The sequence below is a fragment of the Colobus angolensis genome, unplaced genomic scaffold, assembly GCF_000951035.1.
Source record: "Colobus angolensis palliatus isolate OR3802 unplaced genomic scaffold, Cang.pa_1.0 Scaffold159, whole genome shotgun sequence".
NCBI classification, from domain to species: domain Eukaryota; kingdom Metazoa; phylum Chordata; class Mammalia; order Primates; family Cercopithecidae; genus Colobus; species Colobus angolensis.
The window spans coordinates 4,561,100-4,623,438 of record NW_012114699.1 but is presented as its reverse complement, the minus strand read 5'-3'; the positions used below and the strand labels follow the sequence as shown (position 1 = coordinate 4,623,438).

The window sequence follows — 62,339 nt, the reverse complement described above, 5'->3', positions numbered from 1 at the left end:
TACTACCTAAAGCAATACACAGATTCAACATAATCTCTATCAAAATTCCAATAAATTTTTTTACAGGAACAAATAAAATAATTCTTCAATTCATAGGGAACCAAAAAAGACCCTGAATAGTCAAAGTAATCCTAAGCAGAAAGAACAAAGCTGGAAGCATCACATTACCCGACTTCAAACTATACCATGAGGTCATAGTCACCCAAACAGCATGGTACTGGTATAAAAACAGGAACATAGACCAATGGAACAGAATAGAGAACCCAGAATTAAAGCCAAATAAGTACAGCCAACTGATCTTTGACAAAGTAAACAAAAATATAAAGTGGGGAAAAGACAACCTATTCAACAAATGGTGCTGGGATAATTGGCAAGCCACATGTTGAAGAATGAAGCTCACTTCTCACCTTAGACTAAAATCAACTCAAGATGGATCAAGGACTTAAATCTAAGACCCAAAACGATAAAAATTCTGGAAGATAACATTGGAAAGACCTTTCTAGACATTGGCTTAAGCAAAGACTTCATGACCAAGAACCCAAAAGCAAATGCAACAAAAACAAAAATAAATAGATGGAACTTAATTAAACTAAAAAGCTTGTGTACAGAAAAAGAAACAATCAGTAGAGTAAACAGACAACCCACAGAGTGGGAGGAAATCTTCACAATCTTTACATCTGGCAAAGGACTAATGAATATCCAGAATCTGCAAGGAACTCAAACAAATCAGCAAGAACAGAACAAACAATCTCATCAACAAGTGGACTAAGCAGTCATCCCATTAGTGGATATGTGCCCAAAGGATTATGAATCATCCTGCTATAAAGACCCATGCACATGTATGTTTATTGCAACCCTATTCACAATAGCAAAGACTTGGAACCAACCCAAATGTCCATCAGTGATAGACTGGATTAAGAAAATGTGGCACATATACACCATGGAATACTATGCAGCTATAAAAAGGAAGAGTTCATGTCCTTTGTAGGGACATGGATGGAGCTGGAAAACATCATTCTCAGCAAACTATCGCAAGGACAAAAAACCAAACACCACATGTTCTCACTCATAGGTGGGAATTGAACAATGAGAACACTTGGACACAGGAAGGGGAACATCACACATGGGTGCCTGTCGTGGAGTAGGGGAGGGGGAGGAATATAATTAGGAGATATACCTAATGTAAATGACGAGTTAATGGGTGCAGCACACCAACATGACACATGTATACATATGTCACAAACCTGCATGTTGTGCACATGTACCCTAGAACTTAAAGTATAATAATAAAAAAGTGGGTTAAGGACATGAATAGACAATTATTTTTAAAAAGTTATGGCCAGCAAACATATTTAAAAATGCTCAACATCACTAATAATCAGATAAATGCAAATCAAAACCACAATGTAATACCACCTTACTCCTGCAAGAATTACCATAGTCAAAAAATCAAAAAATAATAGATGTTTGTGTGGATTTAGTGAAAAGGAAAAAATAAACAAAATAATGAGATTAGCAGCAACCTGGATGGAATTGGAGACCATTAGTCTAAGTGAAGTAACTCAGGAATGGAAATCCAAACATTGTATATTCTCACTCATCAGTGGGAGGTAAGCTATGAGGATGCAAAGGCAGAAGAATGATACAATGGACTTTGGGGACTTGGGGGAAAGGGTTGAGGGTGGTGAAGGATAAAAGATTACACATTGGGTACAGTATATACTACTCTGGTGATGGGTGTATTAAAATCCCCGAAATCACCACTAAAGAATGTATTCATGTAACCAAACATCACCTGTTCCCCAAAACCTATTGAAATAAAAAAAAGATAAGCTAGCATTGAGAAATAAATCAAGATAGCCCACTACATTTCCTATGTAATGAAAACTGTGTTATTCCCAGCTTTCCAGGGAGTATTATTGCTTCCGGACCAGGTTTGTGTATTTATCCAAAATAAATCAGATGCTCGTGCTAAACTTAAAAAACATATATATATCCAGGGGCCAAAGGGAGATCTTTGCAGAACAGAGACAATGACTTTCATTGGCTGATACAGAGAAGCCCAGGAAACCTGACCATGAACATTTCTCGGAGCCCCAGAAGCCCCAGTGATTCCTCCACAGAATCTAAGAGCGACCGTGCAGGAGAGAGCAGCTCCACCAAGATGCAGTCAAATGCCCCAAAATGTCAGAAAGTGGAACTGGGTCCTCAGACAGGTGCAGAACCAGCGCCAGTGCAGCCAGGTTCCCACCACCCTGCATAGCTGCCCTTGGAACTGCCCCAGGGTCCACAGCTTCCCCAGAGGGAGGTGATCGCTGTGGTCTTGGAACTAGGAATGGTCCTGCAACTGGCCCTGGGAGAGGAGGTTCTGGTTCTGCACTCACAGAGAGCCCTGCAGCTCTGCCCCCTCCATGTGCTTCTCCTGATGGTCCCTGAGCAGGTCTGATATCCTTGAAGGATCTCTTGTTCCCTGTTCATGCCTGCTGGCTCATGCTGATAAGCACAGAAACCACCTGAGAGATCAACATTGAAGATGGATCTGTGAGAACCCAGAGAGCAGAGAATGTGTGTGTGGCACCTGCAGTAGCAAAGGGTGAGGCTCCTCACACCTGTTGGGACCCCCAGCAAACCCCATGCCTGGAATGAGCCCTTCTTCCCAGTACATCCTGAACCTCAAACCTTGCTACAGAGAGGCAATGCCCCAGGACTCCTCTCAGATGCCCAAGCCTGGTCTCTGGAGAAAGACTGCCTGAAGAACTCAAATTGGATCTCCATGTTGTGAAGCCACTGCCCAGCTCTTCCCTAAGACCTCTTCCTCCCTTGTGCTGCCCAGGGCCCAGAATTTGCCCAAGGTTCAACACAGGCTAATGTGCAAGACCCAAAGACATCTTTTCCAAGGCTTATGGGCCAAGAGCCCTCAGGCCCCAGACAAGAATCAGAAACACACTATTAAGAATCAAGCACGCCTGTTTTCTCATGATGTCTCCCTGCACAGACATCTGTGCACATTGACGGAGGGAGCCACTGCACATACTGGATAAGTGGAGAAATGTGGCGTCCTCTCACCTGAACCACTTACCTTTACTTTGTTCTGCTTCAGCTGCTAAAAATAAAAAAAAAAATAAAAAAAAAAAAAGAGCAACCTAAAGTTTGGGAAAGAAAATATTTGCAAATCTCACACACATGCAAGGACTCCTACCCAGGATATAGAAAGAGTTGTCGAAACTCCAATGGGGAAAAAAATGATTCTGTTTAAAAACCAGCAAAAGACTTGAACAGACGCTTCCTCAAAAGAGATGTAAGGAATCACTTCAAAAGGTGTTCAACATCTCTCCCCTGGGGGAAAGGCACATCAAATACACCTTGAAATACAATCGGGAAGCTATTAGAGAGGCCACCGTGACAATGACTGACCATGCTGGGGGCTGCAGAAAATGTGGAGCAGCTGGAACACTCCGACAGTGCTGATTGGAATCGAAATGGTACAACCCACCAGGAGAATAGTTGATTGTTCCATATTCAATGCAATGGGCACTCATTACTGAAGTCAGCCATCCCACACTGAAACAGTTGTTCCAGAGAAATTAGAATTCATGTTGACAAGGCTGAGGACAATGGTTTTTAGCAGCTGTCTTCACCATATCCAAAATGTGGAAGGGGGTTTGTCATTTCTTCAATAGTAAATAGAAACACAAACTGTGACCCATTCCTACAATTAGGTGCAATTCAACAGTAGATGAGATTTTTGTTTCAAATTCAGTTCTGAAGTGTGATACTTGATTCACTTGTTGAAATAATTGATGGTATGTTTAGAAAATTAGTGGGGGTTAAAATTATCTTGGAACTGTAACTCTTGGAAATCTACATGGGTGACAAGAATATCTGACCAAAATTAACTTTCCAGTGGAGATGGGGTTCAGATATATATTTATCATTGTGGTTTGAATTATATTTGTAACAATCATGGCTAGATTTCTTGGGTTAATGAAAATGTTAGAAATATTTTTTAAAAGATAGAAATGAGAGATAAGGCATCATGCTTGGAAGTGGTGTGATGAAAAAATTTTATGCTACTTTATTATTTGTTCCTGATAATTATAGTTATCATGTAATAAATGATTTTATGAGCCAAGAACTATTCTATACCTGTATTTTCTCACTTACTTTTTTAGGTAGCCAAAATTATGTGCATTTTTAAAGAGAAAAAATTGATTCTCAGATCATTTAAATTGCTGGCTTGCTTAAGTTTGCATACCAAGGCGGTGGTAAATCTGGATTGAATCTTTATTATATCTAACCCCAGAGCTTATGACTGGAATTGTGTACTAGATTTGTAGAAGGCAATATTTGTAAATGTTCTCCTGGTTATACTAGCCAAGGAATTCCGGAAAGAAGGGGTGATGTGAAAGTTACAAAAAATGAAGGATCCCAGACTTCTAGTTATTAATCTGCTGTGTAAAAAGCTTGAAAGCAGTCACTTTCTTCCACAGAAGAAGAAAGCTGAATATACATAAATCAATAAATATTCTTACATCCATTAGAGAAGTGAGATGAAAGGACAAACTGCTCCGCTAAATACTGAAGACAGACAGGTGAATACAGAGAACTGTAACTTATTAGAGTAAAAATTAATGAACAGAAATCTTCATGGGAATGAGTACTGGGGTGAAGAAACCTAAACCGTACTTCATAAATGGCTGAAAACTCAGTGGGGTGGTTTGAGAGTTAAAAACACTACCTCTCTCCCACACACATTTTTTTAAAAATTTTATTTAATTTTATTTTTATAATTTTTTTTCTTTCTTTTTAAAGAATTTCAATAGCTTTGGGGGTGCTGTGTTTTTTTGTTACATGGATGAATTATATAGTGGTAAATTTGGAGATTTTAATGCACCCATCACCTGAGTAGTGTACGTTGTACCTAATGTGTAGATTTTTATCTCTGGCCTCTCTCCCACCCTCCCACTTGTGAGTCTCCAAAGTCCATTATATCACTCTGTATGCTTTTGTATACTCCTAGTTTAGCTCCTACTTGTAAGTAAGATCATATGGTTTTTGCTTTTCCACTCTTCTGTTACTTCACTTAGAATAATGGCCTCTAGCTCCATCCAAATTGCTGCAAAAAAACCCACTATTTTGTTCCTTTTAATGGCTGAGTAGTATTCCATAGTGTACATATACATCACATTTTTTTATGCATTAATTAGTCCATAGGCACTTAGGTTGGTCTATATCTTTGCAATTGTGAATTGTGCTGCTATAAACATACAGGTGCAAGTGTCTTTTTCTGTTTTTTAATTTTTATTATTTATTTTTAACGTAATTTTTTTTTTTTTAATTTTACTTTAGTCCCAGGATACATGTGCAGAACATGCAGGTTTGTTACATAGGTATATGGGTGCCACAGTGGTTTGCTGCACCTATTAACCCATCATCTAGGTTTTAAGCCCCACATGCATTAACTATTTGTCCTGATGCACTCCCTCCCCTCGCCCCCGCAACCCAACAGGCCCTGGTGTGTGACGTTTCCCTACCACGTGTCCATGTGTTCTCATTGTTCAACTCCCACTTCTGAGTGAGAACATGTAGTGTTTGGTTTTCTATTCCTGCATTAGGTTGCTGAGGATGACAGCTTCCAGCTTCATCCATGTCCCTACAAAGGACATGATTTCATTCATTTCTATGACTGCATATTATTTCATGGTGTATATGTACCACATTTTCTTTATCCAGTCAATCACTGGTGGGCATTTGAGTTGGTTCTATGTGTTTGCTGTTATAAATAGTGCTGTAATAAACATATGTGTGCTTGTGTTTTTATAGCAGAATAATTTATGTTCCCTTGGGTATATACCCAGTAATGGAATTGCTGGGTCAAATGGTATTTCTGGTTTTAGATCCGTAAGGAATCCCCACAGTGTCTTTCACAATGGTTGAACTAATATACATTCCCACAGTGTAAAAGCGTTCCTATTTCTCCACAGCCTCTCCAGCATCTATTGTTTCTTGACTTTTTAATAATCACCATTCTGGCAGGCATGAGACAGTATCTTGTTGTGGTTTTAATTTGCATTTCTCTAAAACTAAGTGGTAGTGAGCTCTTTTTCATATGTTTCTTGGCCACAGGCATATCTGCTTTTGAGAAGTGTCTGTTCATATCCTTTGCCCACTTTTTGATGGGGTTGTTTGTTTTGTTCTTGTAAATTTCTTTAAGTTCCTTGTGAATTCTGAATATTAGACTTTTGTCAGATGGGTAGATTGCAAAAATTTTCTCTCATTCTGTAGGTTGCCTGTTCACCCTGATGATGGTTTCTTTTGCTGTGCAGGAGCTCTTTGGTTTAATTAGATCCCCTTTGTCAATTTTAGCTTTTGTTGCAATTGCTTTTGGCATTCTTATCATTAAATCTTTGCCCATGCCTATGTCCTGAATGGTATAGCCTAGGTTTTCTTTCTTCTCGATTTTTTACGGTTTTGGGTTTTACATTTAAGTCTTTAATCCATCTGGAATTAATAATAAGGTGTAAGGAAGGTGTCCAGTTTCAGTTTTCTGCATATGGCTAGCCAGTTTTCCCAACACCATTTATTAAATAGTGAATTATTTCCCCACTACTTGTATTTGTCAACTTTGTCAAAGATCAGATGGTTGTAGATGTCTGGTGTTATTTCTGAGGTCTCTGTTCTGTTCCATTGTTCTGTATATCTGTTTTGGTACAAGTACCATGCTGTTTTGGTTACTATAACCTTGAAGTATAGTGTGAAGTCAGGAAATGTGATGTCTCAGCTTTGTTCTTTTTGCTTAGGATTGTCTTGGCTATACAGGCTGTTTTTTGGTTCCATATCAAATTTAAAGTAGTTTTTTCTAATTCTGTGAAGAATGTCAGTGGTAGTTTGATGGGAATAGCATTGAATCTATAAATTACTTTGGATAGTATGGCCATTTTCACAATATTAGTTCTTCCTATTCAAGAGGATGGAATGTTTTTCCATTTGGTTGTGTCCTCTTTTATTGCACTGAGCAGTGGTTTGTAGTTCTCCTTGAAGAGATCTTTCACATCCCTTGTTTACTGTATTCCTGGGTATTTTATTATCTTTGTAGCAATTGTGAATGGGAGTTGATTTATAATTTGGCTCTCTGCTTGTCTCTTGGTGTATAGGAATGCTTGTGATTTTTCACGTTGATTTTGTATCCTGAGACTTTACTAAAGTTGCTTATCAGTTTACGGAATTTTGGGGCTGAGATGATGGGAATGGGATTTTCTAAACATAGAATCATGACATCTGCAAAGAGAGACAATTTGACTTTGTCTCGTTCTATTTGAATACCCTTTATTTCTTTCTGTTGCCTGATTGCCCTTGCCAGAACTTCCAATACTATGTTGAATAGGAGTGGTGAGAGAGGGGATACTTGTGACAGTTTTCGAAGGAAATGCTTCCAGCTTTTGCACATTCAGTATGATATTGGCTGTGGGTTTGCATAAATAGCTCTTATTATTTTGAGATTTTTCATCAATGCCTAGTTTATTGAGAGTTGTTAACATGAAGGGATGTTGAATTTTATTGAAAGCCTTTTTTGCATCTATTGAGATAATCGTGGTTTTTATCTTTGGTTCTGTTTATGTGATAGATTATGTTTAATGACTTGTGTATGTTGAACCAGCCTTGCATCCCAAGAATGAACCTGACTTGATCATGATGGGTAAGCTTTTATGTACTGCTGAGTATTTTATTGAGGATTTTTGCATCAGTGTTCATCAGGGATATTGGCTTGAAGTTTTCTTTTTTTATTGTGTCTCTGTCAGGTTTTGGTATCAGGATAATACTGGCATCATAAAATGAGTTAAGGAGGAGTCGCTCCTTTTCAGCTGCTTGGAATAGTTTCAGAAAGAATGGTACCAACTTTTCTTTGTACCTCTGGTAGAATTTGGTTGTGAATCCGTCTAGTCTTGGGTTTTTTGTTTGTTTGTTTGTTTGTTTTGTTTTTATTGGTAGGTAGAAATTGATTAATTTTTTCCTCAATTTCAGAACTTGTTATTGGTCTATTCAGGGATTTGACTTCTTCCTGGTTTAGTCTTGGGAGGCTGTATGTGTCCAGGAATTTATCTATTTTTTCTTGATTTTCTTGTTTATTTGTGTAAAGGTGTTTTTGGTACTCTCTGATGGTAGTTTGTATTTCTGTGGGGTCAATGGTGATATCCCCTTTATCATTTTTTATTGTGTCTGTTTGATTCTTCTCTCTTTTTTTCTTTTTCATTCCAGTTAGCGGTCTATTTTGTTAATTTTTTTTTTAATTTTTCCTGGATTCCTTGAATTTTGAAGGACTTTTTTGGTCTCTATCTCCTTTAGTCCTGCTCTGATCTTAGTTATTTCTTGTCTTCTCCAAGATTTTGGATATATTTGCTCTTGCTTCTGTTTTTTTTTTTTTTCTTTTCTTTTCTTTTTTTTTCTGTGACACTAGGGTGTTGATTTGAGATCTTTCTAGCTTTCTGATGTGGTCATTTGGTGCTGTAAATTTCCCTCTTAACACTGTCTTAGCTGTGTTCCAGGGATTCTGGTATGTGGTCTCTTTGTTCTCATTGGTTCCAAAGAACTACTTGATTTCTGCTTTAATTTCATCATTTACCCAGGAGTCATTCAGGAACAGGTTGTTCAATTTCCATGCAGTTGTGTGGTTTTGAGTGAGTTTCTTAATTCTGAGTTCTAATTTGATTGTGCTGTGGTCTGAGAGACTATTGGTTATGATCTCAGTTCTTTTGCATTTGCTGAGCGGTGTTTTACTTCCAATTATGCGGTTGATTTTAGAATAAGTGCCATGTGGCACTGAGAATAATGTATATTCTGTTATTTTGTGGTGGAGAGTTCTGTGGACATCTATTAGGTCCACTTGATCCAGAGTGGAGTTCAAGTCCGGAATATCCTTGTTAATTTTCTGTCTCATTGATCTGTCTAATATTGACAGTGGGGTGTTAAAGTCTCTCATTATTATTTTGTGGGAGTCTAAGTCTCTCTGTAGGTCTCTAAGAACTTGTTTTATGAATCTGGGTGCTCCTATATTGGGAGCATATATATTTAGGATAGTTAGCTTTTCTTGTTGAATTGATCCTTTTACCGTTATGTAATGCCCTTCTTTGTCTTTTTCGATTTGTGTTGGTTTAAAGTCTGTTTTGTCAGAGACTAGGATTACAACCCCTGCTTTTTTTTTTCTTTCCATTTGCTTAGTAAATTTTTTTCATCCTTTTATTTTGAACCTATGTGTGTCTTTGCCTGTGAGATGAGTCTACTGAATACAGTACACTGATGAGTCTTGATTCTTTATCTAATTTTCCAGTCTGTGTCTTTTAATTGGATCATTTAGCCCTTTTACATTTAAGGTTAGTATTGTTATGTGTGAATTTGATCCCATCATCATGATCCTAGTTGTTATTTTGCATTTTAGTTGACACAGTTTCTTCATAGTGTCATTGGCCTTTATATTTTGGTGTGTTTTTGCTATGACTGATACCAGTTTTTCCTTTTCATATTTAGTGCTTCCTTCAGAAGCTCTTGCAAAGCAGGCCTGGTGGTGATGAAATCCCTCATCATTTGTTTGTCTGAAAATGATTTTACTTCTCCTTTGCTTATGAAGCTTAGTTCGGCTGGATATGAAATTCTGGGTTAAAAATTCTTTTGTTTAATAATGCGAAATACTGATCACCACTCTTTTCTGGCTTGTAGGGTTTCTGCTGGGAGATCTGCTGTTAGTCTGATGGGCTTCCCTTTCCCAGAAAGACCTGGTCTTTCTCTCTGGTTGCCCTTAACATTTTTTCCTTCATTTCAACCTTGAAGAATCTGATGATTATGTGTCTTGGGGTTGATCTTCTTGTGGACTATTTTAGTGGGGTTCTCTGGATTTCCTGAATTTGAATCTTGGCCTGTCTTGCCCAGCTGGGGAAGTTCTCCTGGATAATATCCTGAAGTGTGTTTTGCAACTTGGTTCCATTCTCCCCATCTCTTTCAGGTACTCCAATCAATCATAGGTTCAGACTTTTTACATAGCTCCATATTTCTCAGAGGTTTTGTTCGTTCCTTTTTTCTCTAATCTTGTCTGCCTGCCTTATTTCAGGAAAATGGTCTTCAAACTCTGATATTCTTTCCTTCACTTCATTGATTCAGCTATTGATACTTGTGTATGTTTCACGAAGTTCTCATGCTGTGTTTTTCAACTCCATCAGGTCATTTATGTTCCTCTCTAGACAGGTTATTCTAGTTAGCAGCTCCCATAACCTTTCATCAAGGTTCTTAGCTTTTTGAATTGGGTTAGAACATACTCCTTTAGCTCAGCAGAGTTTGTTATTACCCACCTTCTGAATCCTACTTCTGTCAATTTATCCATCTCATCTTCCATCCAGTTATGTCCCCTTGCTGGAGAGGTATTGTGATCATTTGGAGGAGAAGAGGCACTCTGGTCTTTTGAGTTTTCAGCATTTTTTCGTAGATTCTTTCTCATCTTCTTGAATTTGTCTAGTTTTCATTTTTGAGCTTGCTGACTCTTGGATGAGGTTTTATTGGGGACAAAGTGCCTGGAGATGTCACTTGAGGAGTCTGGAGAACAGCAAAGATGGGTGTCTTCTTCTTCCTCTGGGATCTCTGACTTCGAGGGGCACTAACCTGATGCCAGTAGGTATGCTCTTGTATAGGATGTCTCACAACTCCCTTGTTTGATGGTCTCACCCACTCTGGTGGCACAGGGAGCAGGACTCATTTAATGAAGCACTTGGGCTGTCCCTTGGTGGAGCGGGTGTGCTGCACTGGGAGGAAACCCACTCATCAGGTCTGCCTGGATTCCTCAGAACTATCAGGAGGAAAGACTAAGTCTGCTGCTCTATGGAGACTATGGCCACTTCTCCCACTAGGTGCTCAGGCCCAGGGAGATCAGAGTTTTCTGCTCCTGAGCCCCTGACTAGAGTTGTTCGAGTTCCTGCATTGAGGCCTCACCCAGTGAGGAGGGATGGGTCAGAGTCAGGCCTGAAGCAGCACTCTGGCCACAGTCTGCCACAGCCAGTGTGTTGGGCTGTCGGGGATACTTCTTGGGATCAAGCTGTCCAGCCTCTCTGGCTCCAGCAGGGGAAAAGCACAGCCTGGAGCTATAGAGATGGCTGCTGCCTTCCCCTGCCTTTCCCCTTGCATTCCTCCCCTTACTCCCAGTTTAGTCCCTTAGGCGGCTAGCAGTCCTATTGTTGGCTGCCACCACCCCCCCCTCAAAGGAGCTCAGATGGCTTAGACAGCAGGTAGCTACAGCTGTGGTGATGGTTGTCCCTCCCCCCAGGAACATGGCAGGCTTAAGCAGATTCTAGCTAAGTGGCTGTTGAGAATCTAGGTGGCTCTCTGATTGGGACCCTAGGCCCTGATGGCGTGGGCTGATGAGTGGGATCTTCTCACCTATGGGTTGCACAGTTCCATAGAAAAAGCATGGTTTTTCAGGCTGGGTAGCAGGGTCACTCACTGCCTCCCTTGGCTGGGGGATAGGGACTCTCCGGCACCATTTGGCTCCCAGGTAGGCCACACCACACGGCTCTTCCTTCCTTTCCATGGGTCACGCCAGGCACCTAGTCAGTCCTGACAACAGAACCTGATACCTTGGTTGCCAGTGCTGGATTCACATGCTGTTTTAGTTCTTTTCGATGTGAGCCTCCGATCGCCACTATTTATAGTCAGCCATCTCTGCCCTGTCCCCCTCGAACACACTTTTATAAGTTTTACTTTTAGGAGCCCTAAAAGATTCTCACAGTTGAAGACCAAAGAAAAATGCAAAAAGAAAAATCCTCATACTTCTCTCAAGGGAGGAGTAAAGTAGCATTTATGAGATACATTCCGAACATTCTGCTCTTCTTAACAAGGCCTGACCTCAAAAGAACGTGTTTCACCAGAACCTAACTAACTGGGTTGTTGCCAGAGCTTAAATTGCCTCAGGGAGGGGATAAAACCAACTCTTGCCCACTCTAGCCTCTCATATAGGAGAAGAAAAAAACTCTAGGTTAGCTGCTTCAGTGAAGAAAGAGGGGCTGAAAAGCACTTGTGAAGATAACAGCCCACTAAAAGACTGAGACCTAATGATATAACTTTAGAATATGTCCCCTCCGGCCAGGCACGGTGGCTCACGCCTGTAATCCCAGCACTTTGGGAGGCCGAGGCGGGTGGATCACGAGGTCAGGAGATCGAGACCATCCTGGCTAACATGGTGAAACCCCGTCTCTACTAAAAATACAAAAAAACTAGCCGGGCGAGGTGGCGGGCACCTGTAGTCCCAGCTACTCAGGAGGCCGAGGCAGGAGAATGGCATAAACCCGGGAGGTGGAGCTTGCATTGAGCTGAGATCGCGCCACTGCACTCCAACCTGGGCGACACAGCGAGACTATGTCTCAAAAAAAATAAATAAATAAAAGAAAAGAATGTGTCCCCTCCTCCTACACCTTACCAACCTTACCACAGTATCAGAATGGCTCCTAAATAATCATCCAGGGGCACAACTAAATAGAATGGTAGATATCGAACCTTACTTGAAAGAAAAGTCTCTAGGGAGTCCCAAAGACAGCAGGAGAGACAAAGCAAGGACACCAGAGGAAATTTTTGCCTCTGACACCAACAGATATAACAAACAGTAAACATAGTTATAACCCTTATCCAGATAAACATAATATCTCTCACTAAAGTTCTATTTACCTGAATTTCTTTTCACCGAATATCGTATATGACTCTTAACAAAAAATAAGGTATAATTTTTTTTAAAGTCTGAAAAGAGAGAAAGCAAGAGAACCAGACTCAAATATGGCAAAGAAGTTGGAAATATCAGACAGAAATTTAAAACAAGCATGATTCATATTCTAACGATCCTAATGGAAAAAGTGGACAATATGCAAAAAGCAGATGGGTAATGGAAGCAGAAATATGAAATCTCAAAGAAAGAATCAGAAAGAAATGCTACAAATAAAAAAAACCCAGAATATTATGAGAAATGAAGAATGGTCTCATCAGAAGGCTAAACATGGCCAAGAAAATAATCAAGGAGCTTAAAGAAACTTCTGAAACTGAAATGCAAAGAGAAAAAAAGAGTGAAGAGACAGAATGGTTTATTCAAGAACAGACGGACTATTACAAAATAAATAAATACACATAGTGGGAATACCAGAAGAAGAAGAGGGAAAGACAAAGAACAAATGTTTGAAACAATAGTGACTGAGGACTTTCCCAAATTAACAACAGACATCAAACAACAGATCAGAACACTAGGCGGGAAAAATATCAAAAACAAACAAAACTATACCTAGTCATATCATATTCAAACTGTAAAAAATCAAAGACAGAAAGAAAATCTTAAAAGAAGTCAGGGTGGGGGAAGCATTTTTCCTATAGGAAAATGATCAGACTTCTTTTCAGAAATCACGCAAGCAAGAAGAGAGTAGAGTTAAATATTTAGTGTTGAAAGAAAAAAAAATACATCATTAGAATTTCATATCCAGTAAAATTATTATTCAAAAGTGAAGAAAACTCATTTTCTCTGAAAACCAAAAATGTAGGGGATTTGTTGCTGGTAGACCTGTTTTACAAGAAATATTAAAAGAAATTTTTCAGAGAAAGGGAAAATGATATAGGCCACAAACATGAGTCTACATAAAGAAAGGAATAGCAATAGAGAAGATATAAATTGAGGTAAAATAAAATCTTTTGCATTTTCTATTCTTATCTAACAGAAAACAGTTTGTTCCAAATAATAACAGTAACACTATAGCCTATATTTGTGACTTATGTATAGGTATAATGAATGACAACAATGTATAAGGGTTAAGAGAGGGAAATTTGGAATACTATGGTAAGATTGTTTTTTGCCTATATAAATTTATCAGATATAAGTGCAATTTTGTTACATGCATAGATTGCGTAGTGGTCAACTCACAGCTTTAAGGGTGTACACCACACAAATAACATACATTTTACCCATTAAGCAATTTCTCATCTTGCACTCGCCCTCCCACTCCTTCATCCTTCAGAGTCCCCATTGTCTGTCATTATACTCTGTGTATCTATTTGTGTGACTATTTTAGCTCCCATTTATAAGTGAGAACATACGATATTTTTCTATCTGTGTGTGACTTGTTTCACTTATAATAATGGCCTCCAATCCCATGCATGTTACTGCAAAAGACATAATTTCATTATTTTTTATGGTTGGATAGTATTCCACTTTGTATATAAACCACATTTTCTTTATCCAATCATCTATTGACGGACACTCAAGCTGATCCCATATGTTTGCTATTGTGAACACTGCTGTAATAAACATATGAGGACAGATATCTGTTTAATATATTGATTTATTTTCCTTGGGGTAGGTATCAAATAATGAGATTGCTGAATTGAATGACATTTCTATTTTTAGTTCATTGACAAATCTCTATACTGTTTCCCATCAAAGTTGTACTAATTTACATTCCCTCCAACAGTGCAAAATAGTTCCCTCTAGACATTACATAGATAAACTTGTGTCATGGGAGTTTGTTGTACAGATTATTTCATCACCCAGGTATTAAGCCTAGTACCCATTAGTTATTTTTTTTCATACTCTCCCACCTCCCACCCCCACACTCTGATAGGCCCCAGTGTGTTTTCTGCCCCTCTTTGTATCCATGCATCGTCATCATTTAGCTCTCACTTATGGGTTAGAACATGCAGTATTTGGTTTTCTGTTCCTCTGTTAGTTTGCTAAGGATAATGGATTCTTTGCTATTATAAATAGTGCTTCAATAGACATATACATGCATGCATATTTATAATAAAATGATTTATATTCCTTTGGGTATATCCCTAGTAATTGGATTTCTGAGTCAAACGATAGTTCTGTTTGTAGCTCTTTGATGGATCACCACACTGCTTTCTACAATAATTGAGCTAATTTACACTCCCACAAACAGTGTATAGGCATTTTCTTTTCTCCAGAACCTTGTCAGCCACTGTTATTTTTTTAGTTTTTGATAATAAGTCATTCTGACTGGTATGAGATGGTATCTCATTGTGGATTTGATTTGGCTTTGCATTTCTCTAATGATCAGTGATATTGAGGTCTTGTTTTTTTTTTTTCTTATAGGCTTCTTGATCACATGTATGTCTTCTTTTGAAAAGTGCCTGTTTATGTTTTTTGCCCAGTTTTTAATGGGGTTGTTTGCTTATTGCTAGTAAATTTGCTTAAGTTTCTTATAGATACTGGATATCAGACCTTTGTCAGATGCATAGTTTGCAAATATTTTCTCCCATTTTGCAGGTTGTCTGTTACTGTGTTGATAATTTCTTTTGTCATGAAGAAGCTCTTTTGTTTAATTAGATACCATTTATGAATTTTTGCTTTTGTTGCCACTGCTTTTGGTGTCTTTGTCATGAAATCTTTGCCTGGTCCTATATCGAGAATGGAACTGCCTAGATTGTCTTCCAGAGTTTTATAGTTTTGGGTTTTATATTTAAGTCTTTAATCCATGTTGAGTTGATTTTTGTATATTGAGTAAGAAAGGGGTCTAGTTTCAATCTTCTGCATATGGCTAGCCAGTTATCTCAGCACAATTTATTGAATTGAGAGTTCTTTCCTATTGCTTGTTTTTGTCAACTTGGTTGAAAGTCAGATGGTTGTAGGTGCAAGGCCTTATTTCTAGGCTCTCTATTATTCTAGTTCAGTCTATGTGTCTGTTTTTGTACCAGTACCATGCTGTTTTGGTTATTGTAGCCCTGCAGCATACTTTGAAGTTGGGTAATGTAATGCCTCCTGCTTTATTCCTTTTGCTTAGAATTGCCTTGACTATTCGAGCTCATTTTTTATTTCATATGAATTTTAAAATAGTTTTTTTCTAGTTCTATGGAGAATTTCATTGGTAGTTTGATAGGAATAGCATTGAATCTGTAAATTGCTTTTGCCAGTATGGCCAATTTAATGGTACTTATTCTTCCTATGCATGAGCATAGAATGATTTTAATTTGTTGTATCATCTCTGATTTCCTTGAGAAGTGTTTTGTAATTCTCATTGTAGACATCTTTCATCTTCCTGGTTAGCTGAATTCCTAGATATTTCATTCTTTTTATAGAGATGGTAAATGGGATTGGGCTTCTGATCTGACTCTTGGTTGACATTGTTGATGTATAAAAGTGCTAGTGAATTTTACACGTTGATTTTGTATTCTGAAACTTTGTTGATGTTGCTTATCAGTTTTAGGAGCGTTTGGGCCAAGACTGTGGGGTTTTCTAGATATAGAACCATGTCATCTGCAAACAGGGATAGTTTGACTTCCTCTCTTCCTGTTTGGATGCCTTTCATTTCTTTCTCTTGCCTAATTGCCCTTTACAGGAATTCTCATACTATGTTGGATAGGAGTGGTGAGAGAGAGCATCTTTGTCTTGTGCCAGTTTTCAAGAGGAATGCGTCCTGATTTTGCCCATTTTATATGATGTTGGCTGTGGATTTGTCATAGATGGCTCTTATTATTTTGAGATATTTTCCTTCAATACCTAGTTCATTGAGAGTTTTTAACATAAAGGGATACTAAAGTTTTTATTGAAAGCCTTTTCTGCATCTTACTGAAATAATCATGTGTTTTTTGCCTTTAGTTTGTATATCTGATGAATCACATTTATTGATTTGCATATGTTGAACCAACCTTGCATCCAGGGATAAAGCCCACTTGATCGTGGTGGATTAGCTTTTTGATGTGCTGCTGAACTTGGTTTGCTAGTATTTTTTTGCGAATTTTTACATCAATGTTCCTCAAGTATATTGGCCTAAAGTTTTCTTTTGTTGTGTCTCTGCCAGGATTTGGTATCAGGATGATTCTGGCCTCATATAATAAGTTGGGGAGAAGTCCCTTCTCCTGAATTTTTTGGAATAGTTTCAGTCGGAATGGTACCAGCTCTTCTTTGTATGCTGGTAGAATTTGGCTGTAAATCCATCTGGTCCTCAGCTTTCTTTGGTTGGTAGGCCATTTATTTCTAATTCAGTTTCAGAGCTTATTATTGGTGTGTTCAGGGATTGAATTTCTTCCTAGTTCAGTCTTCGGAGGGTGTGTGAGTCCAGGAATGTGTTCTTTTTTTCTAGAGTTTCTAGTTTATGTACATAGAGGTATACATCCTAGTCTTTGATGGTTATTTGCATTTCTGTGGGATCAGTGGTAATATCCCTTTTGTCATTTTTAAATGCCTTCGCTTGAATCTTTTTTCTCATTAGTCTAACTAGTGGTCTATTGATTTAATTAATTTTTTTCAAATAATCACCTCCTGAATTTGTCGATCTTTTGATTGGGTTTTCATGTCTCTATCCTCTTCCGTTCAGCTCAGATTTTGGTTATTTATTGTCTTCTGCTAGTTTTAGTATTGGTTTTATCTTGCTTCTCTAGCTCTTTTATTTGTGATGCTCCACTATTAATTTGAGACCTTTCTAACTGTTTAATGTGGATATTTAGCGCTATGCATTTCCCCGTTAACACTGCCATAGCTGTGTCCCAAAAATTCTGGCATGTTGTATCATTGTTCTCACTAGTTTCAAATAACTTCTTCATTTCTGTCTTAATTGTATCATTTACTCAAATGTCATTCAGTAGCAGATTGTTTAATTTCCATGTGATTGCATGATTTTGAGCAATTTTCTTAGTCTTGATTTCTATTTTTATTGTGCTATAGTCCAACTGTGTGTTTGGTATGACATCGGTTCTTTTGCATTTGCTGATGATTGTTTTATGTCTGATAGTGTGGTCAATTTTAGAGTATTTGCAATATGCCAATGAAGAGAATGTATATTTTGTTGTTTTCATAAGGAGAGTTCTGTAGATGTTTGTCAGGTCCATTTGGTCAAATATTGAGTTCAGATCCTGAATATCTTTGTTAATTTTCTGCCTCAATAATCTGTCGAATACTGACAGTGAGATGTTGAAGTCTCTCACTATTATTGTGTGGGAGTTGAAGTTTCTTTGAAGGTCTCTGAGAATTTGCTTCATGATTCTGGATTCTCCTGTGTTGGAGGTATATATACTTAGGATGGTTAGGTCTTGTTGAATCAAAGCCTTTACCATTATGTAATGCTCTTCATTGTCTTTTTTTATTTTTGTTTGAGGTCTCTTTTGTCTGAAATTAGAATTGTGTCCTCTGCTTTTCACTGTTTTCCATTTGTTTGGTAGATTTTTCTCTATCCCTTTATTTTGAGACTATGTGTGTCATTACACATAAGATGGGTCTCATTGCACGTAAGATGGGTCTCTTGAAGACAGCATGCCATTAAGTCTTGCTTGTTTATCCAGTTTTCCACTCGGTACCTTTTAGTTGGGGCATTTCGCCCATTTACATACAAGTTAAGTATTGATATATGTGGATTTGATCCTGTCATTTTGTTGTTAAGTGGTTATTTTGCAGAATTATATTTGTGGTTGCTTTATAGTGTCACTGGTCTGTGTAGTTAAGTGTGTTTCTGTAGTGGCTAGTAGTTGTCTTCCCTTTACATATTGAGTGCTTCTTTTAGGAGTTTTTATAGTGCAGGTCTGGTGGTGAAAAAAAATCCCTCAGCATTTCCTTGTCTGAAAAGATCTTATTTCTTTTTTGCTTCAAAAGTTTAGTTTTGCAAGATATGAATTTCTTGGTTGAAAATTCATTTCTTTAAGAATGTGAAATATAGGTACTCAAACTCTTCTGGCTTTTAGAGTTTTTGCTGAGAGGACTGCTGTTAGCTGATTGGGCTTTCCTTTGTAGGTGATCTGTCCTTTCCCTCTAGCTGCCTTTAATATATTTTTTTTCATTTTCACCTTGGAGAATCTGATGATCATGTGCCTTGGGAATGATTGTTTTGTGAAGTATCTTATGGCGGTTCTCTGCATTTCTTTGAATTTAAATGTTGGTCTCTCTACCTAAGTTGGGGAAGTTCTCACGGATGATATTCTGAAATACATTTTCCAAGTTTCTTCCATTCTCTCCATCTTTTTCAGGGATGGCACCAAGTCATAGATTTGGTCTCCTTACATAATCCTATATTTATTGGGTGTTTTGTTTGTTCCTTTTCATTTATTTTTCTTTATTCTTGTCTGTCTTATTTCAGAAAGCCAGTCTTAAAACTCTGAGATTCTTTCCTAGGCTTGGTCTGTTCTGCTCTTAATATTTTCAGTTGCACTATAAAATTCTTGTAGCATGTTTTTGAGCTCTATCATGTTGTTCACATTCTTTTCTGTACTATTTTGTCTCTCAGCTCCTGTATCATTTTATTGTGATTCTTAGCTTCCTTAGATTGAGTTTTAACATTCTCCTGAATGTTGACGATTTTCATTTCTATTTATATTCTGAATTATATTTCTGTCATTTCAGCCATCTCAACCCAATTAAGAATCCTTGATGTAGAACTGGTGTGATCATTTGAAGGAAGGAAGACATCTGGCTTTTTGAGTTGTTAGAGTTTTTGTGCTGGCTTCTTTCTAATCTTTGTGGAGTGGTGTTTTTTCAGTCTTTGAAGTTGCTGACCTTTATATTTTTTTTCTTTTACCCTGTTTGATGACCTTGGGGGTTTGATTGTGGTATAGGGTGAGTTCGGTTGACTAGCTTCATTTCTACAAGATTATAGGGGGCCAAGGCTCAGCTCTGGACACCTGCAGTACATGCTCTAACTATGGAGGACAGATATCAGTCCCTGATTGTTCTCTGGCTCCTTAAGGTTAGAAATCTGCTGCACTGAAAGATCTAAGGTGCCCCCTGACCACTGGTCACAATATTGTAATGGGTGGTGCCAGGAGATCTCTCCTCATTTGCACGTGTCAGCTGCAGGGGCAGCATCAGTATGATGTGGTGCACACTCATCAGCTGCAGCAGGATGCAAGTGGGTGCCAAGGTACTGGCCTCCATGAGGGCAATCACAACAGCAGAAGTAGCAGCCTGGCTTAGGGTAGTGGGGTATCCCCACCCCCACTGGCAACTGTGCATGCATTTGCATTGTAGATAGTCTTAGCACGGGAGTGGGGCATTCATGGGCACAGGACTATGTTCACTCTCTGAGCATTCAAGTGGCCAGCAGTTACCTCTCAGATCAGGGGAGGTCTTTCTTTTCTTTGTGCCTAGTTTTGTTCCAGCAACAGTGTAGGCATGGGGCAGGGCACTGGTGGGGATTTGGGGGATGGTACTAGTAGCAGTGGGGCTGGTGGGTTTCTGCCCACCAATGTGTGAAGGACAATGGTAGTGCAATGGGGAGGGGAGCAGATTGCACTCACTCATGCTGGCAGCAATGACACAGTAGGGTGCATGTGCACACATACCCTAGTGGGGAAGAGAAGTCAAGGTCCATACTTGCACACACATACAGGCAAAGTGATGTGGGAGATTGCTATGGGCTAATGTGTGCAGGCAAAGTGGCATGGGGGAGACCTCAGTAGAGGGAGGGTGTAGTCAGGCTGCTATGTGTCTGTGGAGACCACTCAGCTAGAGCACTCTGCCAGTCAGGTGCAATCTGCCAGCACAAGTGCTGTGATGTGGACACCCAGGAGGTACCTGGGGGTTGCACTACAAGCAGGTGCAGCTTGACTGGGCCTCCAGGGAAGGCCAGCAGACCAAGGCCTGCTCAGGTCAAATTGGCCCTGTCTCATGGGCAAGACCACCCTGCAGAGTTCAGGTCTGACAGTTCCCCTACGGATAAAGTCTCCTATGAGGGCAAGTGGAGCCTAGCAGGATGGGTGTCCCTGACTGTGCTTCATGACCAACGCTCCCCCATCAAACCATCTGGGCTTTGCACTGGCTGAAGTTCTGCCCCTACCACTTCTCTAAGCAGCTCTTCCTGCCAGCTCAAGTGTCTGTGGTGATCGAGGGGGTCTCCTTCTGCTGGGATTCCAGAGGCCGGTGGCGTAAGTGGGTTGCTTTTTGCCTATTCAACTCAGCGCTTCCCTAGGAGTTGCTAGGGGCCAGGAACAAGTACTGGTGCATGGTAGCCCTGTGCAGTGTTCTCAGATTCTTTGCCTTTCAGCCCAACATCTGTGTCTTCTTTCCATTCACTCTCAATGCTTTACCTCTGAAGATCTGCTAGAAGTGTGCTAGTCTTTCCAGTGTCTTGATCCCTCAGTGGGAGATGTTCCTCCTGGCTGCATGTAGTCAGCCCTCTTTGCCTCCTTCCAGTTCCATATGGTTTTAGTATGCCAAATATGTCTTTTGGATGTCAGGGGGACCTAATATCTAAGAAGGTTCATCAGGTCATAAAAGGCTTAATTTAAAATTTGACTTTAGAAAGTTTATCAAGTATTTAAAACACTTTACATTGCAAAATAGAATCTCAATCACTAGGTCATTTATTTAGACAAAATAACTAAAAAAATTCAAAAATGTAAAAATCTTTACTCAATAATAAAGGAGAGATTCAGTTTCTCAAACAACAAGACCCAATAAAGACAGTATGAGAACAACTGAATCTGTCTCTTTTCTCTCCCCTCTTTTTCCTGTAGTTTAAACAAATATTATTTATCATCTCTCAATATTATAGGTAAATCTTGTTCAAAAGGAGAAAACCAAATTTTATCTTTGCTCTAGTGTATTATTAAAGTTAAACCTAATTTTAAATAAAATCTCATATATGAAACTATCTAATTTTAATTTGACCATAAGGTAAGATTTTAATAAACATTTTATAACTCTTTACCATTTTTTTTTGCAGAACAGATCAATGCCTAATAAAACCCTGTTATTCTGACACATGAGCCCAGATTCTGGCCATGTATCAGCATACATTTATTTTAATGTTTAGTTTATGCAGAAAGTAAATAACACCTTTTTTAATTTTAGCTGAATTGCTCACACACAGAAGTGCTATAAGCTTAATCTTTCATAAACCTTCCACAATTCGCTTAAACCTTCAGTTTTCTTCTCTGTTTAAAGAAAAACAATCCTTAAATTCTCTCAATTAAACAAAATAACTCTTTATTTTTTAAAAAAAACACATTCTTATGCCTTTTAATCAAAAACACATAGTTTATATTTTTAATGTAAGCAATTTTGATTATATATCAGGTGCACAGTCTCGGCTACAGGACAGAACCACACATAATGTCGGACTCTTTCTAGCATATTTAAAGCGTATGGCTAACTACAAATGTTTCCAGGCCTAAAATCTAACAGCTTTGAGGCAGGCAAGTCAAACAATGATCAAAAGTCATAGAAACAGTTTGTGATTCTAAACTGTCTAGTAAAGATAGTATCTGACCTGACTACTTTAGACCAAATGCCTAAAGTTTGAAGACATTTTTATTTTAGTTTATCAATAATCATTAAAACTGTCTTTATTTACCAAAGATTACTTACTAAAGTCATGTGAACTAAAAGGCAACAAAGTTTTTATTTTTGACACAATATTTTATTTAAGCACTTATTTTTCTTTAAGCCAATTAATTAGAGCTCATTTATATAATCATTAAACACAAAACACATATAAGTACACAGTCAGACGGGAGATATAGTAGTATTATACATTTTTTTAATTCACCAGTTTTTAAGTTTTTCTTTACTATTTTAAAATAAGATTATCAGTCCTTTGATTCCTGTTTCCTACCATAAAAAATTGTCAGCTAGGGAACTCTGAATTTACATATTTTAAGATTTCCAACCTTTGGGACTGCAAGTGGTTTTTGGCTACATGGATACATTGTATAGTGGTGAAGTCTGAAATTTTTGGTGCACTCATCACCTGAGTAAAGTACATTATACTCAATTTGTAGCTTTTTATCCCTTAACCCATTTCTACTCTCCCTGCATCTGAGTCTCCAATGTCCATTATACCACCATATATGCCTTTGCATACCTATCATTTAGCTCCCACTTATAAGTGAGAACATGCAGTATTTTGTTCTTCATTCCCAAGCTGTTACCCTAGAAGAATAGTCTCCAGTTCTATATGACTTGCTGCAAAAGACATTATATTTTCTTATTTATGACTGAGTTGTATTCCATTTCATATATATGCCACATTTTCTTTTTCCATTTATTCATTTCTTGGCACTTATGTTGGTTATATATCTTTGCCATTGTGAATTGTGTTGTGATAACCATATATGTGTAGATATCCTTTTGATATCATGAGTTCTTTACATTTGGTTACTCAGTAGTGGGATTGCTGGATTGAATCATAGGTCTATTTTTAGTTCTTTGAGAAATCTCCATAGGGTTTTCCATAGAGGTTGTACTAATTTTCACTCCCACTAGCAGTGTATATGCATTCCCTTTTCACCATATCCACACAAACGTCTATTATTGTTTTTGTTTTTGTTTTGCTTTTTAATAATAGCCATTTTGGCTGGGGTAAGGCAGTCTCTCATTGAGGTTTTAATTTACATTTATCTGATAATTAGTGATGTTGAGTTTTTTTCAAATATTTGATGACTTGTATATCTTCTTTTGAGAAATGTCTACTGTTATTTTTCCACTTTTTGATGGAATTATTTGTTTTTTCCTTCCTGATTTTTTAAGTTCCTTGTAGAGTCTGGATGTTAGTCCTTTGTTAGATGCATAGCATGCAAATATTGTCTACAATTTAGTGGCCTGTCTGTTTACGCTGATGAATATTTATTTTGCAGTGCATAAGATTTTTAGTTTAATTAGGTCCTATTTATTTTCATTTTTGTTGTATTTGCTTTTGGGGTCTTTAGTCATAAATCTATTGCCTAGAATAACGGCCCAAAGAGTTTTACCTGAGTTCTCTTCTGAATTGTTATGGTGTCAGGTCTTAGATGTAAGTCTTTAATCCATCTTGAGTTGATTTTTGTATATGGTGAGAGATAGGGATCCTGTTTTAATTTTTTACATATGGCTATCCAGTTTACCCAGCACCATTTATTGAATAGTATGCCATTTCCTCAATTTATGTTTTTGTATGCTTTGCCAAAGATTAGTTGATTGTGTTTGGCTTTATTTCTGAATTCTATATTCTGTTGTATCGGTCTATGTATATACTTTTATACCAGTACCATGCTGTTTTGATTCCTATAGCCGTGTAGTATAATGTGAATTTGAGTAATGTGATGCTTCCAGATTTTTTTCCTTAGGATTGCTTTGACTATTTCACCTCTTTTTTTTTTCCCATGAATCTGAGTGTTTCTTCAAGTTCTGTGAAGAATAATATTGGTATTTTGATAGAAATTGCATTGACTCTATAGATTGTTTGGGGCAGTGTTGCCATTTAAATAATATTGATTCTTCCAATCCATGAGCATAGGATGTATTTCCTTTTGTTTGCATCATCTATGATTTCTTTCATCAGCGTTTTGTAGCTTTCCTTGTAGAGATCTTTTTCTCCCTTGGTTAATATATTTCTAGATGTTTTATTTATTTTTTTGTAGCTATTGCAAAAGGGATTAAGTATTTTGTTCAGTTCTCAACTTGGTCATTGCTGGTGTTTAGCAGTGCTACTGATCTGTGTGCATAAATTTTGTAACCTGAAACTTAGCTGAATTCATTTATCAAATCTAAAAGTCTTTTAGAGGAGTCTTTAGAGTGTTCTAGGTATACAATCATATCATTGGCAAACAGATAGAATCACTTCCTCTTTTCTAATTTGGATGCCCTTTATTGCTATCTCATGCCTGTTTTTTTCTAGCTGGGATATCTGCTTGGTACCCTACCTCAAGATAATTTTATGACTCAAACCAATAGGACAATTTGCTGAGGTCTGTGAGCTGCCCCTCTTCAAGAGAATTGCCGATTTCCCAAAATTGTGTGAAATTTAAAGTTTATTTTGCTGTTTATTTTATTGATGTTTATGTTATTCCTGTTTATTTTACTTGCTTCCAACGAGTAAGGTAAATTTTTCTGCTTCCATAATGATGGAGGACAGGCAACTGCTTTCTGAAGTTTCAGCTGATTTCCAACAGTGATGGCTAGTTCAAATTTTTGTTTTTGTTTTTGTTTTCCTGATTCTAAGATGATAGAAAATAGTCTTGGCCTGGGGTTCCATTCCTAGGTAAGTAGCTAAATTGGGCTTTTTTTTTTCTTTCTGATATTGGAAACTCTCCATAATGACTAAATGTTAGCAGTGACAACCAGCAGGTCTTAATTTCTTCTTACCGTTAGAGCTCTCAGCAATTGTATTTTTTATTGTTGTTGTTATTTTGGTCTTTCTCCTATCAGATTTGACCAACTCTAAATGACTTGATCAAATCTGAATGAGAATTTCAAATTATGGGGAACGAGGCCTATGAATTGGCTACAATGCCTTGAGCTGCAAAAAGAAAAAAAAGAAAAAGAAACAAACAAAAAAAACAAAGAATGATGTGTTTAGTTTCTATGGTCACTTAATTTCTTAGAAAAACGATTTTCTTACTTTTACTTTTCTTCTACCCTATTCATCCTTCCTCCTTTGTCACCTTTGGCATCAGGAAAAATCTAGAGAAGGCTTCCAATGACTCATACCCTTTAAAGAACTCAAAACAAAAGTGCTACTCACACTTTTGAGGGTGTTGTGTTTTTTGTTGAGGTCATGGTCAAGAGTCATGGGCAGATTCTCCTTAGGCCTAAAGCTCTGCTTTCTTGTATTGCATTACCTGACTCTTTGGCTTTTGGGGGTACCAGACATTACCTTGTACTGTGAGAGGATTTGAGTTTGACATGTGTAATGGTGGATGAGAACAACAAATTTGGGTGTGGCTGAGGACAGTTTACAGAAAGTGGTCTTAGTTGTTTTATTTTTACTCTAGAAAGTTGTTGCTTGGAACCCTAATTCCAGTCTAGACATTCATTCTACAGAGTCTTCCCCATTGCTTTTTCTCTAAAAATTAAGCTCAATTGGCTTGTCTGCACATTTGCATGAGAAACTGAACTGTCATGTTCATAGATAAATGAGAGACTGTGTTTCCTCAGTTCTGAAGAGAAAGGGCATTTTAATCCTCCCAGTCAAAAGTTTCCCCTGGGTGACCAATTGCCGAGTGAGAGTGTCTGGTTTGTGGAACATCTGCAATGTGCAATGACCCTACAGGAACCTCCAACAAAATTAGTTTAAAAGGGCTTCTCCAGAAAATGCTAGTAGCTTGTCACTCTGCGTTTTAAGCCCTCTCATGGGTGATAGACCTCCAGAGAGAGAAACTGAGTCATATTAAGGCACAGAAACAATTCAGTGATGACACACTGTGGAGTCCTGCCCACAATTAGCACATTTTGATCCACTACACTAAACCCTAGGCCACAGCACCGTTCCTCATTTTAAGAGAAAGAAGATGGGAAAAATTATCTAAGAATGAGGAAAGACAAGTAGAATGACCCCCTTTTGGGCACCCCATTGTTTTTATGGCACCTCTACTAGCAAGTGTTTGTGTAAGATTAAAATTTTGAGGACATGTCAGCTTTCCTAGTACTGCAGCAGGTTTACATATTACAGTATTTTATGCACATTTTAAACTGATGAGCAAATTACATCAAAATTCAGAGCCCAAATGTCAACTTGCAGCTATAGAAGTCCTAAGAGTTCTATCTCTCTCTCTTTTTTTGTTTGCTTGATTTACATCTGCTGTTATGTTTCTACTGAGCTAAAAACCACTGTTTTTAGACAGTTATTTCATTTTGCTTTTATTTTTGCAAACAAATCCATTTGTATTAATATTTCATGACTAAAGTTCTAAAGTAAAAGCTATAGCATCTTTGTGTTTATGAGTGTGCTTATGAGTATGTACATCTATTTGTAATGTGTTACCGACCGTAAGGTACTCAATTGGCTTAAAATTTAAGAGTACTTATTAATTAAATAATATACTCAGATGCTTTGCAAGTTCACATGACTTAACTAAAATATTTAATAAATGAATAACCTTTCTTTAAAGTTACTGGTAAAACAATATTAGACATTTCTTGAGATATGTCAGCGTACATTTTGTTTGCATTTATTGATCAAGTAATTTCATATTTATCCCTACCAAATATTTTAAGGTGTCAAAATTTGGCATAAGGATTTAAAATTATAAACTCAGCTCAAAATGGAATTATTTTTGCTTCTGTAATTTTTGATAAAGAGACATTTAATATTGTTAGTTCAATTTAAAAAGCTTATTCCTGTTATTGGTAAAATACCCATATATTTACCCTTAAGTTTCTTACTTAGATAAACACTTGAAATTCATAGGCTATATAAATGGCTAACAGGAACATAACTTTCAATAATGACTATCAGAGTTTCCATAAATAATATAGGTAAACAATTTTATTAGTCCATTCTCATGCTGGCTAATTTATAAAGGAAAGAAGCTTAATTAATTCATTGTCTTGTGCTGCTGGGAAGGTCTCAGGAAACTTACAATCATGATGGAAGGCAAAGAAGAAACATGCACCTTCACAGGTTGGCAGAATGGAGTGAGTGCAAGCAGGGGAAATGCCAGACACTCATAATACCATCAGATCTCATGAGACTCACTCAAATCTCATAAATATGTGAAGGCCACCTAATTTGGGTGACTCTGAAATACTACTGGTGTTGTCCACACTGAGCCTCCAGTATTTTATCAGTTATAGCTTAGGTTATCACATCCTGGCACTAGTTCCCATAGAATTTTATACTTGTGGGTTTTGTTCTTGTAAATTGTAATTTTCTGTATTCGCTTTTCTGTCTGTCTAATTTTGAAGTGGCAGTTTACCCTATGACTTCACTTTTCTGATGAATTTCAGAAGTGTTAATTTCAATTTGTTTAGATTTTTACTTGTTAGGATAGAGTGCTTATTGGGATTTTGAAATCTGGTGGTTTGAAGCTTGTCTTTCAACATGGTGATTTATTTTGGATCAGGTTAAGATCAAGACAGAATAGTTTAAGATTAGTTGATACAGCAAAGCAAGGATTTGAAGCATATGTTTCAAATAGTCTTGGGGTATAAACTGTTTGATGTTCTCTATTGAAGAGTTGATTAATCTTTTCAAAAGTATCTGGAATTAACAACATAGATATTTTCAACTTTTTTCTTCACTAGGAAGAGTTTCACGGAATAATGTAGATATTTTGACGATGACTGAAAAATAGTGAAGTCAAATCAATATTGAAATACTGTTTTGATTTTCATTATACAACTACAGTATCAAGACAATTTGACTTATCCATAATGGCACGAAAGTAGTGCAGTGGAACTGAATAGAATTTATCAATAATCCCACACATAAATGGTCAATTGGTTTGTATAAAAGTGACTGAGGAGATTTAATAGGGAAAGAATAGCCTTTTCAACAAACAGTGCTGAAACACTTATATATCTATATCCTTATACAAGAAAGAAATATTGATCTATACTTCTTTACACCCTAAACAAAAATTGCTCACAGGCTGAAACTTGAAACCTAAACTATAAAACTTAAAGAAGAAAACACAAGAAATCTTTATGATCTTGAGTTAAGCAAACATCTGTTATATGTGACACCAAAAGCATGATCCATTACACAAATTGATAAGTTGAACTTCATTAAAACTTTAAACCTTTGCTCTGTGAAGAACATCGTAAAAAATTGAAAAGATAAGCTATGGACTGAAAGAAGATATTTTCAACTCAAATATATGATAAAATACTTGTTTCTGTATTGTATAAAGAAATATCAAAATTCACTAATAAGAAAACAACTCAGTAAATAAACAGGTTTAAGAGCATTTAATAAAAAATATACTGATGGCATAGACACATGAAAAGATCAACATCATTATTAATTATAGATATGCAATTAAAAAATTGATGAGATAAAATTTCATATGTATTAGAACAGCTAAAATTAAAAGAACTAGCCATCAATTATTGTGAGTATGTGGAGCACTAGAATTCTCATACTCTCCTGGTTGAAGTGTAAAATGCCACAACCACTGTAGAAACTAATTTGACAGTTATTTTTTTACATGCCTAACTATGCTCTTAAATGTTTGCACGAAATAAATTAAAGTGTATGTATATCCACATAAAATGTTTACAAGAATATCAATAGAAAGCTTATTTTTAATAGCCAAACTTGAAAACAATGTAAATGTCCATCATCAGGTGAATAGATAAACAGTGGCATGACCATAATAGAACACTACTCAGTAATAAAAATACATTCAACTTTTGGTACATGTAACAACATGGTTAAACCTCAATATAATTATGAACAAAATAAATTTCATAAAAATTAGTACATATTGTATAATTACATATATGTAAAACTTCACAAAATACAAGGTAATATGTATTGACAGAAAGCATATCAGAGGTTGCCTGAGTAAGGGGAGAAGTGCAGAAGGGAAGGATTATAATGAGTCATGAACAAACTTTTGGGATTGATAGATATGTTCATTATGTTTGTATATGATCTTGTGGGTATATACATAGGTAAAACTTTTCAAACTTTATATTTAACTATGTTCACTTATTGTGTGTCAATTATACTCAAATCGGTTTAATAAAATGGAATTCTTTTTCTCCAAAAGTCCCTAGGCCCAACCATTATAACAGAAAGGTTTAACAAAAAAGAAATAATTAAGTCTGTTTTATAAATCTATTCCAGAACGTATAACGAGAAAACACTCCACAACTTACATTATAAAGCCTGCGTGTATAAAGCTGATATCAAATCCTGATAAGTGGAGTTCAACAAAAAAAATTACAAGCATCTCTCTTTTATGAATATACATGAGAAAATCATTAACAAAATATGTTAAAACTCAAAACAAAAATATTCGAACCCTATAACACATTATGTCCTCATCAGGTTTATATCAGAAATGTAGATTGTTTTAAAATTTGCACTTCAATCAATGTTTTTTTAACAAGTTAATAAATAATAGAAAAACATATCACATTAAATCTGATGGTATTAAACACTGTCAAATAGTATGTGATAAAGTTCAGCATTCATTCATTTTAAAGAACTTGTAGCAAAATAAAAAAGTGGAAGATGATTTTTTACTCCTAATAATGGGTAACATTAAACAGTTCTGTATAGAAACCATCAGACTTAAATGGAATGAAACTGAAGGCATTCATTTTAATTTCAGGAAAGAAACAAAGGTGTCTTGTGTTATCACCCCTCTTTATCATTGTGCTGCAAGCTAACAAATAGAAAGCTATAACAAACAAAATCTAAGCATAGAATTTCAATTAGCCACAGATGACAGTGATATGCTTAGAAATAAAATAATCTATAGGCAAATGACTATAGGTGACATGAGAATTTAGCAAAATTTGTGGATGCAGAATCAGTATACGAAAAGAAACTGTATTTCTATGCAACAGTAAGAATCTCTTCTTGCAAGTTTTAAAGTCTGATCTGCAGTAACATGAAAAATAAGTCATAAGAAAATATAAAAAAAGACTTAAAGACAACTTTGCCAAACAGATTGAAGCATAAAAATAATATTAGTAGAGGCTATTTTATCATTCTTACCAGCATCATTCCTTGGTCCAAAGCCTATGACAGTTGTTGGTTATGAAACATCTTTTGCAGATGCAAAGGTACATTTTACTAACATTTTATTAAATGGTTCTGAAGATTTGGATCTTAGAAAGTAGGAAAGGTAGCCTTGCTATGTCTCTGTATAATATTTAAGCTTTATTTCAGTATCGTTTTATACTAATTTATTATTTTATATCCTTTTGTGTGGTTGTTGCTAAATCTACTGTTCTTAGGACAGGATTTGCCATGTAGTCTGAGATATCATTTATACAACACATAAGAATCAAAAACTGAAACTGAAATAATGGTTAGCTCAAAAAGAGGTTTCTTATATGAATGCAATTCAATGTCTTCTCATCACGTGTTGGATGCTAAATGCTGTGAATGGCTTGATTTTGCATTTTATAATCAGAATTAAATATTGACTCTTTAAGATCAAAGAAAAACAATATTAAATTCTAGGTAAATAATCACTTTGGTTGAACTGTAAATCCCTTGTGATTATACTTTCATAGTACACAGTCAATATTCTTTTAGAAAATAGGTATCTTATTTGAATAATAAATAAGTGATATATCTTCAAATAAAATTATTTTTCTTTCTCTTTTTTGCTTATTATAGTTTATCTGATGTTGATGCTTTTGTCCTTTTTATATTTCTAAGGACATACACATTAAGAGGGTAAGACACTACATTAATACATGAAACTTTGTTGCCACACAGTACATATTTCTGGTGAATTGTGTTTTACGTGTAGTATTCAGTTAGGGGGTACACAATTACATTAGATTAGTTCACTATTAATGTTTGAATTCAACAAAAGGGAGTAACACAGAAGTGTGGACAAACTGCAAATGTTATCTCATCCTATGCATTCACTTTACTAAGTCTCTATTTAAATGGTGTTTATGAAAAACTGCATGAAGAAAGTTAAATACAAAGATAATTCCTAGGGAAATGGTAATTTTCACATGAAGTGCAGTTACTTTGTACCTACAAATTCAAAGGAAAGAATGATGCTCAACCAAAGTATAATTTAATTTATCTCACCATTTTAGGAGGTATTGATAATTGTAGGAAAGAAAAAACAATACTAGATTCTTAGTAAATCACTGTCCCAGAAATAAACATAAAGACTGAAAAAGTTAAGTGGGGTTAGAAGTTGTTTTACTCCGTATTCTACCTTCTTTACTACATGAAAAGTTTCTAGATCAAGGGAAAATGACAGTTATTCTGGATGCATTTGAATGAATATATTTATAATATTTGGTTATCTATTTAGCTTTCATAATGATTTTTGAGAGTTTCTATTCTAAAGAAAAAGAATTACTTGCCAAAATAACTTGCCTTCATATAACATTTTCTCAGGACAGCTAAGCTCATCTTCAATGTGATCACATTTGTCTGTTCTCAGACTGTTGAGAAAGCTGAGGTAGAGATACAATTGACATTTTCAAGCCTTTTCAGTATAGAACTTGGCTACCCAGGGGACTCATTCCTTTAAGCGTAATTATTTTATACACTGTTGATTTATCTTTTGTTGTTATTTCTGCAGCAAAGCTCTGTGAATACAAACCACCAAAATCTTTAGCTGTACTGCATTTTTACCCTTCTATGAGATCAAATGAATCTTTAGATATTCCCTTCAACTTCTTAAAAATCACCATCAGTGCATATTTAATAAGAGGCTTATGGTATGATGAAATATAAAACACATTCTTTGTACAATTATTAAAACGATATAAGATAGCATCCTAAGTCTACAATGAGTGGACTAGTTAAATTTCCACCTTTTTATTGTAATTATTATTTGGCTTATCTATTTATTCACCAAATGTCAAGTACCTACAATATGTGGATGACATTGCACTATATGTATTTTTAATTTGCTAAGATGAATATGAGTGTTATTTTCCCAGAAACTGCCAGTGATGTTTTTTAATCTTCTACATTCATCGTACATACATGTCTAGATCAGTACTCATCCAGAGCCTTGTGCAGGTCTTCTGAGCTTTCTCATCATGCAGCTCTGATCAATCCAGTGTTTTTCTCCATGAATTGTAGACATCCTGTGCCCTCTCAACTCCAAATTCTCTCTGCTCAAGTCATCAAGGCTATTGGGGTCTAACTGAACTTTCCCTCTCTTCTCTGCGGCCAGGAAATTCACTACAGGTAGGAAACTGGACAGTCATAGGACTACCTTTATTTGTTTCTGTTTTCACAGGGATTCCTGGCATCACTACCAATTAATTAAAGTTTGAAAACTTTTATTTAAAATTCATTGTCATTTTTCCAGTTGTTTGCAGTGGGATAATGATACATATTATTCCTATAGCTTTATCATGCCAAAAAGAAGTAAAAAACTGTGGTTACATACCACTCTGTCTAACCCGTCCATTATAGATGTCTGTTATCATATCGAGGACTTTATGCCTCTATGCTATGATAGACATTAGGTTGTAATTTTCATTTTTCATAATTTCTTTCTCAGCTTATGGTGTCAGAGTTGTTTCCTTCTTAAAATATATTGAGAAGGTTTCCTGTCTATATATATTCACAGAGTATGTGTAAAATAAATATTATTTCTTTTTGTACATTGCTTAATACAATTCACAGTGAAACTGCCTGGATCTGGAGTTGTCTTTGTGGGAAGGGATGTGAATATAAACTTAATTTATGTTAATAAATATAAAGTATTTAGGTTATTTATTTTTGAGATAATCATACTATAGTTTTTGTAAGAATTTTTTTTTACTTCAACCTAGTTGTTAGATTAATTGGCAAAAACCATGTATACCATTTTCCAAAATTTCATTTAGACAGGAAGAATAAGCTCTAGTGATCTATTGCACAGCATGGGGACTATAGTTAATAATAATGTATTGTGTATTTCAAAATCACTAAAATAGTACATTTTAAATGTTCTCACAACAAAGAAATGATAGCTATATGAGGTGATAGGTATGTTAATTAGCCCAATTTAATTATTGCACAAAGTACATACATATGTATATAACATCACATTGTACCTCATAAATATATGCTATTGTCAATTAAAATCAAAATTGAACTAAAAATATACTATTCCTTTGTTATTACTTTTTATAAATATTTTATTTTTAAAACAAAAATGGCCTTATTATATACAATTAATTTTATAACAAATTGTTTTGTTAAACACATCAAGCAACAAACTTTGAGTACTATTGATCTGTCACATGATTTTTCCTACCTGTCCAATGCTCCTTTGGATGGCTAGACCCCCATTCAAGTCACTTCTGATGTTGGACACAGTAGTTGTTTTGTGTGTGTGTGTGTGTGTGTGTGTGTGTGCATAAATTAACAATCTATATTTTAAAAATAGTCTAGGTTTCAAGCAAACTTGTGAAGGAAGTGCAGAGAATACCCATATACTCCTTTCCCAGCAATACATTACCTGTCCCTTTGAAGTTCCATATAACTGTGATACATTTCTCACACTCAATGAACCAGTAACACCATATCATTATCAACCAAAGTTTCTAGTACACATTAGAGTTCAATCTTGGTCTTGTATATTCTATGCATTTTGACAAATTTATGATGATACGTAACCACCATTACAATATCATACAGAATACTTGTACTGTCTTAAAAAAAAAAAAAAAACCCTGTGCTCCACCTATTTATCCCTTCTTCTCCACCAAAACCCTTGTCAACAGATGACTTGTTAATATCTCCATAGTTTTGCCTTTTCTAGACTGCCATATAGTTGGAATCATACAGTACGTACATTTTTAGATTGGCTTCTTTCACTTATTGTTATGCACTTTTTTGTTTATGTCTTTTCATAGCTTGACAGCCCATTTTTTTCCTCTGAATAACATCTCATTGTCTGATGTACCACAATTTATTTATTTATCCGTTCAACTATTGAAGGACATCTTGGTTGCTTCCAAGTTTTAGCAATTATAAATTTGTATGAAAGTTTTTGGATGGGCATAAGTTTCAAATCATATGGAAAAAATAACAAGCAGAGGGACTGCTGGGTCCTATGGTAAGAATACATTTAGTTTTGTAAGAAATTGCCAGTGTCTTCTAAAGTGGCTGTACCATCTGCATTCCCATCTGCAGTGAATGAATATTTCTGTTGCTCTATTTTCTCACTAGAATTTTGTGTTCTCTGTGCTTTAGATCTTTGCCATTCTTACAGGTATATAGTGCTACTTCATCACTGTTTTGTTTATATGCCTTTATTATTACATTTAATGTTCATAGCAATTGCAATGAAGTAACCTTTTTCATTCCAGATGTTGGTCGTTTGTATCTTCTCTCTCATGTCATTATCAGTTTTGCTAGATGTTTATAATTTTATTAACATTTTCAGAGAACAACTGTTTGTCTTTATATTTGTCCCAATTATTTATTTCCTGTTTCATTTGTTTTAGTTCATTCCTTCACTATTTCGTTCCAACTACGAACATTAAATTTCTTCTTTCTCAAGCATCATTAAATAGAAGTTTATATTTACTTATAATCTTTATGTTTTATAAAATAATAATTTAGCATTTATATATTTCCTTTTAAGCTCTATTGTTACTGCATCTCAAAAAAATGTATATGTTATGTTTTCACTATACATGTGAAAATATTTTCTAATTGTTCTTTTGGGTATTTAACCCCTATATTTTGATATTGAATATATATTTTGATATTGAATTCCAAATTAAATGTCAGAGAACATTCTCTATATGATTTCAGATTTTGGTAATTACTTTCCACCTGTTTTATATCTTAATATATGGTTCATTTTAGTAAACAGCTTCATGCCAATTTTTAATGAAGGTGCAAAATGTTGTGCAACCTCCTCCTATATCTAGTTACAAAATATTTTTCTCCCTTAAAGAAAATTGCACTAACATTAAGCCCTCACTTGCTGTATTAGCCCTTTTTCACAGTGATATAAAGATACTATGTGAGACTGGGTAATTTATAAACAGAAGAGGTTTAATTGACTTACATTTCTGCATGGCTGGGGAGGCCTCAGGAAACTTACTATTATAGCAGAAGGCAAAGTGGAAGCAGGCACCTTCTTCATAAGGCAGAAGGAGAGAGAGAGAGTGCAGGGAAAGCTTTCACTTTTTTACCATCAGATCTCGTGAAAACAGCATGAGGGAAACCACGCCCCAATCCAATAACCTTCCCCCAGGTCCCTTCCTTGACATATGGGGTTATAATTTGAGATGAGATTTGGGTGGAGACACAGAGCCAAACCATATCATTCTACCCCTGGTCCCTCCCGATCTCATGTCCTTTCCACATTTTAAAACCAATCATGCCTTCTCAATAGTCCCCCAAAGTCTTAACTCTTTCCAGGATTAACCCAAATGTCCAAATCCAAAGTTTCATTTGAGAGAACAAGTCCTTTTCGCTTGACAGCCTGTAAAAACAAACAAACAAACAAACAACCATGTTAGTTACTTCAAAGATAGAATAGGGGTACAAGCATTAAGTAAATGTTTCCATTCCAAATATGAGAAATTGACCAAAACTAAGGGGTCGCAGTCCCCATGCAAGTTCAAAACCCAGCAGGGCACTCATTAAACCTTAAAGCTCCAAAATCTCCTTTGACTCCATGTCTAACATCTAGGTCATTCTGATGCAAGGTGTGGAGTCCCATTGCCTTGGGCAGGTTCACCCCTGTGGCTCTGCAGGAACAGCCTCTTTAACTGCTTTAATGGACCGGCATTAAATGCCTGTGTCTTTTCCATGCTCATTGTGCAAGCTGTCAGTGGATGTACCTTTCTGGGGTCCAGAGGATGGTGGCCCTCTTCTCACAGCTCAACTAGGCAGTGTCACAGTGGGGAATCTGTTTGGAGGCTCTAACCTCACATTACCCTTCCATACTGCCCTAGCAGAAGTTCTCCATGAGGGCTCCACCCCTGCCGCAGACTTCTGCCTGGATATCCGGGAGTTTCCACATATCCTCTGAAATCTAGGTGAAGGTTCCCAAAGCTCAGCTTTGTCTTCTGTGCACCTACAGGCCCACCAACACCATGTTGAAGCTGCCAAGGCTTGGGGCTTGCACACTATGAAGCAATGAACCAAGTTGTACCTTTGCCCCTTTTAGCCATGGCTGAAGTAGAGCAGCTAGGATGCAGGGCACCATGTCCCTGAGCTACACAGAGCAACAAGGCCCTGGGCCTGGCATACAAAACCATTTTTCCCCTTAGGCCTCTGGGCCTGTGATGGGAGCGGCTGCCACGAAGATCTCTGACATTCCCTGGAGACATTTTCCTCATTGTCTTGGTGATTAAAATTTGGCTCCTTGTTAGTTATGCAAATTTCTGCAGCCAGCTTGAATTCTTCCCCCAAAAATGGATTTTCCTTTTCTACCACATGGTCAGTCTGCAAATTTTTCAACCCGTTATGCTCTGCTTCCCTTTTAAACATAAGTTCCCATTCCAAACCATGTCTTTGTGAATGCATATGACTGAATGCTCTTAGAATAAGCTGGATCACTTCTTGAATGCTTTGCTGCTCAGAAATTTCTTCTGCCAGATACCTAAATTATCTCTCTGAAGTTCAAAGTTCCACAGATCTCTAGAGCAGGGGTAAAATGCCATCAATCTCTTTGCTAAAGCACAGCAAGAGTGACCTTTGCTCCAGTTCCCAATATATTTATTATCTTCATCTGAGACCACCTCAACCTGGACTTCATTGTCTATTTCTCTATCAGCATTTTGGTCAAAGCCATTCAGCAAGTCTCTAGGAAGTTCCAAACTTTCCAAAACCATCTTTTCTTTTACTGACCACTCCAAACTGTTCCAACTGCTTTTCATTACCCAGCCCAAAGTCACTTCCACATTTTCAGGTTATCTTTATATCAGTATCCCACTATCCCAGTACCAGTTTTCTGTATTAGTCTGTTTTCACACTGATATAAAGATACTACCTGTGTCTGGGTAATTTATAAGGAAAAGAGGTTTAACTGGCTCACAGTTCCACATGACTGGAGAGGTCTCAGGAAACGTAAAATTATGGTGGAAGGAAAAATGGAAGCAGGCACCTCTTCATAAGCCAGCAGAAAACAGAGTGCAGTAGAAATTGTCACTTTTTTTTCCATCAGATATCCTGATGCCTTCCTCAATATCATGAAAGCAGCATGAGGGAAAATGCCCCCGTGATCCAATCACCTCCAATCAGATCCCTTCCTCGACACATGAGGATTACAATTTGAGATAAGATTTAGGTTGGTACACAGAGCCAAACTGTATCACATGCTAATCCCCTCTGCTGACAGAACCTGGCAAATATCAATTAGCTTTATATTTCTGTGAGTACAGACTCTTATTCTGAATATTTCATGGAATCATACAATATGTAACCTTTTGTGTGTGGTTTCTGTTAGCATTTTCAAGGTTTATCCATCTTTCAGAAGTTCTGTGTAAACTATACTTATGGCTTATTATTCATATATATATATATATATATACACACACACACATATATATATGACACAATTTGTTCATCCATTCATCCATTAATGGACATTTGTGTTTCCATCTGTTGGCGATTGTCAATAGGGCTGTTAATTAATATTTGTAAAATATTATTAGTTTGAGTAACTTCTTTTCATTTTGTGGGTATATACCTAGGATTGGAATCATTAGGTCAAATACCAATTCTATGTTTAACTTTTTAAGGACCTGCCAAAATACTTTTTTGACAGCACTATGTTTTGAATGTCCTCTCCAAAACTCATGTTGAAATTTAATTGCCATTTTGATGGTACTAAGATGGGGACCTTTAAGAGAAGATTTGGTTATGAGGGTAAAGCCCTCATGAGTAGATTAATGCTATTATCATGGAAATCAGTTTGTTATTACCAGACTGGGCTCTTGGCAAAAGGATTAATACTGTCCCCATTTTTTCTCTCCCTATGCCTTCCACTATGTGGTGACCCTCACTAGGTGCTGGCGCTATGCTCTTAGCCTGCCCAGCCTCTAGAATTGTGAGCCAAATAAACATTTTTAAAAAATTACCTAGTCTGTGATATTTGTTATATCAGCAGAAAATGAATAAGATATGCAGTGACTGAACCATTTTATATTATCACCAGCAATAAATGAGGTCTCCAATTTCTCCACATCCTCAATAACACTCGGTATTTCCTGTTGTTCTGTAACAGCCATCTTAGTGATTGTGAAGTAATATCATTGTGGTTTTGATTTGCATTTCCTTTTTCGCTAGTCACCAATGAAATGTAAGTCTAAACCATAATGAGATGCCACTTCACACCTACTATGATGCCTGGAATCAAAAATGTATTAATTAGCATTGGCAAACATGTGGAGAACCTCACCCTAGAATAAAAAAATGTATTAATTAGCATTGGCAAACATGTGGAGAACCTCACAAATTCTGCTGTTAGGAACTTAAATGTCTCAGACACTTTGAGAAAAAGACTAAAAATTCCAGAAATAATTATACTTAGAGTTACCATATATGACTCAGCTTTTCCACTTTTAGATATATAACCGGAAGAAATGAAGACATAAATTCACACATAAATATATATAAGATTGTTTCAAGCAGCATATTTTATAGTAGTCAAATAGTGAAAGAAATCCAAATGTCTATCAACTGATAGATGGATAAACAAAATGTGTTATATGCGAACATTGAACGAACCTTGAAAACGTTATGTAAAGTGAATGAAGCCAGTCACAAAATACCATTTATTGTATCATTGCACTGTAAGAAATAGAAGAACTGGTAAATACATAGAGATGGAAAATACATTAGTGGTCATTTAAGGAGCTGGAGGATGGTTTGAAGAGAGGGTGATAGCTAAAGAATATGGGGTTTCTTTTTAGTGATAAAATATTTTGGTTTACTTTTGTAATGTGCAGATATTAGCAAATATGCTAGAAAACATTGAATTATATAATGCAAAGGGGTAAATTGGTTATGTAAAATTATCTCAATAAAATTGTTTTTGAAAATGTAAGAGAAAAAAATGTACATTCTCAGTGCCTGCTGGAACTGAGTTGCAGGTATCTCAAATCAGAAATTCACCTGTATCTAGTACTTAGTTTTTCTCCTTCAAAATGAAATGTATTTTTGTCATTCCACAATAAGCAGTTCAGCAGAGCAGAAAGAGAAGGACTCTGGGACAAACCTATGCGCTGGCAGCTTCACTTTGTTATATAACTAGAGACCTCTTCTTTGGAGTCACAGACTTATCAAAGCTCTCTATAGGTATGGTTTGCCTTCCTTGGTTTCATATATGACAAATCAGGAAGTACTAGTTGCTCAAAGTCCCCTGCCCTCTGATGCTCACCAAGGACAATTGTGACTTTGTCTAGATTGTTACACAGAGGGCAATCATCCCTGAAATCGTTTCAGCTGATCCTGGGTCTATAGAAAGGAGACAAGATCAGGGATTGAGGATGGGGTATTTTGGTGGATTGGAGGCTTCCAGCTAGCTCTGCCTGAGTGATAACCTGAGCATTTTGGAACCCTGTGGCCTTAAAACTTACAAAGATGTCTGTTTTCTCATAAAGTAACCTAAGTGTTCTTTCTTTATTTTGGGGAAGTCCAGAAGAACATGCTACAGACGTGTTTAATCCACATGTATTAGATGTGCCAGCTGTAATTTTTAACAATGGTTCAAGACTCTGCAAAGCCGGCCTGTCTGGAGAGATTGGATGCCACCATGTCAACAACTGCATCTTGGGACATCCTAAATGCAACATGCCTTCAGCAAGACCCAACCAGAAGAGGTACTTCAGGGGGCAAGAACCCTTGTACAAGTAGGAGGACTTATATCTGCACTACCCCAATGAGTGTGGGCTGGTACCAGGATGGGATGACATGGAGAAAGTATGGAAACATCTCTTTGAGTGGGAGCTCAGAAAAAAACCCAGTCAACAGCCTATACTCATGACTAAGCCCTCTTAGACCCCTAGAGAAATTTGAGAAAAGCTTGCAGAAATGATGTGTGAGAACTTCAGTGTCCCTGCTTTCTACTAGTCTAACCATGCAGTGGCAACACTCTGCCTCTGCCTGTGTTACGGGCCTGATGGTGGATAGTGGAGATGGGGTCACTTGCGCTGTCCACATCTATGAGAGTTACTCCCTGCCTCGTACAGTCACCAAGCTCTTTGTGACAGGGAGGGACATCATAGAGCACCTCACCTGGCTCCTCTTTGCTAGTGGGTATACTTTTTCTTGCATCCTCTACAAGGCCTTGGTAAATAACATCAAAGGGAAGCTGTGCAACATTGCCTTAGAGTCACATAAAAAGCTATGCAAGAGGTCGGAGACATCCTGAGAGAATACAAACTGCTAGATGGGAACATCATCCACATTGGGGACCAACTGTACCAAGTGCCCAGAGTTCTTTTTACCCTGACCAGCTGGGAATCCACAGCCCGGGACTCTCCAAAATGGCCTCCAGCAGCATCATGAACTGTGACACTGACATCCAGAGAATGTTTTTGCAGAGATTGTACTGTCTGGGGGCACCACTCTCTTTTCTGGGCCAGAGGAAAGGCTTATGAAAGAACTGGAACCGCTAGCTTCCAAAGGTACTCACATCAAAATTACAGCTTCTCCTGCTCAATGCTTCTTTGTGTGAATTGGTGTATCCATCATGACCTCTCTGAGTAGTTTCCAACAAATGTGGGTTACCTCTGCAGATTTTAGTGATTATGGGACATCTGTGGTTCGGAGAAGATGCTTTTAAAGATCCTTGAGTTCAGGGAACAACTTGATGGGTGAGATCACAGAAGCACCAGTGGGAGGTGCCACTGTCCTTCAGGGTTTTTCAGGATGTTGAATAAAAGTGTTTTCACATTTTATGTTTCTGTATATTTTTCTTTGCACATTGTTGTAAATATTGTACAAGTATCTACCTGAGTCCCCGGTAAATTCTTTTGGCTATATACCTATAAGTGTATTTTATGAGTCATTTACTAATTCTTTTTTTAACTTTTTGAGGACTGCCAGAGTGCTTTTCCAGTACCCTCACTGTTTTACACTCCCGTCATCAATGTAAGAGTCTGTTTTATCCTCCTTGCTGACAACACTGCTAGGTTTTGCTTTTTGAATAATAGCCATTCAAAAGTGGTATCTCATTGTGATTTTTATTTGCATTACCATAATGGTTAGTGATGTTTAGCATTTTTATGTGCTTATTTACTATTTCTATATCTTCTTTGGAGAAATATTTAGTCAGTCCTTAGCCTATTTTTTAATTGGCTTGTGTGTAGTGTGGCCATCTAGTTTAGGAGTTCTTTATATAGTCCAGATATTACAATGCTATAATATATGTGAGTTTTGTTCTCCTATTTATTGGTTTGGCTTTCTACTCTCTTGACATTATAATTTGATGCACAAAAATGTATTTTGATAAAGTCCAATTTATTTTTTTCCATATTCATTTAGTATCATATTTAGGAAACCATTGCCAATTTCAAGGTCATGAAGATTTACTCCTAAGTTTTCTTCTGCGAATCTCATGGTGTCAGTTCTTACACTTAGGGTTTTTATTCATTTTGAGTTAATTGTTTTTTTATGCAGCATGAGATAATTTTATAGCTTCATTCTTTTGTATATGACTATCTTGTTTTTCCAACACTGTTGAAGATACTGTTTTTTCCCATTGTTTGGTCTTGACACCCTTGTTGAAAATCAATTCAACATATATGTATAGGTTTATTTCTGAACTCTCAATTCTATTCCATCAATATATAAGCTTATCTTTATGCTACAACCACACTGATTTTATTACAGTTGCTTTAGAGTAAATTTTGTAATTAGGAAGTGTGAGTTCTCCAATTTTGTTCTGCATTTTCAAAATTAATTTGGTTATTTAGGGTCCCTTGAAATCCTTAAAATCCAATAGATTTGAATTTTAGCACAGGTTTCTCCATTTTTGTAACAAACACCATTAAAATTTTAATAAGGAATGTATTGAATTTGTATATCACATTTTTAGTATTGTCATCTTAACAATGCCAACTATTCCAATATATGCATAAAGGATATATTTTGACATATATGGGTATCTTTGACATTTCTCAGCAATGTTTTCCAGTTTTCAGTGTACAAGTTTTGTTCCTCTCAAGTTCATTCTTAATTATGATTTTATTCTGTTGTAAATTGAATTAATTCATTTTCTTTTCAGGCTGGTCTTTAGTAATGTATAGAAATACAACTGATATTTGCTTGTTGATTTCATAGCCTACAACCTGACTTTGTTTACTAGCTCTAATGTTTCTGTGTATATGTTTATTCCTTAGAATTTTCTACATGTAAGTACATATCGTCTGTAAACAGAGATAATTTTGCTTCTCCCTTTCCAGTTTAGATGCGTTTTTAAATCTTGTTCTTGCCAAGTTGATCTGGGTACAACTTTCAGTACTATACTTGAATAGGAATTGTGAAAGCAGCCATCCTTTTCTTCTTCCTGATCTTAGGGTCAAATCTTGTAGTCTCTCTCTATTGAGTATGATGTTAACTGTACGTTTTTCCTATGTGGTCTTTGTCATGTTGAGGATATTTCCTTATATGTCTGGTTAATAGACCGTTTACATTATAAAAAGGTTGTGGACTTTGCCAAAAGCTTTCTGTGTATCATTTGAGATTATGTTGTTTATGTTTTTTTTATGTGTCAACTTTTTCTTCATTCTGTTGGTGTGGTGTATTACTTTGATTGATTTACATATGATAAACTGCTTTTGAATTCCTGGGATGAATCCCATTTTGTTGTAATGAATAGTCCTTTTAATATGCTGCTGATTTAGGTTTGTTAATATTTTGTTGAGAGTTTTTACATATATATTCATAAACAATATTAATCTGTAATTTTCTTTTTTGTAGTGTCTTTGTTTAGCTTTGGTGTTATGAAAAATTTGGCCACATAGAATGAATTATTTTATATTTTGAAAGCTTTTGAGAAGAATTGGTATAATTCCTCTTTAAATGTTTGGTAAAATTCATGAGTGAAGCTACCTAGTCCTGTTCTTTTCTTTATTGGGAGGTTTTTGAATAGTGATACATTCTCTTTAGTGGTTTTCAGTACAGTAAGATGGTTATCCAATTTGTTCCTGTACAGTTATTTATAGCATTCTCTTATGATCCTTTTCATTTCTGTAGATAGTAGCATCCCTCTTTCATTTTGTTGTTAATAATTGGAGTCTTCCTAAAATCTTACCAATTTTGTGGATATTTTCAATGAACACAGTTTTAGTTTCTTTGATTTATACTATTGTCTATTTCATATTTTTATTTGTCTCTGCTCTAATATTTATTATTCCCTTCCTGCTGATATATTTAGGTTTATTTTAACCTGTTTTTAGTTCCTTAAGGTTTACGCTTAAGTTACTGATTAGTAATCTTGCTTCTTTGTAATTTAGGTGTGTATGGTTATATATTTCCCTCTGAAAAGTGCTATGTCTGCATTCCGTAAGTTTTGTTGTGTTTTTATTTTCATTCTTCTCAATATATTTTAAAAATCTCTTAATTTCTTCTTTGACTCTTCGTTGTTCAATATTGTTGCTTAATTTCCAAATATCTATGGGTTTCCAAGTTTTCCTTTGGTTATTTATTTCCATTTTTATTTTTTCTGATTAGAAAATATCACTTATAATATTTCAGTCTTTTTATATGTATTAAGACTTGTTTTGTGGCTCAGCATATATGCTATCCTGGAGAATTTTCCAGATGTACTAAAGAAGAATTTATATCTTGCTGTTGTTGTGTGTAGTGTTCTGTATATATCCATTAGCTCTAATTCATTTATGTGTTGCTGCAGTCTTACCTCTCATTCATTTTCTGTTTGGTTTTTCTGTCCATTATTGAAAGTTCAGTATTGAAGTCTCTACCTAATATTGTAGAACTGTTTCTAGCTTCAGTTCTGCTCATTTTTTTTCTTCTAAACTATTTTTTATTTGTAACCAAATGATTTCATGCAATTCTTCTAAACAGTGACATTAAAAAATTTCTTTACATAAAAATAATAGACTATAAATTTGATCAAAATTGCTAGAATAAATTGTCTACTTCTACAGTGTTCTCATATCCAACAGAGTTGATGAACAGTGTATAAATTCTCAAAGTCCAGTATTTAAAAACTCAGGTATTTGACTAACTTTAATAAAGTTTGTTAATGAAAATAAATGTATCCTCAGTCCATATATTAAGAGAATTATTATTCTTGATAACTTTTCTAGAAAAATAAGTTTGATATTTTATTCTCCTATTTTTTACAATTCTGAGTATGAAATTTTAACCTTTAAAATATAGTCAAGCATTTCTACCTTTCTCTCAACATGACACCAACAGAAACACAAGTTGCTAGAGAGGAACTAATGTGATAATCCAGTGATTTTAGTCACAGTGAATTACAGGAGGAGGTATCCATGTCGCTGCAATTTTAATATGTAATTTATTTTTCCTTCTCTAATGTGGATAACTAATGGAGCAAGAGTAGGGTAGTGAGTCTGATGACCATTTTCTTGGTACATTCATTTTTTTTCTGGACAAAAGAACGCCACATTGGAAAAGGAAAGAATATCAATTCAAAAACCTGATATGCAGAGCTGGGGGTTGCATTCACCAAAATTGGGTTTTACTTCCTTATGTTTTTTCATGTGAAGAAGAGGATGCTTAATGATAATCAGAGGTAACAATGTTGAAAGGCCCTAGAACTTTTCTTTCAGATCTGATGCTTGTTCTCAACTACATTTTCAAAGCTGGCAACAATTAGTGCATTGTTATTTTTCTCCATACTGACAGCACACCTCTCATGGGTCCACCTAGAAAGTTAGCACCTTAGGCAATCACAGATTGCTATACAAGATGAAGCTGTTCTGATGGGCCTTCAGGATACCTGGATCAACTCTTTGATGCTTATTGACAGGCATACATATGTAGATCTGTACTTCTGAGAGATTTCAGGACAAACAAATTATTTATATTTTTCTTGAAATATTAGAGTCAATTTCTCAGCAAACCTCTCAATTGTCTGTTTTCGTGATCATGGTATCTCCCCTGCCAGGTAAGTATCAACTGTTTTCAACTTACCATGTTTTCAAACAAGCCATGTGAAAAAATACAACAGTATTGGTAGGAAAGATGAGGAATGAAAACATGGTAAGTCCATGTTAGAACTACAGATTCTGTGGCCCTAACTATCTCCAAGCTATAAACCAAAGGCACAGCCTCAGTGAACCCAGACACAGTGGCTAGAAGACCAATTCTATCAATTTTTCCTCATATACTCTTGAGCTATATTGGTTGTGAGTATATATTTATAATAATTGTTATATATTCTTAATGAATTGAGCCTTTTATCAATGTGATATGTTCTTAATCTCTTGATAAGTATTTGTACACTGTTGAAATAAATCTTTTCTGACTTAAAATCTCTTTTGTCTGATATTAGCATAGTCACTCTCTCTTTATGTTATTACTTATGTAAAACGTCTTTTTCACCTCTTTAGTTTTAATTTTTTGTGTCTTTGTATGTAAAGAGAGTGTCTTTAGGCAGTGTATATGTGTAATGTTTTTATCTATTCTGTCCATATTATTTTTAATTGAAGAGTTTAATTCATTTTTATTTAAAACAATTACTGATCAGGAAAACACTTATGTCATTTAGCTACTTGTCTTCATGTTTTATTTATACCTTATTTTTCAATTTTTCCATTATCTTTTTTATATTTGTTTTATTTTTTATAGTGCACAATTTTCATTCCATTCTTTTTTCCATTTCTTTATATTTTCGGTTATTTTCTTAGTGGTTTCCTTGGCAACTGCAATTAACATATTAATCTTATACAATAAACTTAACGAGCTTGAATAATAATGCTGTTCCAATAGTACACACTGTATTTCTATACATGTTTGTCCTCCATTGTTATTGTAACAGATGACATTTTTATACATTGTGTATACATTAACATTGATTAATAATGATTGTTTTATGCACTTAACTTTTAATTGTATAGGAAGAAAGAGGAGTTAAAAGTCAAATGTGCAATAATTCTGGCTTTTATGTATACCTATGTAGTTACTGTGAAAGAAAAATATCTTGGGGCCTCAAAACCACTAAGGTAAAGGAAAAGTCATACTGGGAACTGCTTAGGGCAAACCTGCCTCACATTGTATTCAAAGTCACCCCTCTGCTCTTGACATAAATGCATATTGGATTGCCTGCTTTTGAGAAATTAATCGGAAATTCAAAAGAATACAGCCATTTGTTTCTTATCAACCTGTGACCTGGAAGCCTTCTCCCCACTTCAAGCTGTCCCGCCTTTCCAAACCAAACCAATGTTCATGTTACATATGTTGGTTGATGTTTCATGTCTCCCTAAAATCTACAAAACCAAAATGTGCTCTGACTGCCTCTGACACATGTTGTCAGGACCTCCTGAGGCTACATCACAGGCACACATCCTCAACCTTGGCAAAATAAACTTTTTAAATTAACTGAGGCCTGTCTCAGATTTACAGGGTTTACATTTTTGTAACCATGGAGGGGTTCTGAGTGGAGGTACCCCTGTCCTTTGACAAATCTCCCGTCAGTGCTTGGTACCAGCGTGAGCTATCTTTATGGCTCAAATCAATAGGACAATTTGTTGAGGACTGGAAGCGCCCCCTCCAGTGAATCCCTGATCTCCCAAAACTTGTTCAAGATCTAAAGTTTATTTTGCTGTACAACTCCTTTTTTTGGAATTTTACTTGTTTCCAATGCAAAGAAGGCAAGTTTTTCCTGCTTCCATGATGATGGAGGCAGGTAACTCCTTTATGGAGTTTGAGCTCACTTCCAACAGCAAAGATGAGATTTTTCCCTCCTAGGATTGTGGAGAGCAGTCTTCAGCCTGAGACACATCCCTAGGTAAGTAACTTGCTTGTGGTTCGTCTTGGCTAAAGTTAAAATTAACAACCAGCTGGTCTTAATTTCTCCTTACCACTAGACCACTCAGAAATAAAAGTCAAGCGATCATTTGTTTTGCTTAACTGCTGAACTGTTTTTGTTGTTGTTGTTTGTTTCTGTTTTTGTTGTTGTTTCAGCCTTTTTCCCTTTCGGTTTGACCAACTATCCGACTTGATCAAATCTGAAGGAAAGTCCCAAATTTTGGAGAATGAGGCCTCTGAAGTGGCTAAATTCCCACCAAGAAAAAAAAAAGAAAAAAGGTAGTATGGAGGGGGGAGAAAAACAGCCAGCAAAAGGAAAAAAACATTAAGGATTGTTTATTTTGACTACTTAAGGAGCTTTATATGCATAACAAGGCCAACGTTTTGCTAGCCAGGCCAAACTGAAAGAGCAATGGCTATCACCCCACACTGCAGTTAGTTCTATAGCTCACCTTGTTGCTTCTTCTTTCTTTTTTTCTTTTTTCACCGTGACAGCCTGGGTTTGATTCCTAAATCAAGCCCTTTCTTGTTTGATATTTGGTACTTCTGAAATAGCAGCCATTTGTCCTAGCTGAAATATGGAAATGAAATTTAAAAACCTTTTTTGAAGAAGTATAATAGTTAAAAGTCAGCTTAATTAAAAACTGACATCCAAGATGTGTGTATGTATGTGTGCATGTGTGCGTGTTTGTATTTAAAAGGCCTTCATGTCTTTGTTTTTTATTTATCTCCTAAAACTTTGTCTTTCTTTTGAGCAAAGTTTTTTTCTTCTCAGTTGACTGAATTTTGTTTTCTTCATTTACTTCTGCTGTCTGTCCTTTCTTTTGCACCCTCTGCTGCATGAGGGACCTAAAATAGTTTATAATAGCCTGAGCTTCCTTAAAGAAAATGGAGAAGGCACCAAGACTCCCTTTGGCGAGAAACATCTGTTTTTCCTTATGGAACCCCAATAATGTAAACAGAGAAGTTTATCTCAGTTCTTAAACTGCTTGATTTTGTATTGCGTTACCTGATATTTTAACTAAAATAGTTACTGCACCAGAGCATACTTGGGTTTTTAAGGAAGAGTGTAGTTTAGACACTTAGAAATGTCTTTGTTAAAAAAGTTAAGTGCACTATAAAATCATCATGTTGTCTAGCCTCATAATAATTCTCCCTTTTTGGAGACCCAGGATTCAGTGTGGGCTCTGCTCAGAGCTCGGTGAGCCAGCTAAAAGATAGGTAGTCTCCATCTAAATAAAATTGGTCTCTTTATAGAATCCTATCATAGATTTCTATAAATTTTATGTTTGACTTGGTACCAATCTTTAATCTCCCCCTGGCACCACCAGACTTATTCTTTCTATACATTGAGATGTAGATTTTGCTATATGATTTTTTATCTAAGAGTTGTTTCCTTCAATATACAGATTTAGGGCTATTTACTTGATAACTGACAGAGTAATAAAACAGGTCATCAAGAGTTTGCTAGTCTAAGGAAAAACAAGGAGGTTTTAGGAATCTATAATATGTACTTCTATCTGTACACCTAATACAGCTATGTATTTATGTTTTGTGTACACAATGTTTCATTACTGAAAATATATAAAAGAGATCTAACTAATTGGCTTAAGAAAATAAGAGTGCTTGAATCAAATACTTTATCAGGAAAAAAGAAAAGACTAGTCAAATGCTTTTTCAAGTTTATGTAACTTAAGTAAAATCTTTTATAAATAAGCTGGCTTTAAAATTACTTGTAAAGTAATATTAAAAATGTCTTAAGAATTGCTAGCATACATTTTTGTTTGCATTTATTAACAGGAAATTTCATACTTATCCCTGCCAGATAATAAAAGGTGTCAAAATTTGGCACAGGGGTTACAAAACTATAAACCCAGCCCCAAACAAAATATCTTTGTTTGTGTAATTTTTATAAATAAGGCATTGATATTGGTTGAATAATAATAGCTACATCTTGAATTTAGTAAGATTACCATAACTTCTAACATTGTGGCTTTAGGTGATTCAGTCCACAGGCAGTAAGGTTTGTTATCCTCTCTGTTTCAAAGTTAAACTATAAATTTCTCCCAAAGTTAGTTCAGTCTACACCCAGGACTGAACAAGGACAGCTTGGAGGTTAAAAGCAAGATGGAGTAAGTTATGTCAAATGTTTTTCACTATCTCAGTTATAATTTTGTAATAGAGTTTCAATAACTTCAAATGATGACTACGGCAGTTTTCATAAATAATCTAGGCAAACAATTAAAATGAAATAATGATAAATACTTGTAGACAAGTGTCATAATATATTAAATTAAATACTATATATTTTATTATTTGGGTATTTCCCAATAAAAATATATTTGTAGAAAAACATTCTTTCTAAAAAAAGTGTGTCCTTTTAAAATATAATTCAAAGGTTTTTGAAGGTCATGTATAAAACAAGGTAAAAGGTACGTGGAAATAAGAGAGATGTAAAGAAAATTATAAAAATAAAGAGGTTCTGTTTTGGTAAGAAATAATATGAAATTATTTAAGGAGAAATAATTTCATATGAGAAAGAATCTCATATGGTAAATTTAGCCCTAGAGTAAAATGACTAGTTGTTTAAGAAAGTGGGATGTTCAGGACATGCCAGAAAGTCCAAGAATTTCATGAACAGTCTGTGTAAGTCACAACAAGAGGATTTATAAACAATGACACAAAAAGTCTTATATGATCAAGTTGTCATATTATTACTAAGTTTTGCTTTGCTTAAGAACAAAACTGAGATTAATATTTTTTTTTTTTTTTTTTTTTTTTTTGAGACGGAGTCTCGCTCTGTCGCCTGGGCTGGAGTGCAGTGGCCGGATCTCAGCTCACTGCAAGCTCTGCCTCCCGGGTTCACACCATTCTCCTGCCTCAGCCTCCCGAGTAGCTGGGACTACAGGCGCCCGCCACCTCGCCCGGCTAGTTTTTTGTATTTTTTAGTAGAGACGGGGTTTCACTGTGTTAGCCAGGATGGTCTCGATCTCCTGACCTCGTGATCCGCCCGTCTCGGCTTCCCAAAGTGCTGGGATTACAGGCTTGAGGCACCGTGCCCGGCCTAAGATTAATATTTTTAAATTAAGGTTATTACATTAATGTATCTGTCTGTATGCACTTTTAAAGTACTTATGACTTTGAGTTGCAGGGCTTTGACTTCTGGGTCTAAAAAGGACACCAAGTCCTACTACATTTTAAACACTGACAGCAATTAAAGCCCAATCTTCAGGCCTGGTAGAAGATGCCATTCAAAATAAACTGCATTCCTGAGACACAGGTCCCCAAATTAAAGCTACTCAACTCCTCAAGGCCCAGGGCCAAAAATTAAAGCTACTGAACCCCTCAAGACCCACTTCATGGAAGCAGTGGTATGTGAAATTGTAAGGACCAATTTTGAGACATAAAATAAGTTCAGTTTCTCTATAAATTAGTTATTAATAATGTCAAAAGCACACTGATTCAAGACCAGCATATGGGCCTGATATGGTTTGGCTGTGTCCCCACCCAAATCTCATCTTGAATTGTAGCTCCCATAATTCTCTCATGTTGTGGGAGGGACCCAGTGGAAGATAATTGAACCATGAAGGAGGTTCCCCCGTAGTGTTCTTGTGAATAAATTTCACAAGATCTGATGGTTTTACAAGGAGAAACCCCTTTTGCTTGGCTTTCATTCTTCTCTTGTCTGCTGCCATGTGAGGTGTGAGCTTTACGTTCCAGCTTGATTGTGAGGCCTCCTCAGCCCTGCAGACTTGTGAGTCCATTAAACCTCTTTCTTTTATAGATTGCCCAGTCTCAGGTATGTCTTTATCAGTAGCATAAAAACAGACTAACACAGGGCCCCTGTGTTAGATTAACAAGGCTTTCCTGAAGCATTAAGTGACTCCTTAATAAAGGTTATAAAGTGTACAAAAGGATTATAAAGGTTATATCTTATGGTCAACATTAAAATTGTATAGATTGTTTATAAAATTTTAAGAAACAAATTTGTTTGGCTTTATGTTGTGTTTATTAGGGCTTATTATTTGGAGAATTAAGTCTCCTCTCAAAGAATGAAGGTTTTTGGCCTTTTATTGAAATCCTTGATTTATGACTTTTTTCAAATGAATGACTTATTTTACAATGACCTGTGGTATCAGGTGTTTTAAACCTTTGTGTATTAGTTCGTTTTCATGCTGCTGATAAAGACATACCCGAGACTCAGTAATTTATGAAGAAAAAGAGGTTTAATGAACTCACAGTTCCATATGGCTGGGGAAGCCTCACCATCATTGCAGAAGGTGAAAGTCATGTCTTACATGGCAGTAGGCAAGAGAGAATGAGAACCAAGTGAAAGGGAAAACCTCTTATAAAATCATAATGTCTCATGAGACTGATTTACTACCATCAGAACAGTATAGGGAAAACTGCCCCCATGATTCAATTATCTCCCACTGGGTCCCTTCCATAACACCTGGGAATTATGGAAGCTACAACTCAAGATGAAATTTGGGTGGGGACACAGCCAAACCATATCACTTTGGTATTTGACAAACTTTCCAAAATCAAATTGTAAATTATGTGCTTTTTCTGACCTAATTATTCCTTTAAGATATTAAGTTCCCTAAAGTCCAAAAGTGACATAATTTGGTTTATTTGGTATAAAAATTATACAGGAAGAATTGTCAAATATGAAATGATGTTTAGTTTTCTTTGGGCTGTATTTGTATAAATATGTTATTGGTACATGTTCCAAAATCATGAGAAACTCCTGTAATTCTGATATGACTTAGTGTACATTATCAGTAATAATTATTATTGTTATGTTAAATTATTGGGTGCCACAGAGGTAACCCATTTCCTTGTCAATTGTGTCTTTCACTATGGCTGCCCTAAAACCTTTTATCATTCACAGACAATTGTCTTGCTTTGGTCCTCCTTAGAAGGTGGTTTTGTAATCAACTACAAAACTCTAACAGGTGCTCTTATATACAAGATTCTGGTAGCTTTAGAGATTGTGACATCAGAATAGAATAAAAACTTTCAGGACTAATGGATAGATGAAATGTTCATGAATATCCAGTAGAACAGGAACTAACAACATGGACTGAAATAATAGAAAACTGAAATAATCTTTTTGACTTTTTGCTTAAGAACTTGCTGATGCTTTGTTTTGTTTTTTTTCAGAGTCAAGGAAACTTGTCTTTTGAGCTATTGACAGCTTTTAACAATTTACTACACTCCTATGAACAAAATTTAGAACATATTTGTTTTATCTCTACTTGATTTCTCCAGAATTTGCAAACTATTTGTGAGTATTCTGAACTTATGGCAATACAGTTATTTTTATAAGTGTAATAAGAATCTGTTTTCATTTATAAAGGAAACAATCAGAGAAACTGGTTGCTTTACAAAGGCTTTGACTGGAATGGTGTCCTTTCCTTTAAGGAATCAAACTTAGCTTGTGGAGCCAACAAGAGCCCCTTGAGAAAACTGGCCTCATACTTGTCTACACAGTCCCTGAACAGAGTTCCTGACCTGTGGTAAGTAAAGAATATCACTTTGTGACAGACTTAGGAGCCCCAACTTTTATCTTAGGACCTCAAGAGGAGAAGATCACCCAAATCATAGGTATTTGTACTTTAAAAAAAGTCTTATCTGAGATTCCTTCTATGAAAGAGTTCACCAAAGTCAATGTAAAAGCCTATGTAAAAAATAATTATTCTGAATGCAGTGTATACAAATAATTAGGCCAAGTATACTAAAGCCCACCATGATATGTATTTAGCAAAAATGGAAAACTGGAAAGAGAAAAATTTTGTTTTAAAAACTATAGTATACTTGTTTTTAGATTCTAGCATTGCCTAATGCTTTTAACATTTTTATTATTTTCTACAGTTTGGACTGAATTCTAATTTTTCTTGGCTACAAGACTTTAAAATATTGTTTTCTTTTTTTTCCTTCTTCACCCACCCATTTTTCCTAATTTAGGGCCACTAAAAACTAAGCTGTACTTTCATAAATCCCTGCAAACTGACACTAGACACCTTACATTTCAGAAGACAATAATTGCAACCTATTTACCTACATAAGCCACTTTCATACCTGGTTACTGATATATGGACTTCAGAGTAATCTGGCCTATATCAATTCTCCAGGATGTTCTTTTGTTTTGTGTTAATTTTCTCCCTTCTTCCACTTACTCTCTTTTCACAGGACATGAACCTTTACAGCCTTCTAAATATAAGCGTTCCTAATAACTCAGGACCTACCTATCTAGGAATAAACTATCCTAGCTGTGAGAGATTAGACAAAATCTGAGACCAGAGACTGATTTTTTAAAATGCTTTCTCTAAAATACTTTTAAAAAGAAAAGGAAGGAGGCTGGGCGCAGTGACTGACACCTGTAATCCCAGCACTTTGGGAGGCTGAGGCAGGTGAATCATGAAGTCAGGAGATTGAGACCATCCTGGCTAACACAGTGAAATCCTGTCTCTACTAAAAATGCAAAAAATTACGCAGACATGGAGGCACATGAGTGTAGTCCCAGCTACTTGGGAGGCTGAGGCAGGAGAATCACTTGAACCTGGGAGGCGGAGATTGCAGTGAGCCGAGATCACGCCACTGCACTCCGGCCTCAGTGACAGAATGAGACTCCATCTCCGAAAAAAAAAAAAGAAAAAGAAAAAAAAAGAAAAGAAAAAAGAGAAAGGAGGAAATGTGAAAGGAAAATATCTTGGGGCCCCCAAATCACTAAGCTAAGAACAAAGTCAACTGATCTGCTTAGGGCAATCCTGCTTCCCATTCTATTCAAAGTCATCATTCTGCTCTTGTGATAAATATATATAGGATTGCCTCCTTTGGAAATGCTAATCAGAAACTCAAAAGAATGCAGTCATTTGTCTCTTATCTACCTATGACCTGAAAGCCCTCTCCCCACTTCGAGTTGTTCCACTTTTCCAAACTGAACCATTGCTTATCTCACATATTTTGATTGATGTCTCACGTCTCCCTAAAATGTATAAAACCAAACTGTGCTCTGACCACGTTGGGCACATGACATTAGGACCTCCTGAGGCTGTGTCATGGGTGTGTGTCCACAACCTTAGCAAAAGAAACTTTCTAAATTCACTTTCTAAATCTGACCTGTCTCAGATTTTGGGAGTTCACATTGCCTTTACCAATGTTATTTTTTTAAATATACCTTTGAATTACTGTCAAGATTTTTAGGGAAGATTTACTAATAGTCAGCTCTCTCAGCTTTTTTAAAACCTGGGAATATCTTAATTTTTCTGTCATTCTTGGAGGATAGTTTCGCCACATATAGAATATTTGCTTAATTGTTTTTTCTTTCAGCACTTTAAATATATTGTCTTACTGATATTTTTCTTTCTTGGTTTCTGATGAGAAATCATTTCTTAATCTTATCAAGGATCCTAAGCATAGACTTACTTTTCTCTTTCAGTGATTTGACTATACTGTGTGGATTTGAGTTTATCATACCTAGAGTTTGCTGAGATACTTGGATATTTAGATTTATGTCTTCCGTTACATTTAGAACATTTTCAGCCATTGTTTCTTCAAATATTTTCTCCTCTTCTTTTCCTCTCTCTTCTCCTTCTGAGACTCCAAAAATGCATAGCTAGTATGTATATAGAGTCCCACAGGGCCCTTGGGTTATGTTATTTTTCTTTATTCTTTTTTATTTCTATGTTTCTTACTAGATAATTCCAATTTACTTATCTTTAAGTTTGCTGATTCTTATTTTGAGTGTGCTCAAATCTATCATTGAATGTCTCTAGTGAATTTACTTAAGCTATTGTACTTTTCAGCTCAATAACACCTATTTGGTTCCTTTTTATAATTTCTAATAATTTATTGACATTTGTTACTGTTCATGTGTCTTTTTCCTAATTTTTTGGTTCTATGTCCATGGTTTAACTCTTTGATCATATATAAAACAGATGATTTGATATCTTTATCTAGTAATTCCAGTGTCTTGGTTTATAAAATATAATTTTATCTAGTATTTTTCCTGTTAGTGAGCCATGTATTTCTGTTTTTGTGTAGGTTTTGTAATCTTTTATTAATAACTAAGTACTTTGAGTATTCTGATGAGGTAATTTGGGAAATCAAATTCTCCTCTTCCCCAACGATTAGTTTTGAGGCTTCAGTAATTCATTTTTATGGTAACCTTTTCAAACTATTTTAGAAAATGCTCTATGGCATGTTGTATGTGGTCACACACATACACACATACACACACACTGGGATAATTTAACCTACATGGTTAAATTCTGCTATGGTGTGAATGTGTATCATATACAAAATCCATGTTAAAACTGAATCCATAGTGTGGTGGTATTATGAAGTGGGTCCTGTTGGGAAGTGATTAAGTCATGAAAAGTCTTCCCACATTAGTGGATTAGTACCTTACAAAAGGATAGGAAGGATATAGCTTAGGCCCCTTTTGTTTCTTCCACACTTCTGCCATTTGAGAAAACAGTGTTTGTCTCTTTTGTTCTTTCCACCCCCTCCATCATTCAAGATAGAACAATAATTCTCTCACCAGACACAAAATGCTATATATAAATACAGGGAGAGAGAGAACAAAGTTGAATATTAGACATAAAGTCAACTATATCAATAAAAGTATTAAATGCGCGTGTATTTTTTGTTTCTTTGTTTTTTACTCTTATTTTAGGTTAAGGGATACATGTTCAGATTTGTTAACTTGGTAAATTGTATGTCATGGGGGTGTGGTGTACAGATTATTTCATCAGTAAAGTGATAAGCATAGTCCCCGACAGGTAGTTTTAATATCCTCACCATACTCCCACCCACCACCCTCAAGTAAGCCCTGGTGTCTGTTGTTCCTTTCTTTGTGTCCACGTGTACTGAACATTTAGTTCCCACTTATAAGTGACAGCCTGTGATATTTGGTTTTGTGTTCCTGCACTAGTTCACTTAGGATAATGGCCTCCAGCTCCATTCATATTGCTGCAAAGGACATCTCATTCATTTTTTATGGCTGTGTAGTATTTCGTGCCAGATATGTAATAAATTTCTCTATCCAGTTTACTGCTGATGGTCATTTAGGTTGATTCCATGTCTTTGCTTTTGTGAATAGTGCTGCTATCAACATAGGTGTGTGCATATGTCTTTATGACAGAACAATTTACATTTTGGGAGTTATATACCCAATAATGGGATTGCTGGGATGAATGGAAGTTCTGTTTTAAGCTCTTAGAGAAATTGTCAAGCTGCTTTCTACAGTGACTGAACAAATTCACATTCCCACCAGCAGCGTATGTGTTTCATTTTCTCCACAACCTTACTAGCATCTAGTATTTTTGAATAACCATTTTGACTTTTGTGAAATGGCATCTCATTGGGGATCTGATTTCCATTTCAAAAATTATGAGTGACATTGAGCATTTTCTCATCTGGTTGTTAGCCACGTGTATGTCTTCCTTATAAAAGTGTCTGTTCACGTCATTTGCCCACTTTTTAATGGGGTTGTATGTCTTTTCCTTGTATGTATGTTTAAGTTCCTTATAGATTCTGGATGTTAGGCCTTTGTCTGATGTTATTTTTCCCTATTTTGTAGGTTACCTGTTTACTCTGTTGATAGCTTCTTTTGCTGTGCAGAAGCTCTTTAGTTTAATTGTATCCCATTTGTCAATTTTTGCTTTTGTTGCAATTCCATTTGACATTTTTATCATGAAATTTTTGGTAGTTCCTATGTCAAAAATGGTATTTCCTAGGTTATCTTCCGTGTTTTTTATAGTTTTTGGTTTTATATTTAAGTCTTTAATTCACCTTGAGTTGGCTTTGTTCTCTGGCTCCTTGAGGTTAGGAACCTGCTGCACTGGAGGGACAGAAGTGTTCCTGGTATGTTGGTCACAACACTCCAATGGGTGATATTAACCAAAATGCTTTATCAGAACAGTGGTTGTTGGATCTGTGAGTCATTCAGGTGAGTCAGCAGCCACATCAGTGCAGTGGGGTGCATGCTCATTAGGTAGGACTGGAGTGGGGCTGCAGCATTCCTGTGTGTGATTACATTGGTAGTGGTGGTGGCAGTGGAGGCAGGGTCCTGGTGGGGGGTCATCAACCTCCATGGATGCCTTCATACTGGCAATGGCAGTGACACGTGTGTGGGGGTGGGGGAAGGGGATAGGTTTGTCTGCCTCTTTACACATCTTTGTGCTGGTGATGGCTGTGCAGCCAGATGCCCGTGTATCAGCATCATGGTGGGGGGGGTGATTGGGTGTGTTCACACAGATAGCAGTGTCATGAAATGTAAGTATATTGAACTGATCAATGTAAAGAAAGATTGTCACAATGAAAAAAACAAAATGCAATTATATACTTTCTAGAGAAGACACAGGTTATATTTTAAGAAAGAAATGGTTTGAAAGCAAAGAAATAAAAATATATGTCATGCCAACAGCAACAATAAGAATGATGGTGAGGCTATAAAAATAAAAGTAAACAATAGACTGTAAAAAAAAAGTGTTGCTAAAAATAAAAATGTACCAAAATCAGTACAATTTATATATGCCAAGATAGAACAATTAGAAAAAGAAATAAAATAATTAATCCCATTTACTATAGCAACAAATAAAATTAATAACTGAGAAATAAAATGTACAGTGAGAAATATAAAACACTAATGAAAGAAATTGGAGAGGACACAAAAGATGCTCCATGTTCATGGATTAGAAGAATCAGTATTGTCAAAATGTTCATACTACCAAAAGCCATCTACAAATTCAATGTAATCTCCATCAAAATACCGATGACGTTCTTTAAATAAATAGAAAAAACAATGCTAATATTATATGAAACCACCAAAGACCGAGTATAGCTACAGCTATCATGAGCCAAAAAAAAAAAAAAAAAAAAAAAAAAAAAAAAATTAAAAAAAGCTAAGACTGGAGCAATCACATTACCTGACTTCAAATTATATACAGAGCTGTAGTGACCAAAACAGCATGATTATAGCATAAAAACAGCCACATAGATCAATGAAACACAATAGAGAACCCAGAAACAAATCCATATGCCTATAGTAAACTCATTTTTTACAAAGGTGCCAACAACATACATTGGTGAAAAGACAGTGCCTTCAATAAATGCTGCCGAAAAAACTGGTTATCCATAGGCAGAAAAATAAAACTAGACCCCTATCTCTCACCATATACAAAACTCAAATCAAAATGCATTAAAAACTTAAATCTGACACCTCACACTGTGAAACTATTGCAATAAAACATTTGTGAAATTCTCCAGGACATTTTTCTGGGCAAAAATTTTCTGAGTAATGCCCTGTAAGCATAGGCAGCTAAAGCATAAATGGACAAATGGAATTACCTCAATTAAGAAGCTTCTTCACAGCAAAGGAACCTACCAAAAAATGAAGATGCAATCCACAGAATGAAAGAAAATATTTGAAAACTACCCATCTGACAATAACCATGATATATAAGGATTTCAACCAACTCTATAGGAAAAAAAACTAATAATCTGTTTTTAAATGTGCAAATTATTTGAATAGGCATTTCTCAAAAGAAGATATACAAATGGCAAACAGGCATATGCAAAGGTGTTTATTGATGATCAGACAAAGGAAAATCAAAACTTCAGTGAGGTATCATCTCACCCAAGTTAAAATGGCTTTTATCCAAAAGACAGGCCACAACTAATGCTGGAGAGGATGTGGAGAAAAGGCAATCCTCAGACCTTGTTAGTGGGGATGTAAATTAGTACAATGACTATGTAGAACACTCGGAGGTTTTTCAAATAACTAAAAATAGAGCTACCATATGATTTGGCAGTCCCACTCTTGGATATGTACTCAAAAGAAGGGAAATCAATATATCCATGACAGATCTTCTCTCCAATGTTTGTTGCGGGACTCTTCACAACAGACAAGATTTGGAAGCAACCTATGTGTCCATCAGCAGATGAATGGCTAAAGAAAATGTGGTATTTATACACAATGGAGTACTATTTGACCATAAAAATGAATGGGATCTTTTCATTTACAACAACATGGATGAAACTGGAGATCATTATGTTAAGTGAAATAAGCCAGGAACAGATAGACAAGCATTACATATTCTCACTTATTGTGAGATTTATAAATCAAGAAAATTACACTTATGGAGATAGAGAGTAGAAAGGTTGTTATCATAGGCTGGTAAATGCAGTGGGTGCGTGGGGTGGGAGGTGGGGATTGTTAATGGCTATGAAAACATAACTTGAAAGAATGAATAAGACCTAGCATTTGATAGCACAACAGAGTAACTATAGTCAATAATAATTTAATTGTGAACTTTAAAATAAATAAAAGAGTATGATTGAACTTTTTTTTTGTAATGGCAAAGATAAATGCTTGAGTGGATGGATGCCCACTTTCCCATGATGTGCTTGTTAAGCATTGGATTCCTATGCCAGACTATCACACATATACCATAAATTTATATATCTACTGTATACCCACAAAAATAAAAGTAAAAAATAAATAACAATAAAGAATAGCATTGTATAATGATGAAAGGGTCAATCCATCAAGAAATTATAACAATTAAAATGTATATGAATATGTCATCAGAGGCTTGTCAGCACAGGCTGACATAATTGAGAAAAAACATAGACAATTCAATGGTAATAACCAGACACTTCGATGCCCCCACTTACTCTAATGAATAAAACAACTCAGCAGAAGAGTAACAAAAAATAAAATATTTTAAAACACTGTATGAAAACTAGACAACATATCTATGGAGCACTCCACCAGCCAATAACAGAGTACACATTATTTTTCAGGGTACAAGAAACTTTCTCTATTATAGGCCATGAAACAAACTCAACAAAATTAAAAGGATTATTATCTCAAAATCTATACCCTGTAAACACATTGAAATTCAATTGTAATTTGATAACAGAAAGAAATGTGGGTAGTTCATAATCTTTGGGGACTATTGAAGTCACTTTTAAATTACAAATGCATCAAAGAGGAAGTCACAAGAGAATACCTTGAGACAAATTAAAATAAAAATACAATATACCAACACATAAAATGCAGATAAAGCAATGCTTATAGTATAATTTGTAACTGAACACCTCTATTTATAAAAAAGATGAAAAACTTCAAGTCAGCAACCTAATACCTAGTATAAGACACTGGGAAAACACGAGCAAACCAACACCAAAATTAGTAGAATGAAGAAATAAAAATTAGAGCAGAAATAAATAAAATAGAAATAAAAAACAATAGAGAAAGCCAGTGCTAACAAAAGTTGGCTTTTAAAAATGATCAGCACAACTTTAGCTGGACTGACTTAAAGTAAAAATGTGTAAATTACTGAAATTGGAAAGGAAAGAGAGAGTATGAATACCAATTTACAAATATAAAAATAATTATTAGGGAATACTATGAACAAGAAAGACACAAACTATTGAATTTAATTTCAGAAAAAAAAAAAGAAAGCTGGATGTGTGGAGAAAGAATCTGTGTGCAGTGTTACTGTAAGGGAAGTGAGTATGGGATTTTGCATTGGAATTCATTATGCTGGTCTTGCTATAGTCTAACAGAGAACTGGGCAGAATTTCTCAGTCCTTGATTTTAGGCTGGTGCCCACAAAGGGAGCATTTAATACCCAGCCTGGTCCAGAGGAAAATTTACCACCCCTGTGGGAGGAAACCAAAACCTGACTCACTTCACCAATAGGTGAATAAAGTGGTCTGGTTTCAATCAGGCCATAGTGACCCTGGTCCTTGGATGAGCCCCAGTGCTGTGCTGGTCTGGGAGGCTGTATGCTCAGGGCACACCCCATTGTGACAAAAACTGTTGCAGCCCACATCATCCCTCCCTCAATTACAGACATTGTAGTGTGGAGAGAGACTTCTTTTACTTGGGAAAAGGAGAGGGAACAGTACAGGGACATTGCCTTGCAACATAGTACCAGCCCTGCTGCAGTAAAACATAGCACTGAGCACCAGTGTCCCAGATTCCAGGCAGTCGCTTCAGAATGGCATTTCTAGATCCCAATCTAAGATGAGGAAGGAATCCCCTGCTGCAGTGAGATGGACTCATGTCATAGTCCACCTTACAACAGGCTGATGAATGTGGCCTCAGCCCTTGAGGAAACATCAGCAGTAATCAGTAAGTAACAGCAATGGGCCTTAGGTGAGGTCTGGTACTTCATTGACATGGAAGGGTGTGGGATTCAGGTGCAACCCAGTACAGTGCCAGCTGTAGTGGCCATGGGTGTGCCTGTGTCTCTGTTAGCTTCCTCGAGTTCATAAGGGCTAGGTATCTGTGAGTCTACAAGGGTCACGACATTTCTGTCTTACTGCATCCTCTAGTGCTAAAGTGGCTACAGTGTTCACAGGCTCAGGAAATTCAATAGTAAATCCTCTTTGAATTATTGGAAGACTCTCTGAACAAAAAGGTACTAAAAAGACCATATTGTAATAACTGGAATAAAGACCCAACTTGTTAATACACAGATATTGATGAACATCTACAAGCATCAAGAGCATTCAGGGAAATATGACCTCATCAGAAAATCTAAATAAAGCACACAGTAGCTGACATTAGAGTGACAAAGATGTATGACCTCTTAGACAGAAAATTTAAAATAGCTGTCTTGCAGAAGCTCGGTGAACTTCAAGAAAACCCAGAAAAACAATTCAGAAATGTATTAGAAAAGAATAACAGAGATTGAAATAATTTTTTAAAAATCACACAGAAATTCTAGAGCTGAAAAATACAATTGAGAAATTGAAGTATGCATCGGATATTTTAACCACAAAATTAATCAAATAGAAGAAAGTATTAAGAGCTCTAAAACAGGCAATTTGAAAATACACAGTCAGAAAATTAAAAAATGAAAAAAGTGAGAAAGAATGAAACATTTTCATAAGAAAATAGTGTAAAACACGAAATCTACAAGACATTTGTCTTAAAGAGGGCATAGAAAAAAATATAGGGGTAGAAAGTTTATTTAAAATAAACAGTTGGAGAAATTTCCAGTAAAAATATCCAAATAC

At 36.0% G+C, this 62,339-nt stretch overlaps 1 pseudogene; it reads left to right on the top strand.

The window, feature by feature from the left end:
• Window positions 1-2,077: 2,077 nt before the first annotated feature.
• On the top strand, window positions 2,078-41,115 carry LOC105508178 (annotated as a pseudogene).
• The last annotated feature ends 21,224 nt before the right edge of the window (window positions 41,116-62,339 follow it).